General features: G+C 49.0%; 1 protein-coding gene across 4 annotated transcripts; it reads left to right on the top strand.

Moving 5' to 3' along the window:
* Nucleotides 1-11755: 11755 nt before the first annotated feature.
* Nucleotides 11756-63798, top strand: FERMT2 (FERM domain containing kindlin 2). Of its 4 annotated transcripts, XM_027794632.2 has the most exons (16): nt 11756-12099; nt 31417-31650; nt 43790-43924; nt 47590-47622; nt 48077-48302; nt 48456-48558; nt 48890-48997; nt 50839-50973; nt 53057-53106; nt 55761-55885; nt 57179-57285; nt 57647-57868; nt 60056-60076; nt 60594-60718; nt 60941-61082; nt 62442-63798. In XM_027794632.2, exons 1-16 carry the CDS (start codon nt 11943-11945, stop codon nt 62613-62615), a joined length of 2097 nt encoding a protein of 698 aa, XP_027650433.2. In that variant the 5' UTR covers nt 11756-11942; the 3' UTR covers nt 62616-63798. The 4 variants fall into 4 exon arrangements, with proteins under 4 accessions (XP_027650433.2, XP_027650434.2, XP_055663746.1 ...); XM_027794633.2 differs by lacking the exon at nt 47590-47622 and having other exon boundaries at nt 11757-12099; XM_055807771.1 differs by lacking the exon at nt 60056-60076 and having other exon boundaries at nt 11757-12099.
* Nucleotides 63799-70422: the final 6624 nt, after the last annotated feature.

Genomic DNA, 70422 nt, shown 5'->3' with positions numbered 1-70422 from the left:
AAGCCACCTGAGATGCCAGCCCTGCTCCCAGGGCTCAGGCTCTCACAAGAAGGGGCTTGTTCCGTTGGACGCAGGATCCATCCTCACACCAAGGTCCCTTCCAAGGTAGGACATGCCATTTATAACCAACCCTCCACATGCTGGTTACCCACATGGCCTTGGTAACCTCTCCTTTGTAATTCAGGAGTGACTTCTGCAAGATGGTGCCTGAATTTCCATGCGATTTGACAGAAATTTGGGGTGTTTTGCTGTGGGTTTTTTTTTTTCCTTATTCTTTCCAGTGCTGCTATCGCTGGTTTTTCCTGGCTGGACGCTGTCACCATCCAATGTGTCATCACTTGGGAGATGGAAGAGGAGGGAGAGGTGTTTCTTTGCAAGGAACAAATGTTGTAATAACCCATCTTTGCTCCGCTGGCAGCATCTCCAGTGCCCAAAACACACTGGAGAGATATAAGCAAAGCCTGGCCGCACCACAGCCCCGCAGGGAAGGACAGGGGACTTGATGCTTGGAAAAAAAGTATTCTGGCAGCACAGTCTCCTGGACTCTGCCTTTAAAAGAAGAAATCTCCCAAAGGAACTCTTGGAACCCAACATTTTTGTTATTTAAAACAGAGCAAAATAAAGAGCTGGAGGCTGCAAGCTCAGTGTAAACAGCAGTGGCTTCTCAGGCCCTTAGTTAAAGCCCCCTGGGGAGGAAAAACACATTAGATGGCCAAATAGGTCTCTCCTCCTCTCCATTGCCGTGTTTCCGTGTAGTTGGGAAAAGGGGTGAGGTCTTGGGAATAGCTTTTTGCTGGTTGTGCATTCAAACATGCAGTTGAGATACTTCCCTCTGCCACCCCCCCTCCCTCCGGTTCCCTGCCAAGCAGAAGCATTTGGGATTTTCCCTTCCCCATCTGCGTGGCCACCAGCGCAGGCGACAGCACGGGATGCAAGGTGCCACGGACCTCCAAGGGTCTGGCCAGTGCCAGGCAGGTGTGCCAGGATTTGGGCCATTGGATAGAGATGGGGCTTCCCAAAAGCACCCAGTGCTCGGCGCTGAGAGCTTTGGGGAGTCAGCACCGGGTCAGCATGTGGGCACAGCACCTCTGCGTAGGGGGGCTCACAGTGAACGCCGTGTCTGCATACCCTGGGCCTGTTCGTCACTTGACGGGCCAAGATGGGTGGGCATCAGGGGCTTGGGCTGGGATCCCAAATCTGCCCAGTGCCCCCTGTCCATAATCTAAAAGGTGACACTAAACATCCCTCCTGCTCATGACTTCAGTTCACACTCCCCAGGGCTCTTGCTGCGTTTGTGCCACCTGTGGAGCAGCAGTCCCAGCTGAAACCATGACATCCATCCTGGGCAATAACCACCCCCATCTTGGTAGGACAAGGGCAATGGTTTTAAACTAAAAGAGGGTTTATTCAGGCTAGGTATAAAGAAGACATTTTTTATGCTGAGGGTGGTGAGACACTGGCACAGGTTGCCCAGAGAGGTGGTAGGTGCCCCATTCCTGGAAACATTCAAGGCCAGGTTGGACGGGGCTCTGAGTGACCTGGTGGAGTTGCAGATGTCCCTGCTCGCTGCAGGGGGGTTGGGCTAGAGGGCCTGTAAAGGTCCCTTCCCACCCAAACTGTTCTGTGAGTCTACGATCTCTGCCATGGAGACCTCTTCTCACACAGTGCATCTCCCCCTTCACCGGTCTCCTTCCCAAGAGCTTCCTGATGGCCTGTTAAGCCACTTCAGAGCATTGACCTGATTTTCTCCTCTTCCCCGTGCATCCCCAGGCTGTTTCCTATCACGCTGCCGTGGGGCTTGGCTTCTCCTCCCACCTTCCCACGGCTCTGCGCAGCCGCTGCTCACAGTGCATTCCTTTGCATCGTAATCTCCGCCTTGCTATCTAAGGAGCTGAAGGATATTTCCAACCCAAAATGCCAGAACATACTGGCATCCACCTCCGGCTACCTTCCTCTTGTACACGCATCCAGCTCCTTAAGCTCTCTGATACTCTGCCATGTTTAAACAACCATCACTTACAGTCAGCTCTCAATGCAGCAGGTTATTTTCTTTTCTGTCTGGGATTTTTTTTTTCCCCTTTCCCAAGCCCCAGCTGGTTTCTGCAGTTTCTTGCTCTAGTGACTGGGCCTGACTCTTTGCAATGAGCGCCTGCACCATGCCTACTGCACAAGGTGTAACTGGGCTGCAAAATATGCAGCACAATCTTGACTCGACCTCTCCGTTTTCCAGAAAGCAGCAGGTCCAAGATGTGACCAACCTTCTGCCATCATTGCCAATGCCATCGGTATCGTCCTGCGGCACCTCAGGAGCAATCCTAGACCAGCTTCCTATGGTGCTAGCTGGCAGCAGGGATGAAGGGTGCTGGTCCCCCAGCACATGCCACCTCTCTGCTTCCACCTGGCCTGTGTCACTGGTATTTTTGTTGGCCCATGGGATGCTCTAGCAGCGATGTGCTCTCCATCCTGAGGTCTTAGCCACACACAGCTGCAAGGACACGAGTGGACATCCATCTTTTTGGCATATGGTGGGGTTGGGGCAGCCACAAGCAGTGGAGCACAGAGAGTTACCTGCAAGCAGGAACTGGGCCAAGTCTGTGCACGGCACTAATTTCAAGCCCATCTTTGGAGAGAATGAAGCTGTTGCTCTTCAGACCAGGCAGCAGCTCCAGCATCCCCTGGTTTAAGCAATGAGCTGCCAAAGGCTTTTACTGATCAGAGAAGGAGGGAGAACCCCACTGACACAAAGCACGCACGTAGACCCTCCAGGACGTGTACTTTCAGGCTCAGCTTTAAAAACTGCTGACAGTGGTGATTCCCCTCCTTCTGCAGTCCTTCACATAAACAGTCTCCCCTGAGACCTAACCTGAATCTTTCGCTAGGTGATATGCCCACTGCTTTTGCCTGTCCATTGTGGAAATGGGAACAGAGCATTTTCTCCCTCTTCCATCCCTCCCTCTTCAGGTAAACCCTCATTTATCTACCTGAAGATGTTATCAGCTGTCTTTCTTTCTCTAGGGTAAACAGCCTGAATTCTTTTAACCTTTCCTCATCAGTCACCTTCCCGACTCCCCTCACGTGGTGATGAACTGGGAGTGGGGGTCTCCAGCAGTGACATCATTAAGCCCGCCTGTCCCCAGTTTGCAGGGGATGTGGGGCTGCCCCAGAAACTGCAGGTGCATGATGGCACCCTTGGCTACAGACCACAGTATGTCTTCTAGGAACTTGCAAGTCAACACAATTTCATGCTTCGGTGGGGTTTTGGAGATTCCCGTCTCCCCATGTTGCCCATTCCTGGCTGGCTAAGCACCCACCTCTCCTTCTGATGGTAGCTGCTTCAGACTGCTCTGCTCAGAGGTGAAGTCCATCCCACCCGGCTGATTCAATAACATCTACCTCATTAAACCACTCTGATCTGCTCCATCTCTATTTTTCCAGCACTAACGGCATTACCATTCCACTTGCATCTGACCTTTCTGGTGAAGACTGAGGCTGAAAAAGCACAAAACCATCCAGCTGTCTGGGCATCATCCGTCTCAGGCTTCCCCACGTGCAACAGGCTCAGCTGCTGCAGCTACACAGGGCATCTCGGGTGTCCGAGAGGCAAGACAAGGGATCAGCCCCCTCCCTGTTGAACAGATCCGTTTGTTTTCTGCTTGATGTTCCCCAAATGCCTTTATTCAGCTCAGAAAACTTTGGCGGAGCGCTGAGAGCTGAAGTCAGCCACAACTGAGAGACGTGGATTGTGGCTGGGAAGTGCCCACCAGTGTACGAGCCCTCCTGCTTGTCTGCAGCCTCCCGGTGTTATTTCTCTGCAAAAGAAAGCAGCTTGGGGTTATTTTTGAACCCAAACCTGCACACAGGAGCTGTTTTGCTTTTCTACCATACCAAACCACACCAGCTATCCCAGGCAGCACGATCCCAGCTCCAGCGGGGAGCTGCATGGTTGAAAGTCACTGCTGTGCACCCGGCCTCAGCATCTCAATCTGTAAAATGGGGAGAAAATTTCTGCAGTTTCCTTGGCTGCAGCCATTCATACCCAGATTTGACTGGGGAAGTTGGGTGACCTGAGCCCAGAGAGGCTGCTCACAGACAGCCCGAACCCAGCGAGAGGAGCCGAGCTAGGCTTGTCTTGGGTTAAAAACAAGAGAGAAGAGCGGTCAGGTGGGCTGCAGGGAGCCCCGTGGATGGCTAAGGGAAGTGGTTGTAGGGGATGATGCTGGGTTGCTCCCCCTGAACCCATGATCTGGGGTCTGGGGCAAATGTGGGTGATTCACACAGGGAAAAAGTGCCCTGCATGACAGCCCCAGCAGGGCTGCACAGCCAGACACTCCCTTGTGCCACGGGTGCCCGTGTTGTGTCCATGCCTTTGCTCAAGGACCTGTTATCAGTCCAGCTTTCACAAGCTCTGACGTGCGTTTTGATAAAAACACTTGTTTGGAGTTTTTTGTTCTCTGGCAGTGCATGAGCAAAGGTGACCAAATCTGAGCGCCTCTGTCCTCAGTGCCACCCTCCTCCTCCTCCTCCTCCTCCTCCTTCTCCTCCTCCTCCAGCCTTTGCAGCTTCCCACAGCAGGGGTGGGATTTATCAGGAGTGTGTGATTTATAGGACAGGTGTGATTTATGGGGCTGCTGCTATACTTGTTTGGCCTCTGGGGCTTTGCAGCCTTGAGGAACTCCCTGCTCCCCACACCAGTGTTCCTTGTTCTGAGTCCTTTATTCCTGAGGCTTTGGATGCTTCTTGGATCAGACAATGGGAAGGAAGTGGTGGTGTTTCTGGGGGGCTGTTGCTGCCAGCCCCTCCTTCCTTCTGGCTGGGCTTGGAGGCAGCAGGCAGTTCCTCCTCAGGGAGCCCAGGGCCACAGGGCTCCTTCCTAGGATGTCACATGAAGGGGAGGTATAGGGTTTTGGGGGCTAATTGGTCCACGAGTGTGTCCCAGCTGCCCACTATTTGCTCTCCACATTATGGTGGAGTGTCTGGATTTCCCTATTCACCCCCCAAGCTGCTGCTATCGTACCCCTGCTCAGGGAGATGAAGAACAAACCCATCTTTCTGGGGCTGCGGGGTGGGGACCAGGACACCGGCACTGAGAGGGTCGGTGATGCAGCCACTGTCGAGCATTCCAGTACTGGTCAGAGGGGATTGGTGGCCCAGGCTGGGATTTCTGGGGTTTCCACAGTGAGAAAATCATCCTGGTCCCTCCTCATCCTCATGTCCCTTGAGCACCGCTGGACAGCCAGTCCCCAGGGCAAATCCTTGCTACTCCATTTCACAGTTTGGTGATTTTTTCAATGCCATGGGGCTGAACAGCACCCTGGGGAGCTTACCTGAAGCTGAGCACAATTTGCACAGGGTAGGGGATTCAAGCGATGCCTGCAAAGAAAAACTGGCATGCTGAAACCCCAGGGCTGGGCAGGACACGAATCTGCTCTCGCTGGGCTTTGCCTCTGACCCTCGCGTGTCTTGAATTGATTTGGACCCCACTCCAGAGCGCATCCATAGGGGTGGGAATGGTCCAGCATATCTCAGGATGCCCTGCACCTCCGCAGCCCTCGGGCCCCCTAATGAAGCATGACAGATGAGCTTCATGTCACTGCTCCCTGCGCTGATAGAGGGAAAACCCACGGGCTGGGAGCCAGTTTCCCCAGACCGTTGGGGAGAGGAGAGCTGGGGCTGGAGAGATAACGGGAAGCGTCAGTGCCAGGGCTCAGGGTGGGGGTTTGGTGCTGCAGCACTTTGTGATGCCAGCTATGGGGGTGCTGCTTTGCAAATACACAGAATGGGGCTATGCAGGCTGCTGGGAATGGTTTTCCTCCCCTCCTTCATCACCTGGGGAGATCTGCAGGGTGCTGGGTGCCAACACAGGGTGCTTTCCTACAGCTCCACATCCCATCAAGTGGCTGCCCCAAAAGGGCCTGAATAGCAACTGTGAATAACTGGTGGTGTGATTTGGATCATCTTTTCCCCCCCTACTGCTTTCCAGTAAATCACTTCCAAACAGACATTTTCCACTCTCTGGCCAGCTCTGCAGATGATGGTGTTGGAGCCATTCGGATGAATTATTTTGGATTTTGGGGTTTTCTTCTTGCTGAATAGCTGTGGATAAATGATGCTGGATGTTTCTTCTAACATCCCAGAGTGACCAGCTTGAGGGATGGTGATGGAGCGTTGCGTGACATTTGGGTTTTCTTTGAGCCCCAGCTCCATGGGAGAAATTCAGTCTACTGGCCTGTACTTTGTATTTGTAGAGTCAAATGAATAGGAGGCCTTCTGAAGGTGGATCAAAGCCAGAACGGGAATGGCAAAGGCTCAAAAAATCTGATGGACAATAGAAAGTGGTTTAATATGTTGTACATTACAGGACAAGTGGGTGTGTGTGAGATATTTGAACCTTTGGGCTAGAGTTACCCCCTTTCTCTTGGGCAAGCTCAAATCAGCAGTGTGCTAAAGTACCCTTCAAAGTCAGTTTCAGACAAAAAACTCTACAGACTGATCCATTCTGGGATTACCTCACCAAAACACAGCCTTTTCCATCCTGGGTTTCTAGGAAATGCATTCTGCTGGCCACTTGCTGACGGTTCCATGCAAAGTATCTGCAGCATCCACAGGAGAGACGCCTCAGGGAGCTGGTAAAAGCAGCCAGGGAGAGCTACATTTGGGATAGGTTTTGCCAAAATAATTTGGAAACCTTGGCATTGGGCTGCATGGGGGCAATGGTCCAACATCCCTGGGGCTGTCTGAAAGACTGATGAGGATGACAGCAGCTGAGAAGGACACGTTCCTGCATCCCTGTGCAGCTTTTCTGCCCCACCCTTTGCTACAACACAGGCTATGCACAGCAGCATGATCTGCTGCTGCAAAGACATGAAGAGTCCAAGGTGAGGATGATGAGAGGTGCCCAACCCATGAGCCAGGCACAGGTGATACAGAGGAAGATCAGCAAAGGGTGGGGGCACGGCTGTTGTGAGACACTCAGGCACCGCTCAGGGAGCTGGAAGGACATGGGGATGAACCAACTTCCAGGAGAATTTACCTGGGATTTATCCAAACTCTCCATCACATGGATTCAAGTGTTCAGCTAACAACTCCCTCTGGCCAAAACAGATGTCAAGAGGGAGCCACCATGACTTTCAGAGAGACACAAAGTTCAAGGACCCTTTTGACCTTGGGGATGACTGGAGAATGATTCGGGGCATGTTGCCTCCTTTCTGGGCCAAGGCAAGAGTCACACACAGTGGAGGTCACTCCTGGCAGCTGGAAACATCAGAAGAACAAAACCACATGACAGAAAAAGGATAAAAGACAAACGACGGTGCAGGGATTCATGTCAACAGGAAACTAATGCCTGCCACAGTCAGGAGAGCCAGCGGAGTTATTTGTTATGAAGAGCTGATTGCCGAGGAAGAGGTTGGGAAACAAACCTCCCAGCCTGAGGCTTCAAGAGCTTAATTGACACCAGTTCCTGGAAAGAAGGTGAAGAGGGGGCAGAAGAGCCCTGTAGCAGGGTTTGTCCTGCGGCACAAGCCTAGCAGGCTCCAGTGCACCACAGCTGATGTTAGGCACATGCAGCATGGAAATGAGATGTGATTTCATAGCTGTAGGGCAACAAAACCTTGGCTTGACTTCTCAAGGGAGGAGGTAGCTCACTCGGGCTTTGTGTCTCTTACCTGAGCGTAGCTATCTCTTGCAAGCTAGGATTTATTCCAGCTGCAGGGATGTTTCTTGTAACCTTTGGGCATGAAGGGCCAAGCTGAATGGTTGTGATAGTCTTGAATCTTGGTCCCTGGCTTCATCCTGCTTGTCCTTGGCTATCAGGAGGAGAGCGCCAGCCACACAGTCCTAAGGTCGATGGCTCTCACTTTAGGTAAGGACACTCACCTTGGCACCAGTGCTTCTCGCCCAGAGCACCCAGCTGCATTTCCACACCAGGTTGCCTGACCTTTCCTTGGGGTTACCAAGACAAACATCCCACTCTGAAGATGCAAGTACTTGAGCCTACAGCCCGGCACATCCTTCATGGCCCTCAAACTCTATGAAGATACCGAAGTGCTGCTTTGTGTGTTCAGCCCTGGGCCCCACGTAGCCCTCCAGCTCTGATACCGGCTGTCATCCCTGTTCTGCCCCGCAGCTGGTGGGAAAAAGCCGAAGACACCTTCTCAGGAAAGGGTGATGAGGCTCTGTTATGTACAGGCTCAAAGGGGAGACAAAATCCTGGGAATTCTGACTTCATTCATCAGGAGTAGACATTGCATCCTGCTGAGATGGAAGGCAATGCAGGATCAAAGCAGTGGGATTGCACGGGTGGAGTTGCATCCTAATGGACATAAGCAAGTAGTATTTTACTGCTGGGCAGTGAGGTATGGAGATGCTAAACGATCTTTGCAAGATCACAAGACGGAATTGCTACAATCTAGAAAGACTAAACCTCCACATCTCAAGTGCCTCTTCAAGAACTTCATCAACATTATTATTCATCCTTTCATTACAAGGATACTGAACGACTCTACACATATACCAGGTGATTGCACATTTGTCCAACATGTAGCCACGACAGCTTCATTACTCTGCATATACATTCAGAAAAATAAAAAAGCCAAGTAATGTGGACATTTCCGAAATGACAAAATTAGGGAAGAACAAATGTTGCCAGGAATAATCAAGGAAGTGGAGTTACCCAGCACGTTTCCTTTGCGACCTTCACTTTGCTGGGAAATGATCGTTTGTGAAAAGTGAACCTTGGCTACATCCAAAAGATGCTTAGAGGTGGAAGGGGATAGAGACACATGGAGAAAACCACCCAGGTGGTTCAAACCTCTCTCACCTGCTGTCATGCGGTGCCGGAGATGCAGGACCAGGCAACAGGCAGCTTGTGGTGCTGGTCGGTCCCTGCCTGAGTTTATTTCTAGCGGTGCATTTTTTCAAAGGGACTCAAGTAACGCTCCAAGTCACTTTAGGGTTGTTTGTGAAGAGCTCAGAGTAAAACTCAAGGAGAAGTAAAGGGCTTGCAGACCCTCTGTGAAGAGGAGCAATACCAGTGGCAGTGGGCTGTAAAGGAGCACATCAGGTGTGAGGTGTTAGAGAGGCAAAAAGTACCACGAGGGGGAAAGCCAAGCATCTGCATTTCTCTTTTTTCGGGGTGGTCTTTTGAAACTTCTCCCTTGTTAAGGAAGAAGCTGCAGACAGGGAATACTGAGACCCAAGTGAACTGGTGGGATGATGGGGGAAGAGCAGGGGCTGCCCACCACCAGGTCAGAGCAGATCGCTCTTGGCTGTGCTGGAGCATCTGAGGAAACAGAGCTTTTGTTTATAGGAGATGGGGGGAATTTCTCTGCCTGTGTATGTGGAGCGGGGCCGGGCGCTCAGTCACGCTGCTTTTCCTCCTCCAGTCACCCAAACGCACAGGGCAGGTTTCCATGGCCGGTCACCCTGGAAAGAGCCAGTCCGACCGGCTTGCCGGCAGACCTGCAGCAGCCAAGCAGGAAAGCCAGCTGGTTTCAACAACTGCACATAACAGTTTAAACCCCCCAAAAAGGTCATGAATAAAAAAAGGGGGCAAAACAAGTCGAATAAACCCACAACAGAGAAGGAGCCACTCAGGTTCATTGCTGATTTCCGAAAGATGCCCGTTGAGCCGTTTCATCGGAAAATCATCCTGGTTTCTGCAGAGTGGAGGCAGAAGGAGCGGCGGGCCAGGAGCTGTGCTGCAGGCAGATCTGGTAGGTATCATCCCTGTCCCGATGGAAGCAGCTGTGCATTTCGGCACCTTATTTGGCTATTGTTGCTCGTAAGGAGTGAGGACTTCTTGCAAACAGTGGGAAGAGCCCCGGGGATGCTTGGCTGCCTCTGACGCAAGAGTCACGGCGGCCGGTGCATTTTTGACCTTGCTTTGCCTCTCGAGCCAGCATCAGAGCTGACGCTGCCTGCCTCTCCACACACCCACCACCCAGCAGCGGCACTGGGAGGAAAGGGGAGCCCCAGGAATGGCAGCACCCAGCACCAGCTGGGATGGAGAGGGCAGAGAGAGTGGCTTTCCCCATCCTTAGGGAAAGAGAAACTCTGCAACTTGTCTGAAGAGCACAAGAAGCCAGCAGCCTATACCTCACAGCATGCCATCAGCTGTACTAAAAGGTTACGAGCTCCGGCGGAGCCGTATTGAATTGCATCAGCTGGGAACCTCATCCAAAACGTTCGGGTTGAGAGTAACCCTTTCTATTTATTGCCCTATTGTTTTACGCTGGAAGAACACGGTGATACAATCTGCAAAAGCTTTGTTGTTACAGACTGGCTTTCCCCTGCCCTCCCAAACCATCACCCTGTGAATTGTGGTCCAGTTTCCAAGTTTGGGGGGATGAAATGGGGGGTGACACTGACAGGGCTTAAGGCCCCAGGAGGATTTGGGGGGGTGGAGTTCTGCTGCCCATCCTCCCATCAGTCAGGGCGATGTTACCCATTTCCCTCTGGCAGCATTGGCCAAGTCAGCCCAAATCGCCCGCGCTGCTCGCGGGTAAAACCTGGTTTATGCTGCCCAGAGCAAGCTCGGGAAGTTTTTTATTAATGCATATGGGAAAACAAAGGAGGAGCCCTTTGTAAATATCTCCATTATAACAGCAAAAGCAAAAAGGTGGCAAAACCTTTATCATCCCCATTAAGAAGTTTTTGCTGCCTCCCCGATGGCAAAGCTCCCACTGCCCTTTGCAGCACAGGACGTGGGAATGGCGCTCGTGGAGAAAGCCCTGGGCTGGCAGAGCCATCCCAGAGGCTGGCGGGGAAGGCACGGTGGCATCGGGATGTGGCATCCCACTGCCTGGCATGGCAGCATCAGGATGCGGCATCCCAGCACCTGGCATCCCACTGCCCAGCATGGTGGCATCGGGATGGCGTCCCACCGCCTGGCATCCCACTGTCCAGCACGGTGGCATCGGGATGAAACATCCCACCACCTGGCTCGGTGCTGGGGACATCCCGCCCACCACTGCTGACCACCGCGCGCCGGCCCTCGCCACGCACCGCCTTCCGAGTGACGGTTTTTCAGGAAGCCCGGCGGCCTTGGCGGGATGTATGTATCATTGGGTGGGGAGCTACAGGAAGCAGAGAATTTTTCTTTTCTTTTTTTTTTTTTTTTCTCCATTTGTGCCCGTTCAGACCCTTATTTAAAGACAGTTCCCATTTCCTAGCTTGGCTGATGATGAGGATGGAGGGAACCAACATATCGCCCAGCCTCAGCGCAGGCACAGCATGGGCCCTGGGCTGCGATGCTGAGCTAAGGGCTTTGCTGAACGAGAAATATTTTGTTTATGAATTTAGGGCTTTTAAATGGGCAGCGTTAAATATATATATATATATATATATATATATATATATATATAAAACCCAACAAAAGAAACCAAACCCTGAAGGCAGCAGCAGGGCGGGCAAGGCTGCCACGGAAAGGCGCTCCAAGCACTCACGCGTGTTTGAGACACGGGGCTCCCACCGGCCACAGGGGCTGCTCCCCGGGCCGGCTCAGCGAACCGAGCCGAGCCGGGCCGGGCCGGGCCGCCCCCCGGAGAGTCCCGGATGTTGGAGCGGCCCCCGCTTGCTCCGTCCTTCGCTTCCATAAAAGGCCAAGGGGCCCGGCGGCGCGGGGCGCGTTTTTCCTTTAATTATTATCCCCCTCCTCCTCCTCCTCCTCCCCCTCCTCCCCCCTCCTCCCCCCCCTCCCCCTCCTCCTCCCCTCCCCTCCCCTCCCTCCTCTCCCCGCCCGCCCCTTCTCTCCCGCGGCGGCCCCGCAGGCAGCGGCTGGGGGCGGCGGGCAGCGCTGCACCCCCCGAGCCCGCCCCGCCGCGCCCCCAGCCCACCCCCCGGGCGCGGAGGCGGGCTGTGCCGCGCCGTGCCCAGCCGAGCCGAGCCGAGCCGTGCCGGCGGGCGGGCGCTGAGGCGCGGCTGGGGCGCAGGAGGCCGGGGCCATGGCGCTGGACGGGATCCGCATGCCGGACGGCTGCTACGCCGATGGGACGTGGGAGCTGAGCGTCCATGTCACCGACCTGGGCCGCGACGTCACCCTGCGGGTCACCGGGGAGATCCACATCGGCGGCGTCATGCTGCGCCTCGTCGAGAAGCTGGGTGAGTCCCCTGGCACCCCCCCATCCAGCCCAGCACCCTGCCCCAGCACCCAGCACCCTGCCCCAGTGCTGTGCCCCAGCACCCAGCACCCTGCCGCGGTGCTGTTCTCCAGCACCCTGCCCCAGCACCCAGCACCCTGCTCCAGCACCCCGGTACCCAGCACCCTGCCCCAGTGCGGTGCTCCAGCACCCAGCACCCTGCCCACCTTAGCACCCATCCCAGCACCCTTCCTGCCCCATGTCCCAGCACCATGCCGGTGCAGCCCCTGCCATAGCACCCCAGCCCAGCCCTAAGCTGCCCCTGTCCCCCGTGCGCCCTCCCAGCTGCCCCCAGAAGCCCCCAGTGCCATGGGTGGCAGGACCCCCACAGCCCCCACACTCCCAGCCAGCGCCCTGGGGCTGCGTTTCCCAACTGCCTCGGGCCAAACCAGCCAAACTTTCATACGCTGGGACCCTTTGCCTGCTGGTGGGGTTCAGCCCCCCCTCCGTCGGCCGCTTTGCCAGCAGGGTTTGATACAGAGCAGGGTTTGATACAGAGCTGTGAAACGTTTTCATTTACAGGGTGCTGGAGGGGGAGCGGGGCGGGTTTTTATGGGTATTCTCCAGTTTACAGAAAAAAAATGAATTCTGAAGTTAAAGCTGGTTCAGCGCTGCTTTGGATGAGGAAAGCACCTCCAAGGGCCCTTCGTGAGCATGGGGTGATTAACGGGGTGGTGTGGGTCAGGATGGGGGGTTTGAGGCTGGGAACACCGTGGTGTCCGGTGGCTTTGGGTGCATACCTGGACAAAGAGCCCGTTTGTCTGGGACGCGTGGGAACGCACGGCCGAAGCCGCTGGGATGGCTTTGTGGCGGAGGAGCCAGCTTGGACGAGCTCCCTGCCAAAAGCGAGCGGCTGACCCGCCGGCCCTGGGGAGCTCAGCCCCGCCAACCCCCCCACCCCACCCCGGCTTTTTTTTATCAGCTCTTTTTATATCAGCTCGGGTGTGTTTACTCAACGGTATAGACTGGGCTGATGACTGTAACTGCTTAAATGAAATATTCATTGCAAGGGCCCCGCGCGTGCCTGCGGCTGTGGGAGTAGTGGACCTGTCAGCTGTGCCTGCAAGTCCCGGTTCAATGCAAAGCCCTCGTGTGGCTTTGAAAATACCATCTTCCACCATGCTTAGGTTTTGATTTATTAATTATCTGAAGTTACAGGAAGGAAGAGATGGATATAAATATGCTTGTTTCGAAAGGAAGCAAGTGCTCGCATCAAAGGGTCTCGTGCTGGAGATAGCCTTGACTCTCCAAAAATTTGTTTGGTTTGGTTTTTTTTTGTAATTTTTATGCTGGAGCTGCAGAAAGATCAGCTGAAGTTGAGGAGTCAGTGGCTAGGGGGAAAAAAAAAAGCTTTCTAGAAATGATAAAAAACCCAACCTGTTGATCACAAATGAATAAGCGACGCTCCCCTCAGTTCTGAGCTGAGCTGGGTGTTGGGGCCAGCAGATGCTGAAGCAGAGCTGGGGCCAGCTTGTGTGCAGAAAGCTGGGCGCATGCACAGGGACAGAGCCCAGCGAGGACCTAAATTAGCGCTTGATGTAATGCACAACACTCCCCCCCCGAAATGCGTTTGCCCGGATCCTCTCCACTTGTTAAATTAGGGATTGTATTAGAGGGAAGGAATGCAGTGGCTGCAGTGCTGGCCCCAGTGGAGGGAGTGGGATGCTGCTTCCCCGGGGGCTCAGCCCCTGTGCCCCCCTCCCTGGGATGGTTGAGACCTGCAGATATCTCCGGCTATTGCCTTCCCTTTCCCCTTGGCCTTTGTCAGTGAGCCAAGCTATACGTATTTAGTTCCTTTTCATCTTCCTGCATGTCAGCTCTTCCAGCCTTCTCATTATTTTTATGGTTCTTCTTGGAGCTCCTGCCAGGCTATCGGGGTCAGGTTTAGCAGAGCAGGGTGGGCCAGGGCTTGCTTCTTACCCTTGTGTGCCTCCTCAATGCCCTCCTTCATCCAGCCTCTGCTGCTGCTTTGTCTCCAAATATATTAATTTTGCAATTTTTCCATGTTGAAACCATTTCTCTGTGTTTTTAACCTGTCCCTCCCCATCGTTCCTCTGTCCCTGCTGGTGTTTTTTAACAACTCCCAGCATTACAAAAATTATTCATTTGCAAAGCGGATTTTTTGCTGACAGTTTTAAGGAAATTTCTTAAAAATCAAGTTTCCTTGCAGCTCTGAGATCTCCTATGGACTGCTCCACTTGCACATTGCAGGGGGAGGAAGGAAAGGGGGTTTGTGCCTTGGGCAGGGGGTTGCTGGCTCCATCATTTGGGACAAACCTCACATAGGCTTTTTGCTGCCAGAGGGCAGGGAAAGCAGATTTCTGTGGGCTGCCCAGAGTTTCACTGATATTTAAGGCATTGCTGTGAATTTGCAGCAAACTGGCCCTGCTCTGCTGGCAGGATGCTGGTAGAAGTTCTCCAACCATTAGTAAGCAGGGGGAAGAAATGCCTTCCCTTCTGCCAGCAGCAAGGAGAGCTTGGAAAAGGGAAAGTGTAGATTAACGTTAGTATTTTCTGATGCTCGTAGGAGAAAATGATCGCAGTAAATAGCCCTTTGCCTTGGAGAGGACTGGGGTGGCATGCTGAGAGCAAGAACACAAGAGAGTCTCTTACCTGCAGCCTTGCCATTAGGGATATCAGTAAATCTTGTCGATTCAGTTCTTGCCTGTGCAGAGTCGCTGCAATTGGCCTATTTGGGAATTGGCAATTAAAATCTGTCACTAATGCAGGCAGGGATTGGAAGAAACCCAAGGAGCAGATAGGGATTCTGGTTACTCAAGTGAATTGCAATGACCTGATCACTCCCCTGTTATTTATCACCCTGCTGGATTAAACCACTTGATTAATTAAACGTGCCCTGTGCTTGGCAGAGTCATCTCTGAAAAACAGGCAAAAAAACCTGCTGAGGTTTTAAGAGCAGTAGCATTTAGTTGGTCTGTGTGGGTTGGGGTCTGTACTGGAAACTCCTGGTGCTTACCCAGGGGTTTTTAGGAATTTTGCCACTATTGACTTACAAACAAAAAATGAGGCTTAAAATCACTGGGAGTAGAGGAAGGAAGGAAGTGAACGCAGGTTATTGTTGTTGTCAACTTTAGGCTGTTTTAAACACATGCAAGAAAAACCCCTGCTTTTTTGAAATGCACAAATGAAACGGAGCTTTGTAGGGTAAACATTAAATGCGGGATTGTGTTTGGGCAATGCTCTGTACGGTAGTCGGAATAAAATAATAGCTCACAGAATCAGGGAAGGGGGGGACAAATGTTGGTTGGCAGAGGAATGGCTTCAGACAGTTGACCTAAATGTGCACTGAGCAGACTCAAAAAGTCTGTGGATAGAAGTTTTGCAGTGGAAATGCAGATTTCTCCCTAGGTGTCTTCTACAGGCAGCATATGCGTGGCAGCCAGTTCCAGCAATGGCAGCTCGCTGGGAGCACTGGGTGGAGAAGTGAGCACCTTTAGGGGTTTGTACCTGAAGAAAACTGGGAAGTGAATGAAACCAACCCAGCTAGGTTTGCAATTACAGCAGTCCTTCTGGATCAGAAGGTGTTAGCACTTGCTGCATGGCCGAGCCAAGGCAGGAGGATGGCTCAGGTGCTGCCTGGTGGTGCGCTGGTGTCCCCATTTTATCAAGCCAGGACGGGCACACGAGCTGCACTGGGACTAAATGTCAAATCAAGCTCTCTGCCTTCAGAGAGAGCAGCTGATAATGCCAGGCACTGATGACATCTTCTGAGGCCTTGGGGTCTTCTGTGAATCACATCTTGGATAAGAGTTTGGGCAACTGGTTTGAACTCCATTGTTCCCCTTGGCAGCTCCTCCGCTATCTCCTTTCCATCATCTGGGAGAGGGCGGGATGTCTCCTGAGGACTGGCAGGGCAGTTGTCACATGCAAAGTGTTTTGATTTAGGTGACATAGCATATTGTAGCACATCAAGCTCTTTTCTTTTGCTGGTTTTAGCCTGCAAATGTGCCTGGGATTCACCTGAGGGGCTCTGTTCACCGTCGAATGGACTTTGCCTGTGCTCTCTTGCCAATGACTGCAGCTGTACTAAGTGCAAGATCGATTGAAAATATTAGTGTTCTCCCTGTAAAATCTCTTTTTCTTAATGGACCCCTTAAAGGGTTATGAATAAAACACCAAGGAAGTGCAGCGTCATTGATCTCCCCGAGTTTGTGTTTGAGGTTTTGCAGTGCTTATAAATGCTCCAAGCCATCGTAAGACTAGCTGGGGAAATTCTTTGCCTTGAAACTGGAATGAACTCTTTGAAACAGCTTAAGGCTATGTAAGAGAAATGCAGCCCATTTCTATTGCAAACACAAGGCAGGATGAATCTGCAGTGCTGTCTTGCTGCTTTTGCTTTGGACTTCTGCAAGGAGACTTGCGTAGGGCCTCACTAGGTGACAATGTGTGCTTTGCTGTTAAGAGGAGGCAAGAGAAATGGTTGGAGGCTAAAGAGAAATAAAGGAAGGGTTTCATTGTAGGCACGCTTTCCAGAAATACTTATTTGAGCATCAGTGCTTGGTGCCTGGAGTATGGTTGAGGTATTTCTCCGGTCCATGCTGCCAGGATGACAGCTGAGCATCTTCATTTGCAAGATCTGCAGATGCTCATCTGGCTGTCAGTTGTCGGTTGAGATGAGAAGGATGTTTTGCATCAAAATCAGTGCTTGGTCCCTCTTTAGTATGGCTTTTCAAATACATGGCGTTCACAAGAGGACTCTGAGTGCCATTTAGTATGCTGGGATGCTTGCAAGAAGCTGTTTGTATTCCCTTTGAGGCTGGGTGGTGAGTGCTTGTCTCAAATAGTGTGATAAATGGTGGCTGTGGTTGCTGCTGAGGGCAGCTTGGGCTGCTGCAGTTTGGGCAGGCAAGAGTCCTCTGATGCTCTGTACTGACCCTGCTCCAGTTTTCCCTGGGAAACTCATCCCAGGTTTTTAAACAGCAAAACTTGCACAGCCGCCAGGAGGTGAGATGGTGAGCCCAGAGGCTGGAGAGGATCTGGCGTGGTGCTGAGCACAGAGTGCTCCTGCGCTAGAAACTGGCAGGTTTTTGGGCCGTTTTGAGGTGGAAGTGGTACCCAGGCAGCTGCTAGGCACTGCCTGTCAGGGATGCTCCCAGCAGAGATGCTCCCGCTTCAGCAGCATCTTCAAGGAGACCGACGGAACTGCTAACATGCCCTGCATTTACATATTGCCACTTGATTAATACCTTTGCTAGTGACCTGTGCAGAGTCTTTGTCCTCCGAATAACACATTTTGAATAATACTTAAGTAAGAATATGTAAGTGGCTGTTAATACAGATACTCTCTGGCTGTGCACATTGATCTGTGCAGGGCTGGCTCTTTACATCTAACAGGAAGCTTCTACGTAGGCTCACACCAAATTGCAGGATCGTGGCTCAGATAATGTCCTCTTTGTTAGCCTAAGTGGAATATTCAGCTGAACTGCCAATGACCAGAGGAATTTGGGGCGGCGGTAGGTAAAAGCCATACACAGGCAGCTCCAAGCTTCGATCACAGCAATTAGTACTTTTACCCACAGTGGTGATGACTCTTTGGAAAAAAAAAATATTTTTTTTTTTATTCTTTCACTACAAACCATCTGCTTTGGCTCAAAAGAGTCCAGCTGATGACACAGGTCCCGGTCGGAGGGGGAAGAGAGTAGGGTGGGAGGCGGCGGTGCTGTTCCCGCGAATACCAGAGACTGGGTTTGTCATACCACAGACAGGAAATTGTTGGGTTTGCTGCTCCCACCCAGCCCAAATCAGTAGTTTCCTCTTCCAGCTCCCTCAGGTTTCGATTTGACATAAGGCGCGCGGGGAAGCCGGTGTGGGGAGCTGTGCTCATGTCACTCCGAGGGAGCTAAAATGAGAAATCACCATGTTCACACACTTCCCTTTTGTCTTTCTGTCTGTCTTTCTGTCTGTCTTTCTGTCTGTCTTTCTGTCTGTCTTTCTGTCTGTCTTTTTTCCCTGTAGCCATCCTTTCCTTTTCCCCACCCTTCACCATCAGGGCTTGCATTTTGCCCAGGTATCTGGCTGAGTATCTCTTAACCATATAAAGGCCCAAACAAATTGCAATCAAAATAAAATCATAGAATAGTTTAGGTTGGAAAAGGCCCTTATGATCATCAGGTCCAACCATTAACCTACCATGACCAAGCCCACCATTAAACCCTGTCCCCAGGTGCCCTATCTACAGCTCTTTGAAACAGCTCTAAGATGGCACCTCCACTGCCTCCCTGGGCAGCCTGTGCCAGTGCTTGGCCACCCTTTCAGTGAAGATATTTTTCCTCATATCCAATCTAAACCTGCCCTAGCGCAACTTGAGGCCATTTCTTCATCTGTTGCTTGTCACCTGGGAGCAGAGACCAACCGCACCTCGCTACACCCTCCTTTCAGGCAGCTGTAGGGAGCAATAAGGCCCCCCTGAGCCCCTTCCCTCCAGGCTGACCCCCCCAGCTCCCTCAGCCGCCCCCATCAGCCTTGTGCCCCAGCCCCTGCCCGGCTCTGGACACGCTCCAGCCCCTCGGGGTCTGTCTGGTGCTGAGGGGCCCAACGCTGAGCCCAGGGCTCGAGGTGCAGCCCCCCCAGTGCCCAGGGCAGGGGGACGGTGACTGCCCCGGCCCTGCTGGCCACACTGTTTGTGACACAAGCCAGGACGCTGTTGGCCTCCTTGGCCACCCGGGCACGGTGCTGGCTCATGCCCAGCCGGCCATCCCAGCCCCCCCAGGCCCTTTCCCCCCAGGCCTCTCCCAGCCCCCTGCCCCCAGCGCTGCCGGGGCTGGTGTGACCCACGGGCACGGGGCGGGTTGAGCCTCACACCACTGGCCTCAGCCCATGGATCCAGCCTGCCCCGACCCCTCTGCAGAGCCCCCTGCCCTCCGGCAGGTCAGCTGCGGGTGGTACCAGCCAGGCAGAGGCTGCGCTGCCATTCAGCGAGGCCTGGGCAGGCTGCGGAGCTGGGCAGGTTCAGTAAGGGCAGGTGTCAGGTCCTGTGCCTGGGGGGAACAGCCCTGCGCTGCCCTGCTGAGGCCGCACCTGGAGTGCGGTGTCCAGTGTGAGCTCCCCAGTTCCAGAGAGACAGAGAACTGCTGGAGAGGGGCCAGCGGAGGCTACAAAGATGATGAGGGGACGGGAGCATCTCCCTGGTGAGGACAGGCGAGAGCTGGGGCTGTTGAGCCTGGAGAGAAGACTGAGAGGGGATCTCATCAATGCCTACAAATATCTTAGGGGCGAGCGCCAAGAGGACGGGGCCAGGCTCTTTCCAGCGGTGCCCAGCGCCAGGACAAGGGGCAACAGGCACACGCTGCAACACGGGGAGTTCCACCTGAATGTGAGGAAAAACGTCTTTACCGTGAGGGTGCCGGAGCGCTGGGCCGGGCCGCCCAGAGAGGCGGTGGGGTCTCCTTCTCTGGAGACATCCAAACCTGCCTGGGCTGTGCAGCCCGCTCTAGGAGACCCTGCTTGAGCAGGGGGTTGGGCTGGGTGAGCTCCAGAGGTCCCTTCCAGCCCCACCAGGCTGGGGTCCTGTAACACTCCTGGCAACTTGGTGTCCTCTGCAAACTTACTGAGGGTGCACCCAACCTCCTCGTCCAGATCATTGATAAAGTCATTCAACAGGACTGGTCCCAGCACTGAGCCCTGGGGGACACCGCTTGGGACCAGCCGCCAACTGAATTTAACTCCATTTACCACAACTCTCTGGGCTCAGCCATCAGCCAGGTTTTTGACTTTGCTTTACCAGAGGAGAGTGCATCCATCCAAGCCACGAGCAGCCAGTTTCTCCAGGAGAATGCTGTGGGAAACAGCTTCAAAGCCTTTACTGAAGTTCAGGTAGACAACATCCACAGCCTTTCCCTCACCCACTAAGAGGAACAGTTTAATACAGCTATATAGAAGCCAGACACTTCCCAGTGTTTCCTGGCAGGGATTTCTGAACCCTCTTTCTGTGCTGTTATGTGTGTGATGGTTGCATTTGTAGCAGGCACATTCCTCCTCTGGGTACCAGGGTAAAATCATGCCCCACCTCTGATTTTTTTTTTTTTAGTTTAGAAAAATGGCATTTAGTACTTGTCAATCTGCTGTGGGTTTATGAGCAGTTTCTTGCAACCCAGCTCTGGGACATTGTAAAGAGCAAACCAGGAGCCTAGATTTTAACCCTTGGTCTCTGATTATGGCAGGATCGTGGATAACTGCATGAAATTATGGATGTTGGGAGTGTTTACTGAGTTGGGAAAGAGAAGAGAGATTATTTGCACTGCAAACTTCAGTCATTTCAACATCACTGGTGATATCACCACTGCAAGGTCCTGGTTTGGGTGTTTGGGGGATTTTTTTTAATTTTTGTGTGTGTGTGTGTGTGGTGGTTTTTCTTACAGACAAGGAGAAGGAAGATGATATACAGTGCTTGAGGAGCTCTTGGCACAGACACACAGCCTAGCATCCAGCCCTGGGTGTGCTTGGGGGGTGAAAAGTCTTGTAGTGTTGAGGCATCTTAAAGGAGACGCATTTCTTTGTTCTCATTCTGAAGTGTGAATTAACCATTAGCTTAAAAATGGGCAGAGAAACAAAACTGAGCAAAATTTCTTAGGCAGTGGGATTCAGTTGAGTGTTCTCAGTGGCTTTTATGGGTTTTCAGATGTTATAATTCGGAAAAATACTGAGAACCCCAAGTACTACAACTCTGCTCAAAGCCATTATTTCTCCATTCGGCAAGTAACTTAGTTGTCTTGCCCAGGTTTGCTTTTTGCACGTTGCTGTCGTTGTCCAGGCTGGAGCTTCCACCAGGTAGAACTGATGGGGCAGGGGAAGAAAAGTGCCCAGCAAACTAGAGGAAAGCTTTTTTCTTCTTCTTCTTTTTTTTTTTTTTTTTTTTTGAGAGCTGTGCTTCTCTGCTTTTCTTGGGCTCAGCCATTTTCCAGTGAGGTTGCAGCAGCCCTGGGTGCAGCTCACACTCAGTGGCCATTGAAACATGAACCTTAATCTGGAGCTGTGTGCATGGCATGTCTGTGTGCCAGCATTCATCCCTCTCTTGCAGAGCAAGTGTGATCTTGGAGACCTCCAGTTTTTGGTAAAACGTGGCTGAATGTGGACAACAGGTTGAGAACAGCGTTGGGAGGGGATGCGCGCAGGCAAACAAGCACACCAGCAGTTGCATAAACCTTCCTCTTCATAATCTCAGCTGGTTTTTAGGTTGCAGAACAATTAGACAGCAACCAAAACCTCTTCTTGCCAATTAAACATTTAAAATCTCTTAACAGCTGATTATACATGTTTGTTTGGTGGTTGTTTTCTTTTTTATTTTTTTCTCCTCCTCCCTGCAGGCATATATACTTTTGGAAGGGTTAATTGCCAAAACTCCAAATTCAATTAGAAAGTCAGTGTTTTATGAAATTGCCTGGGAAGAGCTGTATTGCTGTCTTGCTGAGCTTCCCTTCCTTGCTGATAATACACAGAGCTTTGCTTGACATGATGTCTGGCTTGAGAGCTGTCTGCAGCAGAAATTGTCCTTGCCGCCATCCTTCATGTCCTGCCTGGTGGCTTTTGTGCCTGAGCTTGGTGTGTGATGGGTGAGGTGAACCCAAACTCAGGTTAAGAGGTGTGAAAGCCCTTCAAAAGCGTGTTGCGTGCATCAAGTGATTAAGAAAAATGGTGGGGTTTGTCCCATGGCATCTCCCCATGGCTCTGCAGAGGACCTATGGCAGAGAACAGCTGCTTCCCCCAAATCATGCTTTGCCCCAGGAGCTCACCCCAAAATGCATGCAAGGGAAGGCTGGTGGCATATGAAGTGCTTTTGGCTGCTGGTTGCTGCCACAGAGGGGTGAGACGCTTTTCGCTTATTCTCTGCCTGCGGGGATGCAATTTGGGCGAAACCGGGACGGTTTGGTGGATCCCACCGGGTCTGCAGGAGAGGGACCAGCACTGACTCACAGGTTTGGTGTGGGGTGCGGCTGCCCATGGTATCTTGACCCTGGCAGACCTTCCCAGGGGGCCGAGCTTTTATCAGAGTGATGATCATTAGGCTCCCTTGTGGAATTGCCTGGTGAGACTGAAGGTTCAGATGAGAGGTTGGGAATTCAAGTTGCCAGTCCTCCTTTATCTGCCTTATGCATCAATGTCCTCTGGCTCCGTTATTTGATATGATGTCTTTTTGGCATCCCCATCTTTTTGGACCAGCTCCCCTCTGTGTTGCAAGTTCAGTGGGGATGAGTCAGGATTGCAGGCTGCTGGTACCGTCACCCTGGGGCACTTTTCCTTTTTGGTGAGGGAAGCGTGATACATGGCGGGAGGGTGACGGAGCACCCAGGCTGGTAGTCAAGGCAGTTGAGTGCTCCCTGGAGAAGTGGTTTTCCTTCCTTCCTTCCTCTGCTGCTGTGTTTCTGTCTGATGCTTCCTATTTTGTGCTGGATGAATCATGGAAACCACAATCCTTAATTGAGTTTTCTCCGATTTCTCGTGATTCTATGGGAGGCAGGGAGCAGCCAGTGAAAGCCTCCTCTGGAGGGGTGCTTGATAAGTGAGGGGGAAACACTCAGCAGAATCAGGCTGTAAAGATCCTGTTTAAAAAAAAATAGAATTAAAAAAGCCCAATAATCCACCTTGCTCTCCTTTATTCCTTCCTATAGGAAAATGAGCAAGCCAAATTGCTCTGAGGTGCTGGTGCAAGGGTTTACATCAAGTCTGCACAGTCCTTGCAAAGACCTTCCTAAGCCAACTGATGCTTGTTAGTGTGGCCGTGTTGGGGAGCTAAGGTGGCCCCAGCTTTCAGCTCCTCTGGAGGGTTTTCTGATGTTTCAGCTGGGTTCAGCATCGCTGCAAAACAACTCTCCCTGCTCAGGGATTTAAACGGGGTTGGGTATGGCTGTGCTCACAAGTGAGCAGCTCAGAGAAACCCAGAGACCCCCTGCTGCAGTAGATGCTAAAAAGTAGAATAGGGTTTATCTTTTTTTTTTTTAATTATGTATCTATAGATAAGAAATTTATGCATAAAACTATAATAAAAGTATGCTAAGTACCACCAGGGCAAACACCATATGCTCAGTTCACAGCTTGTGGTACAGATTGCCAGTGCCTTTTGTATTTGTGGGATAGCATCAGAGCCGTAAAGCAAATTTAAAGGAGGTTTTGCTGTTCTTTCTGCAGGCGAGTGGCATCCGTTCAGGGCAAAGGAGCTTGCTTGTGTGGCCAGCACGAGATAAATAATTTCAGCCCGGGGAGGAGGAGGTATTTATGTTTCAGTACTAGTAGTGCAAGTAGTAGATACTGCTCTGGCATCTTAATGAATTAAATTTCCAAGTGCTAGTTGAGTGATCCTATTAACACTGAAAAGAGCTTCCTTCCTAGAGTTGACTTTACAAAAAAAGTAACTTTCAGGCTTGTCGCGATTTGCTCTTCTCTCTGAAGCCGGCGTGCGGACCTGGCTCTGACAGAGGTGCTTGAAGGCTCAGTATCCCGCGGGTGGATCAGCTCAAGTGCGGAGAAGCAAAGCCCGGTGGTGTCAGGAGCAGTATTTCGGGAGGGCATTTGGGTTTGAAGGACCAGCCTCATGCTTTTGATGCTCATTGATGCTGTGGGCTCATAAAATGTCCCTGCTCTGCACACGGGTTATAAAACAAACCAGTTGTAAAATTTCAGTGCCTCGTTGCTGGCCTGTGTAGGGGGTGAGCTCTTCAGGGCAGGGTGAGGGTTTTGAGCAACAAAAAGATTGACTGCTGCGTTTTTTGGTCACTTTTTTGGTGCTTCAGTTACCATCCCTGCCCCATCGAGACATGGGCTTACCCTTGTAAACCTCACTTATAAATCAAATAAAAGGACACTTCATTTTCCAGCAGTGCAGTAGCATGTTCCCTCATTAACAGAAGACACTCCATAATTTTTCAGAGCTAGGACACATTGAACATCTGCATTCAGCGTTGCGTCCTGATGTTCTCAGTGTCCTCCATAGGCTGCTTTGCTTTTTTTTTCCTACCTCTTTTCGTTTTTTCATTGCTCTTGAATGACTCTCTGCAACTACATGGCGTGCTTTGACGTCAGGATTTTGTGGCGGTGAACCATGAGCGTGTCCCTTGGCACGCCAGGACGAGAGGGAGGCCTCCTGCACTGGGTCACGCTCACAGGAATCACAGCATTGGGAACAAGGCTGCTTTTGTCCCTTTTTTTTAATTATTTTATTAATAAGTCAAACCTTTTCATGCAAGAAATGTTCTTCTTAAATTTAAATTCCAGCACAGGTCCACCCTGTTTTGGACACCTCTGTGGGGGTGTGCAGATGTTTTCCTGAACGTGTTTTCTCCTGAAAACAAAGTAGGATAAAATAATGGTGATAGTTGCCATTGACAGATGTAAATAGAGGAGAATTTGAGGTACCACTTTATATTTACCCATGGATAAAAGCCCTTCTGCAGGTGGTTGCTGCAGATTGGCTGCTGTATACCATATTTTTCATAGCATGTGTCAAATATGTGTGGGGCATGCGATTAAAACCCCCTGTTAGGTATCATTAGTACCAAGAGCATCAGATTGTCGAAGCTACAGCTTTATTACAACAGTCTGATAATAATTTTATAGGATCTGTATCTCTGTGTTTCAAAGTATACTTTTTCAAGCATCATAACCAGAGGCTGGAATGATTTTTGTTCCATTTTGAACTTTGCTCTGTAATTAAATCCCTGTTGGGGGGTGGAGGGAAGGCTACTCTAGTACACACCATACCCCAAAAGACTTAAACCTGCACTAAAAAATAGATTCTGCCCCATGACAGCAGCTGTGTCACCCAGCAGAACACATCAGCATTTCTGTTGGGCTCAAGATAAATGAAAACAGCTCCGTTTTTAATGTTGGGGTTTTGTTTTTTTTTCCATAATTGTCCTGGAAGGAGTGGCCTTGGCATGTTTAAAGGAATCTGGGTTTAAAGAGGTCAGTATGAGGAGGCTATGTCCCATCCCTCCACGTAGAGAACACTGTGTTCAGCTGTATAGATACGTGTGTGTGTGTGTGTATACACACATAAAATATAAATATACAAACACACAGCTATGTGTATACATAAATATATATATTTTAAAATTTGGGTTTGGGTTTTTTGCCTTATTTTTGACCACAACGGTGTTAGCTCAAAATAAACTGGTCCACTCGCTGCATTGTAGGGTCGCAGGGCAGCTTGGGCACATCTCTCCCATCAAATCCCAATCCCGGCAGTGGCTGGGAGGGTGTTCCAAAAGCAAGCGGTGATCCTGCAGCCGTCCCCAGGAAACCATGTGCGTCTGGATCCCTTCCACTGAGATGCAGAAGCTGATCCCTGCACCAGCATTTGTAGGTGGGGGAAGGAAACACAGCAGTATTTAATGGTTCTATCAGTAGTTTCTGAAAAGTAAATAATATTAATGACCATGAAAGCGGCTGCTGGCTGGAGCAGGACCTTAAGCAGTGCTTCTGGCTGTAAAATGCTTCTTTATTCTTGCCCTACCCTAGTGCCTCTGTCCTGCTCCATGCACTGGATTAGCCATTTTTGGGTACTTCTGAATGTTTCAGGAACATTTGCAATATTCTCTGATTTTTTTAGTGATGTGAAGATAATGCCTTCAGACCTTATTGACACATGCCACTTGATAATACGTGGAGAAGGAAAAAATGCCAAAGCAACCACATGGTTATGCGCAATTATTTTTTGTGGGGTTTTGTTTTGGGGTTTTTTTTCCCCTCTTTTTTTACTTGTAGTCTTAAATTGCTTTCCTTTTCAAGTTTTTAAATATTTCTGCCTTACTTTCAATGAACAGTGGCTGTGCAGTGCATCCTGAGGAGACAGGAGGGTGGAGCAGAGGGTGCATCCCCTCCCTTCGAGCTTGCCCAGGGCACACAAGGCACTCCCCAACTATTTATTGCTGGAGGTCTCTTTTCCTTTGAAGGAATTTTTCTTCCCCACCGATTCCCGATTCCCAAGAGGGGTGTGTAACCAGCCAACACCCAGCCTCTGGTTTGGAGAGCCCCTGGCCGCTCCTTGGGGGTTGCGAGTGCTGGATTAATGCGTTATCAGCAGGTATTTGAGCTTAAAGGTACTTTAAACACCCAGCTGCCTCTCGACCTGTCTGCTGCCTGCAGTCAGGGTTTTAAACAAGCTGTCCACATCTGTATTTTTTTCAATAAAACGTGTATTGCATATTCATTTAAAAAAATGCAACCCCCCTTTTTTTTTTCTTCCATCTTTTTTTTTTTTTTCTTCCATCCTTATAAAAACTCTCGAGCCATTTCAGCCCATCTGCACCAAACTCACTAAAAAGCTGGAACATTGAGGTGTTTTTTGTTGGTAGGTTGCCAAGTACAAAAACCACTTTTTGCAAGAGGAAAGGCTTGGCTTCTGAGTTGCTTTCGGTCCTTGCACTGTATCTTACATATACAGCATTTATGTATATATGTCATACACACACACACACATACACACATAAATGCTGTATATGTAAGATACAGTGCAAGGACATATTTTTATATGCATATATTTTATGTGTGTATATAATTATGTATGTGTATATTTTATATGTGTATATACGTTATGTAAGTGTGTATATATGTATATTTATATGCATAATGTATTTTTTACATATATGTATGTGTGGAGCAGTTTGAGGTATTGTGTGGCTGGCAAAAAGGCATTTTGCTACCTTGACTTCCCAAGCGTGACTAGACGAGAGCAGGACTAATCATCGTTAACGCCACCCCTGGTGCACAGTCACTGCTGGGGAAGAGCCAGGACTGGGGAGGGCTGCTGTGTAATTCTGCTCCTATAGAAAAACAACCAGTGGGATGGATGGGCTTTGGTTCTGCATGTTTTGTACCGGAGGAAGATGGTCCTTTCGGATTGCTCCCGTGGGAAGGCTGAAGATTTGAATCTATTGCTCTAAAAGCCATCACTTATAATTAAGAAATGAACTGAAACCTCTGCTGTGGCTGCATCCGCTGCCCCTCCTAAAGTGAAGAGAATTGTAGGGAAGCCAGCTTCAGCTGCAGATCTTTGTTTCTAAAACTCAAACAAAAATGCACATTGTAAACCAGACAGGCTTGCAGAAGTTCCCTATGTACCTACTGAAGCTTATGCAGGAGCTTTTTATAATCTGCCTTCAGTGTTAGGGTGGTGGAGGTATTCGTGGGCTCTTTGCTGTCCCGTGGATTTAATCAGGGATGTGTGTGTGAAAGGGCAACTGGTGCTACCCCAGGGTAGCCTTGCCCAGAGGTAGGGACCGCCAGTGCTGGAGTTTCCAGCTCTCCAAATATCAGCCTAGTGGAGTTTAACCGTGTGCTGGGGTGGGGAGGAAGAAAAGAGGTTTGTTTGGTCGTATCAGGGCTCTATTGTCCTGAGCGGTGCATGGAAGGAGAGCCCGTCTGCAATAGGGGATATCCCGAAATAACAAGGCAAATACAGTGTTTATGTAACGCTGGAGGCTTGTATACTACTGCTAGTGAGTCGTAAGCTTGCCCAGAGAGCCTGCCAAGTGACAGTAATGCTGCTGAAGAAAGGAGGTTCAATAGCTGCTGCAGAAAAGGAGCAGAAAAGGGACTTTAAAAAGCCACAGATCGGCAAAGGGAAAGTGTTTGGAGCAGCGGGCCTCTGGGATAAATGGGCCATCAGGCAGAGTGGGTGCGGCTGCCTCAAGGAAATTCAGCTTTCTTGCTGAAGTGGTAAGTGTGTGTGTGTGTATCTGTGCAAGAGCAGGCCCAGAATCAAAATACACTTTGTGTGCATCTCAATTAAGACTTACTTTCTGCTACTTTAATTCTAGATGTGAATTTAGTGGTAGCTGTGGGAATGAAAATCTGCAACTGTAATTAATGCTGGACAAGCTGGTGTGATGTGACTGTGGCGAGGCACTGGCATGAATTCAAAGCTATGGATGTTTGAAGTTTAAAACACTTTATTGAGCAGCCCTTCACCTCGTCTCTCAATGTTCTGTCCTCGCAGAGGTCTCTGCAGCTGTCTGGATGATTTAAGATGCCTCTTGCATTTGCAGGACAGTCTGAACAGCTTTTCAAGGTGAACAGCGAGCTTGCTTCGTGGGTTTTGCTGTACAAAATGTCCTCGGCATCACCCGTCTGCCTGTCTGCCTCTTGGTGAGGTTTTGGGAGGCAAATGCAAAACCAAGTTCTTCCTCAGAAAAAAAAAATCACATCTGGGTTCCCCAGCCCTCCTGGGCTCCCAGCAGCTGAGGTTTCAGGTCAGGCTGTGTGTGGGGGTGGAGGAAGCGGGGAGCGAGGTTTATTTTTGATGCCGGGAAGGAAGCCCTGTGCTTCCCTTTCCCGTGGGTCCTGCTGTTGGGGTTGGGCTCCTGGAGCTCCCTGTCCCCAGCCCATGCTCCAGCTGATGCTGACAGCTCCATCCTCCACGTCTCCTCAGCGTCACCTGGCAGGTTCCTTGCTTGGAAGCAGAACATCTGTGGCAATGCTTTGCTGTGACCCTAGCAGGTGTGTGCAGCTCGTTTCCAGGGATCCCTCTGTGCTTTCCTTTGCTCGAGATGACCATGGTGGGAAGATGCTTTTTTATTGTACTAAGGACATCTAAATCCTGGCGTTCCTCTTCCTGTGCTGTGCCATAGGCAGGAATCAGCCTGATTTAGACTAATATGGGTGGATGTTCCCATCCCACTGAACAAGCGTGTTTCTTTTGTTGTTTACTTTGATTGAGATGCTGATGAATGCTTGCCGGCTTTGACCATTTCTGCTTTGCCTAACAGCATCACTGTAAGGCTGGTGCACTTCATGGCTGGAAAGAGCAGCTCAGGGATGTGCAAGTTGCATTTCACAGCTCAGAGAAGCTTCTTGATCTGCAGACACCTCCACTGAGATTTGCAGCATGGCTTTGGACCTGTAGTAACCTTTTGAATTTGAGGTCTGGGATCTCTAAAATGAGCTTGCAGTGCTCGGTGACTTAACTGGGGTCTGATAAATAAGAAACAGCCAGTCCTGTGACTGACAGTAGTAAATCGGAAAAGACTGAGCTGAAATAATAAGCCTTGTCGTAAAGCTGTAACCCCGACAAATCAGTAACTTGTGAATTGGGACCCTGGTGAAGATTTATAAACCTTTGATCAGATTTAACCAGGCAATTGGCATTCCCTGGCATGCAAGAATTGCTCTGAGCCCTGGGTTGCACCCACTGCCTTGCAAAGCACTGAAGGTTTCTTGTCAACATGTTAAACTCAACCCCACAAATCAGCTGCTAAACATTTGCCAAGTTCTTTTATATGTAACTACCCTGTGGGGCAGCCACGCCACAGACCTTTACCTTTCTGGCTATAGCCAGCATCTCACTGTTAATTCAAAGTGTTAATTGCTCTCTGGCCAGAAGACGATGCTGTGCATATTTGTGCCATGGCCTGAAAGGTTAATCTGCAGCGTAAACCCAAATCCCCTTCTGTTAGGCAAAAATGTTAGTGATTCAAAATGCCTTTTTCTTCCTCCCAAGACTTTCGGTGCCAATTTGTTCAGCTTTCAGTAGGGCAGAAGTTGGACTTCATTACTAGAGTCCATTGTAATGATTTCTCAGATTTTTTTGAGAGTAGCCAAGGCTTGTGCAAGCTTGCATGCTTTTCTATATTTGGTTTTGTTTAATTTGATTGTACAAAGCTGTTGAAAAGTCTAGCTGAACATTTCCACTTTCTGGCTGCGTGATTATGCCATTAGACCAGGAGTTCAAAGAAAAAAAAAAAGTTTCTGCTGGGTTTTCTCAGTAACCCGGAGCTCGAGATCCCATTTTCAGATAGGGACAGAAAAAAGTTCATTTGTCACACTGTTCTCATCTTTCTCATCTTGATTAAGTTCAGACGTGGCTCGTGGGGATAATCATGATGTTGGTTCTGGAGTACATTCCTCAATACCTTCAGCCTGTTTGATGGTGGGTCTCCTGGGGCTGTGCCCCCTGGACTCGGCTGTGTTTGCCCTTGGCTTTCTGGCTGGTGCCTTGGGATGCACGAGCATTGCTGCTGAGGGGTGGAGAAAGGAGCTGTTGTGATAAACGTCAGGTGGCAGTTTTAATTTGGGTGAAACTGATGTTTTATGGTAGGAATAGAGGATCACAAGAGGATCTGGAGCTGAAAACTGAATTATTGTATCACTGGTTTGCTTTCAAGCTTCTTTTTTATTATGAAAATTAAAATAATCTTCATACAAAGTCCATAAGCTCAAAACTTATTGGTAACTCTATCACTTGCAGTATCAAGTATAGAAATGTCCCTGCAGCTTGTCCTGCAGCCTCTTGAGGTCCTTGTGTGCTTGCCCAGATGACAATCTGCGGAAACTTTGGATTTTCATTTGAAATGAGAGCTTTGGCTGTCGGCATCGGTGCTGACACCCCCCACACACACACACCCTCCAGTCTGTATTTTTGGAGACAGAGGGTTTAGGCTAAACAGAGCTTTGCAAAATGTAGCTGCAACACCTGAACCATTCCCTTCCCCTGTCCTTTCCTTTCTCCTGTGTGGTGGGGGAACATTGCACAGTTAACACTGGCCAGTGGTTGTCAGAGTGGAAGATGCTCTGTGGGAATGCTAGGGGGCTGTGGGGAGAGCAGGGCAAGTATTAGCAAAAAATATTCCATGTATTGGGGAAAATACTGCGCGGTAGCTGTCTTTTGTAGTTACGACTGTGCTTTGGTTCCCCAAATGCTTCCCATTTTGGACATGACCTTCAAAGCCCCGATGGTTACACCCCTGCTGGAAGGAGACGTGGCTGTTGGGTTTTGCACTGGTTTTCCTTTGGGAAGTAACTTTCCATTTGATTTGGGAATCTTCCTGGGGTTTTTTCTAGATACTGAAAGACCTGGAGGAGACACAGTGTTTCTATTTAATTCTTCTTGCAAACCTCATTCTAGTTCTGCTTTCTGTGTGTGCTGAGGTGGCTGCACTTGTCTTTGTGTAGTGCAGGTGTCTGATATGGTGAGGAAGAGGAAACTCAAGAATTGAGAGTTAACCTGAAAATCTGTGCAAAATCCCTCCTGGGGAAGGTGTCAGGTCATTCATGACCCCCTTGGTTTCACACTCCAGCTTCATCACCGCCGGGCTGAGCAATCCACGTACACATTGTGTCTCATTCTTACTCCTCTTGGGTTCTTCCGTACTTTCCGAGGTGGCTTCTGGATGCTACTGAGTACAAGCAGTTATTTGTATCTGAAGAGGGCCGTCAGTGTTTTTGGATTGATAGTTGCTCTTCACTTAAATGCATTTCAACTTCAGCTTTTGTCTTTTGAAGGCTAATTCTGGTCCTAGTTTTAACTGGTAAAATGGTTTCTTTGTTCTAGATGTTAAGAAAGACTGGTCGGATCACGCGCTGTGGTGGGAAAAGAAGAAAACTTGGCTCCTTAAAACACACTGGACGTTGGACAAATACGGGATACAGGCTGATGCCAAGCTCCAGTTCACACCTCAGCACAAGCTGCTTCGCCTGCAGCTGCCCAACATGAAGTACGTCAAGGTGAAAGTCAACTTCTCAGACAGGGTCTTCAAGGCAGTTTCTGACATCTGCAAAACGTTCAGTAAGTAGCGAGTGCCGAAAGCCACCGGTGGGGAGGTTGTCGTTTGCTTTGGCTCCTGCCTCTGCTTCAGTGCACGTGCTGTCTCATAAACTTACTAAATCGCGCGTATTTTCCAGCTTCAGACAGCCAACAGTCACTTGGGCACCAAGCAGCCTGGATGTCCGCTCTCTTTCCCTTGTGAACCTAACCTTTTATGTGCAGATACTTAAATAATGAGACCAATTGTACCGGAAACATAAGAAGAAATACATATTCTGTGCTGAATTCTGTTCTGCAGCAAGACTGTTCTCGGTTTTGTCTTAGGCGAGGCAGTAGCAGCCCTGCTTTATGTTAAAGCTGCTGGTGTTGGGTCGTAATTTTTTTCAGCAAATTTATGTGCTAGATGAAAAACAAACTCTGAAGTAGGAAAGCTGCCAGCTCCGTGGGTTCTTTCCAGTGGAAAATCATATTAGAGATTAAGTGATGATGCTTCACTGTAAAACTGTCTGGTGGAGGGAAGGAACCGAGTCTCCCTCTCTCCTCCTCAACTCCATGCTCCTTTCCCACATTGAGAAGAAGCCCCAGAAGAAAGGGTGGATCATTTTCTACCAGATACACAGGGCTTTTGTCAGGCTGCTGCTTTTGTGCATCACTTTTTACTCTCTTCACAAATTTCTCATTCCAAAACCCAGTGCTTCTTTCTCCACTCCCGAAAAAAAACCCACCCAGGAGATAACTCTGCTCCAAGGAACTCGGATAAGTGCTCAGCACAGGCTCCATACTGATATCCTTCCTGGTTGCTCACCTCCGAAAGGAGCCTGCAACCTGACCTCAGACATAGTAAATCTATTTCTGCTCTCAAAAAGCAGCAGCTAGGGTTACTCTTGGCTGACCCAGTTGTTTCGTGAGGCAGGAAGAGCTCAGCTGTACGTGCAGTGTTACGGTGTGGCCACCAGTGCATCTGTGGTTAGGTTGGTATATATAGCTGATTACAAATCTTTGCTATTTCTTTCCTGGGTCTTTTTAAAAATATAAATATTGGGCAATTTCTCCTTAAAATAGAAAAGGCTTAGCCAGCGTTATTTCTGAGTCGATTTTGCTTCCCTCCCCCCGGTCTCCCACTGCCATTTTTACTGTCATGCTAGACAAGAGAGGTCACAAGCATCTGCTTGGTTGCTGACGAATCTTTCTAGCAGTGAGTCATGTCAGGAAATTCTGATACAGTTAATCACATAACAAGAGATCTTTCACTGAGACCACTGAGCAATCAGAACCTTACATGGGCCTGAAGCAGCTATTTATTCAATTCCAGGTCCCTCAGTGTATTTATGAACAAACCAGCAGAATAATGCTAATATTTAAAGATGTGGAGGGGGAAAAAGCCGCTCGGATAGCTGCAGCCCAGCTGTGGTAGGGGCTCCCTGCAGCAGGCAGGCAGGACACATCTGTTGGAGATCGTTCTGACTTCCCTTCCATGGCATCCATACTGAAATAAATGTTCCCAGCTTTGGGGAAAGCAGGATTTTTGCTGGAAACTTCACTCTCCTGTTAGTGACTCTTACCAGCCCAAGCTGTTTGAGGACAGATGGAAAGTATGTGGCCGAATACAGCGATTAAATCTTGCTTAGCCCTTGTCTTTATGTTTACTGGGAGCCAGATGTTCAGCAGAGCTATGGGGAAGATGGCCACATCAGCTTTTTATTGGCTTGAGGGAAGGGGGGATCAGGATGCGGGGAGGCGGCAGTGCTGGAGCTGGAGGGGCTGGGATGCTCTTTCCTGGACCGCAGAGGTATTTGGACACCTATATTTTTATTTTTAATTTTTAGGTACATGTGAAAGATGTAATATCTAACATACCATATATATTAGATATAATATACAGATGTATATTTTCTATATCTTTAAATATGTGTTCAAATACTGCTTTTTTTTTTTTTTTTTTTTTTTTTTTTAAATATATATAAAAAATATAGGTGTCCAAATGCCTCTGTGGTTCAGGGAGGAGCTTCACAGTGGAAAGAGATACATATGTGGTTTGGTGCTTGCCCCAGGAAGTTCTCAGTTCATGTGTATGTATGATCCAAAAGCTCCTCGGGGCAAACACCAACCCACTCCATGCACATGCCCATCACTGCCTGCCCTTTCTTCCTCTGCATGTGACCTTGGTGCTGTGCCATAGGTCAGACATGTCCTCAAGTGCGGGGTCCTGGTGCTGAGCATAGACGATGGAGGCAGGAGCTAATCTCGGCTGGGAGGTCACACGCTTGCTGGGCAAGAGGGGCTGCTGCTTTCTACCATGCAAAATCATCCCGAGGGTGTCATGCTGAATTTGCACAGGACATTTCATTCCTGGAAGGCATGGGAGATATCTGCCTGCACCTCGGTGCCTGTGGCAGCTTGCCAAAAATGAGAGCAGCTGTAGGATGGTGGGGTCATCCTGGCTTGGGGAGCTTGCATTTTCCTTTTTTTCCAACGTAACCCTTTCTCAGGGTCGTACAGACCGTGCTCTAATACTTTCCCAACCTACCTGTTTCCCTTTTCTGGTCCCATCCCCCCCCAGATTAGTGTTTAGGCTGCCCCATTTTTCTCCATTTATATTCCCCTGCCCTCTGCAGCATCTCTGCACAGGCTGGTGCAGAGAGCACTCGTAACGTGTATTAATCATGCTCATTGTCTCCCCAAGGAAAACTGAGTAGATATTTCAAGGCACAAGGGGAAAGAAGTAGTCCCTGCTCTAACAGCATAGTTTTGGTCTCTGCACATCCCCGGAGTTCTAAAGTTAGGGTCCAGTGTGGCCAACGTCCAGCCGACAAAACTGTGCTTGTGAGTTGCTCGTATTTTGGCTGTAAGTGTTTGCTGTCTTTGCCCCTGGAGCATTTAATTACACACTTCAGTAATTTTAGCGTATGGCATGATTAATGAGTAATTTAAGTAATTCCTCATGTTGCCGGGACTCTAGCTGGTTGCATTTATAAAATCCTCTATACACAGGCAGGAACACACTTGAGTGGATTATTTAGGGTTGTGCCTTATATTCCCTTTATATTGTACCCAGAGGTGTCACCATTGCAGCGTACAGTTGCTTTTTAAAGAAAAGTCTCTATTCTTGGGCAGAGTGAAGTTACTGCAAAGGGCAGCTCTCGACACCGGTCAGGCTGCGGCTCCCGGGGGGCAGCTCGGAGGTGGCTGTGGGAAGATGCTGGAGCCACTCGCACATCCCTCGCTTTCTTGGAGGTCGTGCGAAGCCGGAAAAAAACACAATCTCATTCCCAGTCCCTGGATTGCAGCCCCTCAGTTCCCACAGGCACAGTCGGGAGGGTTAACAGCACGAGTTGACCCTGCCTGTGGTAGCACAGGCAGGAGTGGGCAGGAGGAGAAGAGCAGGGTGGTGGATGAGACGGGCAGCCCTCACCCGAAGGGTGGCCTGGAAGCCTGCCCGGGAGCAGCTGCTGGCAGGCAGTGAGGGCTTGAAGGGCCAGCTTTGATCTGCAACTAAAAACCAGAGAAAGAGAAAGTAAAACTTCACCTTTTTTTTTTTTTTTTTTTTTTTTGAGCAGCACGGGTTTGTGCTGCCTGCCTGCCTGACAGCAGGATGTGGAGGCTGGGATGGCGTGCCCCCCTCCTCTCGTCATCCCGCTGGGGAAATATTTCTGCCCAGCGGACAGTCCTGTCAAATACACAAATGCAGTTTGATGGGGCCGCAATCAACGCTTTACTGGTGTGGGTGGGAATATCCGCATTGCAAAGTGGGATTTGGGGAGACAGGAGATGTGGCTCCATTGCAGAGCTCCCACTAACCCATCATCCTACATGATAACAAACAGAAAAATCCTCTTTTCCTCCACGATGGCTTCGTTTGATTCCAGGACAGCAGACGCCTTGCTCATGCCCTTAAGCCGCTCCCTTAGAGCGATCACTTTTCTCCTGCTGCTGCCTGAATTTTTTTTCCATGTGTCCTGGGAGCAGTAGGGGACTCCAAGGAGGATCTGCTGCTGCTGTGTGGGCATGTGGGAGAGGAAAAGCAAACAACAAGATGTGAGTGTGATGGTTTTTTCCCATGCCTTGGCGTTTCCTGCTGCAGCGATGCTACTTCTCGTGTAGAAACAGTGTGTGTTGTGGAGCTGCAGGGAGAGGAGATGCTGTGATGGCATAAAAGGTTGCATCCTTCTCTTCTGGCTGTGAAGATTTGGGACCTGTGCTACCTTCCAGCCTGAGCAGAGGAGCAGGGTTTGTTCTGGATGATGCTGGTGGGAGCCGGGAGGGGGATGTGGTGCCAGAGCTGGGAGGAGGCAGCTCTGGGAGGAAGCACTCCAAAATTCATGACTACTCCCTCCCTTACCCACCCTGAGGCTGTGGAAGAGGAAGAAATTCCCTTCAGGTTTTTGCGGGTTTTATTTCCCCAGAGGCTGGTAGGGCATCACACCCAGCTCCTGCCTAGTAATCCTCAAAGAGCTTAATGTGAATTAATCACCTGTTTTGGAAAACAAAGGCTGCAGAGCATCCTGTGGTGAGCAGCAGCAGTTTCCATGCCCTATCCCCTCTTGCTCCAGTCCCCAGCTCTCCAGGAGGGAGGTGTGCCACGAAATGGGGACCCTTCTTGCATAAAGGCTGGTCCCATCCCAAGGAGCTTGTGGGGCAAGGGAAGGAGGTGTGGGGTGCGGAGAGTCCCACAAGGGTGATGGGCTGCTTCCCCTCACCTCTCCTGCCCCAAAATAATGAGGTGCCCATGACTGTGTGACTGATGGGAAGTGACAGTCAGTCTTCCTGCCTTCAGCCTTCAGCCACCCAACGCAACCCGAGATGAGATGATGGTGGCATTTGGGAGTGGCATGATGCAAGCCCAGCCCGAGGAAGGGGACACCATCCAGCAGTCTAGATGCCGAATATGACCCTACCTTTTTTTTTTCTTTATAAATGGTCTCTGCTCCAGTACAGAATGTCCTCTGACTTCTGAAGTATTTGTAATATTTCCACACCCAGTTGCCAAAAAAACTTCTATAAAAAGCCACTGGTGGTTTTTTTTCTTTCTTTTCTTTTATTTTTTTTCCCCAAAAACTGAAACCCTTTGGTAGTCTGAGATGTGCAGCATCCCCAGGGCTCTGCCAGTGCCTGTTATCACACGGAGCCACAGCCCCGGCATGGTTGCTTTCCAGGAGGCAAAGCTGCCTGGAGTTACTCCTCACCATTGCAAACCTCTTCAAACCCTTCTTTCTTCCTTCACACCCCGCTGGTAAAGTAGCATTTTTCCTAAACTAATGGAGCTGAAATGGAGTCCTGGTAGATGCATGTGCGCATCTCAGACAGGTAGTTGGGAGTGACTCCAGCATCTCGTACAGTTCAGTAACGTCGTGAAGATGCTTGGAGATGGCATTTACATACCGGTGTGGAGACAGATACAGTGAAATAGAGATGAAGGGTTTGCAGCCTTTTCCTGCCACAAGCAGAGAGGTTTGGCAGTAGCACAGCTATTTCTAAATATGTCTAGGGGATGGGTGTGGAAGGAAATCTTACCATTTAGAGTCGGCCAAATTGCAGTGTACTCAGCTTTTTAAATGGTGAGATCCAAGTGTACTGCTGCCAACTTCTTCATTTCGCTATTTTCCTCTTTTATTGCTTGCCTATATTCAGCCGCAGCTGTTGCGTAGGATCCAGATGAATACCAGAAACTGGTGTAAGGGAAATAATGAGATTTAATTGCAAAGTGTCTGAAATGGAAAAATACTCCCCTTATTCCCCCCTCCCCAACCCGGTCACTGTTCTGCCTGTCGAGTAGCGTCAGGTTGCATGTCACCGTGTGAGTCAGTGAATTTTTTCTTCCTTACTCTGCTGTTGACAGCGACCCTTTAAATAGACTTTCATCCTGAAGACATTAGGAGATGCTGACAAACCCAGTGCCACTGCCTGCCTTAAGATTATTCCGATTGCTCTTTATGGTCTGATGCAGAGGGTGTAAGTGTATTTTTTCTCTTGTTTGTGGTGCTTAATTTAATTGAGTTTAATTTGAGTTTAGCTGCAGTTCACATACTTCAGGGGCAAGGCTTGAAGTGCTGGCTATATTCTGAGAGGCATCCAGATAACTGGAGTCAGGATTTTGTCCTACTTGCAGAAAAAAAACATGCAAACATTCAGCATTTGCTGACTCTGTCTCTCCAATGGCCCTTTTTTTCATCCTTGCAATAATTCTCAGCTCCATCACCACTGGCTGCTTCCTCCTATTCCTCCTCCTCTGGGTCCGTCCCAGACAGTGGTGCCTGGTTTCAGCTCTGGGTACCACTTGCACAGATGGGATTTGTCAGCTGATGCAAACCCCGCTGATTTCGGGTTTTGGGTGGTTTTGCACATCACTGCTCTGACAGCAAGTCAGCAAGTTAATAGGCACTTGGGTTTTCCACCCTGACGTAGGGAAGGCTCTGGCAAAACCCCTGCCAGGGTCAGCCCCAGTTTGGTCTGTGCTTGTGGCACGCGTTGGGCATCTCAGGAGGCTTTATGCGATGTCCTAGCTGTGTGGCCTGGGGCAGCAAGTGGGGAACTTAGCTTTTACCCAGATAAATACTTAAGCACCTGGGCAGCTGAAGAACCCATAATAAAATGTTCTGAATGTAGGCAGGTGTACAAACCTAGTAAACTGTGCGAAGGGGGTGAGGACCTGCTCCACCATCAGATACTGCCCAGTGTCCGGTACAAGCACAGTCTTATCTCCAGGCTCGTCTAAAGTTATGTAAGCCTTTTTTTTTTTTTTTTTTTTTTTGCCTCTGGTCTGTTTTGCGAAAATTTATCTCGAGTGAATTTATGTTGAAGATAAGTCACATATTCAGTTCTGTAAATTTACACTGTGAAACACGATCCATAGGATCACTTATTCCAAAGAAAAATACTTTTTTTTTTTTTTTTTTTTTTTAAAAGTCTGAAATGGGAGGGAAATGGGACTTGAGGTCTCATTTTTCCAAGAATCATTGTAGTGGTGAGCAAAGGCTGTAAGTTTTATGAGTCATTGCTTCAAGACAGTGGTGATCCAGTGCAGAGATATCCCACTTCAAAACACATTTCCTGATGGAGGGTAACTGGATCAGCATTAAAGAGAGGATTTCCCCTAAATGCTGTCGGCGTTACAAGTAAAATTACGGAGTTTTTATGGTTCAAGAGCTAACCAGGCAAACAAGCCCTCTAGCCTTTTAAGGGAGCCAGAAATTGGGTAGAAAATGGATGCTGAGAGAGCTTCTGTGGAGCATTAATTTCCTTGTCTACCAAAACTGTGAAACTAGTGTGATTTCCCATAATTTCAATTTTTGGGGAAGTCAGTACATGCTCAGAGAGCCCTTCCAGTCGATGTTGTATTGTGTATGTAGGTGATGCAAGAAAACTACAAATCTGATTTCTCATGGGAGTGAGTGCCCATCCCTTGGGGAACAAAAATCATCACTGTGCCCCCCTGACCCCTTGGTCTGCTGCTTGGCAGGATCTGGGGACTTTGCATCTTGGATTGGGACAAAGCAGCAAAATCACCCCTTCTTCCACACTGAGACACATGAATTTCAGTCCCATCTCTGACCGTGACTGCTTTCCCATCACAATACACCTTGGTGGTTAAAGGTGCAGCAGCTGCAAGATATACTTGGTGAATTTAGCGCAAAAGAGCGTAAATTGGGAATTTCACACCCTGTAAGGCAGGTGTGGTTTTTTTTAAAGCCAGTTTTCTGCATGTGGTTGGTGCAGTGCCCTGTGAAGAAAGGAGGGTTTCATCCCAGCTCTGCTGTTCTTCTCTGGATGGGAGATAAATGGGCACAGCTGGGCTGGGGGAGCTGGGCAGTGGCTGGATGAGAAATGAGGGATTACATGAGGGAAAAAAGGCCAAGGGTTTGCCTTCAGCAGGAGACAGCACAGGCACGAGTAGGCTCTTGCAGGCAAATGGAAAAGAAGATGGTGTAGAGAGTAAAATGGCTTCACCCAACAGTTGGAAAAATTTCTCTTGGAGGTTGAAAGCCACCTTCCTGGTCATGTTTTTAAAATGCCTCCCATGAAATGCATGTATGTGTGCTCCTCTCACCAAAGGGCATTACCCTCACTTGATAAAATTATAGACTCACAGAACGGTTTGGGTGGGAAGGGACCTTTACAGGCCCTCTAGCCCAACCGCCCTGCAATGAGCAGGGACATCTGCAACTCCACCAGGTCACTCAGAGCCCTGTCCAACCTGGCCTGGAATGTTTCCAGGGATGGGGCATCTACCACCTCTCTGAGTTGCAAATCCCCTACATTTGATGAGGCCCTTCTGCTAGGACATGGACATGGAGCTCAGCAATGTTAGGGATCAGCTGCAGCTGGTTCAGCGTGGGCTAGAGGAGATGTCAAAATACAAATGGTTCCTGCTCAAATCCAGCTGAAAAATAGTTTTGGACCAGTTTTTGGTGGGCGCTCTCCCCTCTGTATGGAGGACGCCACATACTGTCACAGATGGTTTCTGCTGGTGGCTGTCACCAGCAATGCTGGAGATGCTCAGTAAGGGGCCAGATAGCTGGGTTTTCACACACTTGCATAATAAATAGAAATAAAATGCTAAAAGGATCATTTACAGTAAATTCTAGTAGACGTTGCCAGTGCCATCTGTCTTGTGTGTACAGACAAGGAGTCTCTTTTAAAGCAAACACAGCCCTGGCCAACGCCATCAGTTGAAGAGTCAACACATCAGCCTTGTTCAGATGGTCACTTCTCCTGGTCCACCCACATTTCACTGACCCTTTTTCCTTCAAAGTGACCTTTGGCAGGAGCAGCCTGGCTTCAGCTGGAAAATGTGGCTGGAATAATTTACAAAGGATTTTGAGTGGGAATTTGGGGCCCTGGGGAGATGTTTTACCCCAGGTGAACAACTCTAGCAAATGGGCTCCTCCAGGTACAGTGGGACTTCGTAAAAAGCCCAAACCTGTATAAAAGACTTTAGTTTTTTGCACCACTTGGATACTTTTGGATTCTTCTCTTCCTGTTATAGCCAGAAAACAGGGGCTGAGGCTCTGGAGCAGTTCCTTGTCCCCGTTTCCAGTTAACTGGAGCCCTACCATCTGCAAGCCCTTCCATCCTGGGATAGGCTCTGCTTTAGTTACAGTAACTAAACACCATGTTTGCCAAGCCCAGCTCTATTCAAAACACTCTTTAAGACCCTTTGTATGCTTATTAAGCAGCAGCAAACATTTTTTTCATCAGTAGTTTACTGAAAGATTGAAACGTGCAAAGTTGCTTCTCACTTTTTCTCTAATTCTGGGGTGGGAGGTAAAAACCACTGTTGCTCTTCTGCTGCTTTTCTGCTCTCTGCTTTTTAGCATAGCCAGCTTTATTTTTAATTTCCCCTGCAGCCCTCAGTTGGCTTCAGTAGGTTTGCAAAGTCTCGGGAGACAAGGGTACATCCAGCAGACGGCTGTTTGGGAGAAATTTGCAGCTTAGCAATGGGAAACGTGCTCAGCTGCAGGGGAGTGGGGATGCTCTGGCATCGCAGGGATGCCACTGCCTTTGCCATGTCCCACAGCCATGCACTGTTTTGAAGCAGCTGCCGAAAACTTGCCCGTATCCTTTGTAATCTGACGATAGCGTCATGAACGACTGAGAGACTATAAAAAGTCGCTTTGATATCAGATGGTCAAGCTTTGGGTAGTCTCCAACAGATTGCTTTCAGGAGCTGAGCTTGGCCCGGAGCCCTTCTCTTGGCCTCTCTGAATGATTTCAGCTGAGAGGCTGTATCAGTTGCTAATGCACCATAAATAAACATCAGAGTATAAACCTTGCTAGCAAAATACCAGGGGAACTCCTCATTTTAGGCTATGCTGCATGTTGTCCCTTGCGCATGCCCCTGGTTGGCCCAGCAGATTTTTTCTCCATGAGGTAGCTGGCAGTGATAAATGGGAACGCGTAGAGCTGTCTGGATTCATACTGTAGGTATTTATTGCTAGAAATGGTCAAAACGTTGTGCAGTGAAACTAACTCTTGGTTAGTGGTGCAGAGGCGGGCTTTAAGTATGACGATGTGTATGTAGTAATGATAAATCAGTGTTAAATTCAAGTTTAAATTAAGTGAGGCTTATATATAAAAATAAGTAAAAAATACCAATATTAGATCAATAAATAGCTATAAATATATAAATAAAAATAAAGCTTAAATTAAAGCTGTGCCAGATGAAGGTTTGGAATGGGAGACCTGCGATATGGCAGATGGTTAAATCCATAAGTGCCCAACCTTTGGATTCGGGAATGCTGGGACTGGCGGGATCTATCCCTGGCTGTCACCTAAAGTCAAATCCATCAAATGCGACAGGCACCGCAGGGGTGGCGCACAGGCTGTTATTTAAAATAGCAGAAAAAATAAAGGGAAAAGCACAGGTTATTTAAAATAGCATCACGGGGAGGCTGTCACTGTGTCCTCCCCGGGAGGGGACAGTCCATGTGCCAACCCCATGATGCTCACTGTGTCTATAAACAGGGAGGTGAACCCGGGGATGTGACCTGTCAGGGAAGCCGTGCTTCAGCAATTTTTTAAAAAAAAAAAACCAAGTTTTGGAATGTACTGTTTGTAATGGCAGCCATCCCCTGACAAATGTGGGAAAGCACTTTGGGTTCATCGGCTCACAGTGTGTCCCTGGATGGGGCGAGTGGGGACCAGAGCCTGGCTGCCAGGGTGATGTTTCCCTGCTTGTTTACAGTAAGAAAAGGTGCTGGTGCGGGCAGGTGTGAGTTGGAGCGGTCACATCTGCCATGGGGTTGTGTCCCCTTTGGTCACAAGTTGGGGACCAAATTCCAGCTTTAATTATAATCCCGCGCCTGGGAGCGTACAGCAAACTCCCACTGCTGCCAGTGTGGTGGTGAGATATGAGCCCTGTAACTTTTCCTTGTTAGAATAATGAGTTATTGTCTCGTTCAGCATTCCTCTCGGTGGGAAAAGTACAGCCTGGCTGCAGCGCAACCAGCTCCCTGTCCTCTGTCTCCTGACCTCCCTTGCAGCTACAGCTGCAGGCTTCGACGTGCAGCCGGGATGGGTCTGGGGGCTGCTTTCCTTAGGGCATCCCAGCAGCAAAGCTTTGCACATCTCCCTGCAGCTGAGCATTTTCAGGCAGTACATGCGAAAAACCAGAGCTGAACGTGGACGACCAGCTGCAGAGGAGAGCTCTGAAACTCTTCCTTCCAGGCTCAAGCATGACCCATAATCTCTTTTCCAACCCAAGCTGTACTTCAGAGCTGTCCGACCGCCTTCCGTCATTGCAATAGGATGGCTTTGTGCCCAGGTGAATGCTTTTCCAGGTCAGTTCCCACATATCGACGGAGGACAGTTTAGATGGAGAGGGTCTTTTGCTCCTCTCTTGGTTTTTGCAGGGCCGGCGAGGGACTCCTGACTCCCCTCCAGTTCCTCTGTGGTTTCAGTGGTATGACGGATGGTGGGCTCCACGTTCCCAGAAAGGTCCTTCCCGCTTAGAAGCGACTGCAGCAGGCAGGAGCAAACTCAGAGTACAGCCTTAGTGGGAAACGGCCCTAAAATTCTCTTTTTCATTAGCTCCCCATACTCCAATGGCTTAAAACACAAACATGCTGTGATGCTCTTCATTTTAAGTAACATGGTTTTAAAGTTTTTCAGGCTGGTTCTGGGCAGGGAAATAGGAGAGATTTGCTGTGAAAAGGAAACACTTCGGCCAAGATCTCTTTAAAAAGTGGGTGCCTTAAATACAGGCTCTAAAATTTCCAGTCTTGGGCGTAAATAAATGGTTTAACTCTTGGATTGCTCCTATGGAAGTGAGAGTACCTGGCCTGTTGCCTAGGTGCCTAAATAGGGGGTTACATGCTGATTAATACATATAATTTTTTATATTAATATTTACGGTAATGGGTGGGAATGGTACTAGGCTCTGTCGCAGGTTCTGGCAGTGCTTATATTTGCATTTGAGTGGCTGTGCCTGGGCAGTTCTGCATTTTACCCAAATGCTGTGTTACCTCTCCAGCCAAGGACCATGTTTGTTTCTGACAGGCTTGCAGGGAAAATGTGCTCAACTTGATTTTTAACCACTGCAAAGCAGGAGTATCAGCCGAGGGAGATCCTGCACATTGCTGGATATTGTTTCTAATGGGAAGATATTCTTTTTTCCCCTTTTTTTCCATCCTGCCTTTATAAAAGTGGTCCATTTTCTCCCCAGACATCAGGCATCCAGAAGAGCTCTCCCTTTTGAGGAAACCCAGAGATCCATCAAAGAAAAAAAAGAAGAAGTTGGATGATCAATGTGAAGATGACGCCTTCGAGCTGGAGGGTCCGCTGATCACGCCAGGGTCGGGTGAGCTGGGGCTTGCTTTGCGAGGATGAGCTTGCAAGAAAGGGGTTGGCAGGAGGCAAGCAGATAATAAAATGGGGGGGAAAATAACATAGCGGTGTTGGTCTGACCTAACTCCTTAAGGTCTGTGCAAGGAACGGACCCCAGATAAATCCCACGGATCATGCAGGGCTGCAGCACTCAGTCACGGTCACACAGATGCATGCCTGAAGCTGTCACGCATATGGGGGAGCAGAAGAATGCCAGACTTCATAAAATAAAACAGAAACCAAGTGTGACCACTTTAACACTCAGATTGTGTTACTGAAAGGTTTTCTTACCCTATTAAGAAAGGAGTTAAATGGAAAATCTTTCCTAATGTCAAATTCCAGGTTTGTTTTAGGCAGTACCACTGCTCTACTCCTTATAGCCCAGCAAAACCCATTGCATTAGTGTTTGCTTATGTTAAGGGTGTAGCTATAGATCCTAATGCTAAAAAAACCCTTTTATTGCTGGGAGGGTAGTTTACCAGTCTGGCTTACAGAACCAGAGCAGCATTGGTAAGAGAATTACTAACGGAGTAACATCACTAATGGAGTAACATTGCTGATGGAGTAACATCTCTTGCCCCAGGCAGCAAAGTGATACAGGGAGGTGTTTGCAAGCAGAGGGTTTTTTTGGCTCTGCTCCGTGGCTGCTGGAGGTCTGGTGTTTGAAGGCAAATGGCAGGAGTTTAAACCATAAAGTCGGCCAAGTGGGAGCACTTTAGCCCAAATGGACTTGTGGAGAAAGCCGCAGTGATGCACACTGCTGGGCAGGCAAGACGTGTCTGGCTGCCAGAGCTCTTGGGTTTAAATCCAGCGATAAGAAGGAAGCAGGGCAGATTTAATTAAAAAAAAAACAAACTTGGAATTTCATAAAGTTGTATTAATTGGTCTTAAATTAAATGAAGTACAAGTGAAGGTCATGCAGTGTGGTTAGTGCCACTTGTGACTCTGAGCTTGCAAGGTTTTGGCTGCGCAGGGCACGGGCGAGGGCGATGATGCCCTCGAGCTGCCGTGCCAGAGTGATGTGCACATGGGCTCTGCAGGGAGCCATCAGCACGGGTTCGTAGCAAGGGAAAAATAATTCTTCTTTTGCTCCGGTCTTGCTCTTTCTCCTCTTAGTTACTTGAAAATATTTCTGGACTAGTCCTCTCCCACTCCTGACTCAGGCAGTTTTCGCTGAATCAGGCAAGGCTCAATTTTCATTTTCATTTGGCATTTTCATCTTGAAAGTCCATAATTAACCTTCCCAAAAGTCAGCATTCACAGAGGGCATCTCCATTAGAGTAATAGGAAATACTTGGCCTGCTTCAAGGGAAATATATGCAAAAGATAGCTTTTTATTTTAATTAATTATTGGTCTTTCAGTGAGTAGCTTTGAACTATCTTGCTGGTTTTGCTTTCCTTGTGAATGAAAGTACTTTTGCTGCAGGTTTTAATTACTGCAGCTACCTGCCATGTTTAGGTGCCATTAGTTAAAGGTCATGGTTTTAATCTGAATAAGCTTTTTGTAGTGTTGTTCCAACATCAGTTTGTGTGCCGAATACTTCTGGAAAGTGAGTTAATATTTCAGGATCTGCTTATTTCAGTGCATGAAGATGTGATGGGCATGTTTTGTCACCGAGCTCCCTGTACCTGGCAATGAAACCATTTAAATCACTGTAGGCAGAGCTGTCAATACACCCACAGTACATGTTGCCCAACACTTTCCATTAGAAGACCTGTATTCACTTGTTTATAAGTTTGCCAAACTTACAGCTATTTCACCTGGAACTTTCCATGACATTGCCTGCCCTCAGGCATATTCTTTAAGGGAAGCTTCTTCTGAGATGTTTCAGATGTTTGGAGAAGGTCATGAGGAGAACATCCGAGGGGAAGCTTTGCTCCTCTGGAGTAGACACCTGAACGGAGGAATGTGGGGAGATGTCCATGGGAAAATCTGCCTGATTTGGGGCAAGAAGTGGGGTTTTCTTCTGATGGCCCAGTTAATGCTCAGCCCTGTCTGCTTGAGCCACGTGAAGGTGGAGGCTGGCACACTGCAAGGGCAGATGGGGAGGAAGCAAGAGCATCTCTCGGGATGCAGGTTACGGATGGTGCTGGTGCTGTATTGCTGGTTCTTGTTAGACTGCTCTGTTCTAGCATTACAGTGGTCTGTGGGGAGAGCACGTTTCTGCCACCTTTATAATCATAGTATTGTAGAATATCTCAGGTTGGAAGGGACCATAAGGATCACCAAGTTCAACTCCCAAAGTATAAGTACCTGGTGTAAGTACCTGGCAAGTTGCCTCTGGCCTTCTCCTTGCAAGTGTGAAGCTTGAAGGTGGATATCTCCATCCCTTGACCATTTCTGCTGCTTTTTTGCTCATGCCTGGTTTGCTGGGTTTGTCCTGAAGGCAGGTACACACAGTGCTTACTGGTCCCCCAGGTCATTAATACAAACCGGGATGCTGGCAAAACTAGCATGAGCATTAAAAGCATCCTGGTGGTTTTCTTGTTCAATGGTGACGGATGGTTTTCAGTTGTATTTTCCATTCTGTCAGGCAGTTTAGAATCATGTTTCTGTATTAAGTTTCCTAACCCAGATGTTGGCTGTCATTGACATGCCACTGATTCAAACCATTCTTACTGCTCCTTGAGATACCCATTGCAAAAACTGACAGTTTGGAGAGGTTTTTCTGTTGGTTTGGTCTTAGACTTTTCCAGATGTCTTAGCTCAGCGTTCTATCATGTCTTGCTCACTCAGAGAGGAGGGATCATTTCGAGTGAGGAGGTGGAGGGTGGCCCGAGGTGGTTCAGGGCAGCAGCATGAGGTGGCACAGAAGACCTTGCTTGTGGCATCTCAACCCTGCCACATGCCGCCTTTGACACCCTCAGTAGTGTTTTTGGAGGTAGAGTGGAAGAGCATCGATTTGCACATCTGAGTAGGCTTGTGATTTTAAAAGGACACAGATCTTTCCCAAAAAGCCAGTTCATTAGTGGTCCTTCTAGGTACTGGTGTGCAGATTTATGCCCAGCAAGTGATGCTGAGCTTATTGCCCGATATCCACATGCAGTGGAATTACTGACATTAGGATACAATCGTGAAACCTCCCTTATTTTGAAAATCTGGATTTTATATTCTTAACTTAAAAACCAATACTCCTGTGAGATGAATAGGGACTATTTAGCTCTCAGCTATTTTGGAGGATGAGGTACCAAGCTGGATCCGCTTTCTTCTCTTCAAATTTGTAATTTTAAGAAGGTTTTTTTTTGGTCTGCTTTGAGTCTGTATGAACTGTAAAGCTTTAAAAGGCCTGGGAGTAATGTGGGCTTTGGGATCAGTTTTGCACCAAATCGCACCACTTGCTCAGCATATTAATACCAAATTTGTTTGGCCGTCTCAGCAAGCTTTTCCATCCGTGAAATGCCGTGTTTCCGTGCCCAGCTGTTTCTTGTAACGTGAATAAAATAACGTGGAGTCACTTTGGTTGCTTTGCCTGCCGAGTCCACCAGCGCTGCTGCACACACTCAGTTTGGGTGGTTAAACCTTACCTGTGCTATTCTGCCCTCTTCTGAAAATGCCCATTTTCGGCTTCTGTCCTTTCCTTCTCTCCAAGTGACTTTCTCTCGCCTTCTCACTTCCCTCCTTTCTTTCCCTCTCTATAGGCACCGATATTCTTTACATCGGCCCCGTCAAAGGTGAGCTCCACCTCAGTAGGACTTTTGCGCTCTGCCTCTGGTCTCTTTGGCTGCGCCCTTAGTTTATTTTCCTGCTCCTCTAAAACTTTTGACTTCCAAAATCTTTAAGCAACAGGTAATACCGGTAAGTTGGGGGCTGTTCATGTCCCAGGTGCCACAGAAACACAGGGGGAAGGAGTTTCCTGGCGTGGGAGAGCTGCACCTTTTCCCATGAATTTGGGCTAGGATGAGTTTTCCATTAGTTTTGCTCTCGGAGAAGAGCCGAGAGAGAGGGACAGCTTTTCATGGGAAAACAAGCAGCACAGCGTTTTCCCATTGTGGAAAAAAAAATGGTAAAAAAAGGGAAGTTTTTTCATCTGCTGGCTTCAGGTTTGTGCCTCTGAGTTGGCTTGGTTGGGAGCAGGCAGGGCTTGGCCCTGAGCTAACTCCGAGCTTCTATTCCTCTTACCGGTAGGAAACATATATTCAAGCCCAGGACTGTATAGCAAAACGATGACACCGACCTATGACGCTCACGACGGCAGTCCCCTGTCACCCACTTCAGCCTGGTTTGGTGACAGTGCCTTGTCGGAGGGCAACCCGGGCATCCTGGCCGTGAGCCAGCCCGTCACCTCCCCAGAGTCCTTAGCAAAAATGTACAAGCCACAGGCACTGCTCGATAAAGCCAAAATCAACCAAGGGTGAGTTAAGGATTTTGTCTTCTGCTCTTTTCTTCCTTTTTTGTTTGGGTTTTTTTTTTTTCCCCCAATATGTGGTTTTAAGTTGCATTCTTGAAAGCATCACAACTGCACCAGAGTTTTTTGTGTGTGTTATCCCATGTTGACAATTTACAGGTGGCTGGATTCGTCCCGATCTCTTATGGAGCAGGAGGTGAAAGAAAATGAGGCTTTGCTGCTCCGGTTCAAGTACTACAGCTTTTTTGACCTGAATCCAAAGGTACAGAGCTGTTGGTTTTTTACTTGCATCTTGCAGGCAAAGGCATTGAGCGAATGATGCCTTTATCTCTAATGTGCTTTTGTGTTGGTAAATCCTCCACTGCTTTGAAAATTGGTCATGCAGGCATCAAACCCAGGTTTACGTGCTCCCATGTACCAGTTCGCTAATGCTTAGGTATCACTAGAGGGTTGCTTAGAGCCACTCTGCTTCGGTGGCAGAGGCTTTTCAGTCTCAGATTGAAGTGTTGTGTTGAAATGAAACACGTAGTGGTGCGTCTTGAACTGAGCTCATACATTTTACAACCAGTCTGTGTTTTTGCACTGTGCTGTAGTATGACGCGATCAGGATCAACCAGCTGTACGAGCAGTCCAAATGGGCTATTCTGCTGGAGGAGATTGAGTGCACGGAGGAAGAAATGATGATGTTTGCGGCGCTGCAGGTAGGAGGCAGCCCAAGACACTTACAGTTTTGGTTAAACTTGATTTTGTAGCTTTGCAGACCTCTCTGTTGATGAATGTTGATTAACACAATAAGGGAAAACTGCTGTAACTGGTCTTTGTCTTTGGTGGGAGCTTGGATTTCCCATGCTGGTAGAGGTCAGATCATTTCCCATCTCCTGATACTCACTGGAGCTTATTAGGTAATTTAAATATTTGCTGCTGATTACTTCTCATGAAAAGGAACTTGACCTTCTTTTACCAAACATGTTTATGTCTATCTTAACTTTTAGTTTTGCCCTTCTTAAAAATCCCCAGTAAGTACACTAGGTTACTGAACTATGTGTTTCTGGCACGCTGCCCCCCAGACAGCTGGTGGTAGTCTGTGGGTTTCCCAAAACTATTTATTTATCTGTTTTGTGAAATACTTGGTGTGATTTGGCATAAATACTACACCTGCTATTGACATCTGTAAGATGGATGGCAGGCCATTTGCTACGTGTGGTCTGGCATGCCTTGTTGCTGTAGGAGGCAGAAATATCCCCATGAAGAGGAGGGCTGTCTGCTCCTAGAGCCCTTCCTAGGAAAAATAAGAGTGAAAACAGAAATATGAAGACTCTCCAAGTAGTCCAGAGTGGGTTGGATGTGGTCCTTTGTGTGAGATTTTATGGATGTTTTGGTTTTCTTGGGGTAAAAGATGCAATGGATCCTCCCAAATTGAGAGGAGTGGCTGATAACACCAGAGGGTCGTGCTGCCATCCAGAGGGACTTCGGCAGGCTGGAGAAATGGGCCAACACGAACCTCGTGGAGTTCAACAAGGGGAACTGCAAAGTCCTGGCCCTGGAGAGGAACAACCCCAGCACCAGTATATTCTGGGGGCCTCCCAGCTGGGAAGCAGCTTGGCAGAAAAGGACCTGGGGTTGCTGGTGAACACCAAGTTGAACATCAGCCAGCAAGGTGCCCCTGGAGGAAAGAAGGTTGAATGGTATCCTGGGCTGCACTGGGCAAAGCATTACCAGCAGGTCGAGGGAGGGGATCCTTCCCCTCTGCTCAGCACTGGTGGGGCCACACCTGGAGTGCTGCATCCAGTTCTGGGCTCCTCAGTGCAAGGGAGACAGGGACACACTGGAGAAAGGCCAGGGGAGGGCCACAAGGATGATGAAGGTCCTGAAGCACCTTGCCTATGTGGAAAGGCTGAGGGAGCTGGGACTGTTCAGCTTGGAGAAGACAGGGTTCAGGGGGATGTTACTAATGTATGTAAATGCCTGGTGGGAGGCTGGAAAGGAGCTGCAGCCAGGCTGTTCTCAGTGGTGCCCAGTGCCAGGACCAGAGGCAATGGGCACAAACTGAAACACAGGAGGTTCCCTCTGAACATCAGGAAACATTTTTTTACTGTGAGGGTGACCGAGCACTGGCATAGGTTGCCCAGAGAGGTTGTGGAGTCTCCATCCTTGGAGATACCCAAGGCAACTGGACGCTGTCCTGGACAACAGCTTTAGGTGACCCTGCTTGCACAGAGGGTAGGACCAGATGACTTGCAGAGGTCCCTTCCAACCTCAGCCAGTATGTGATGCTGTGAAAAGAGTTGCTCTGCCCCGTGAGGTCCAGAGCAGTCCTTCAGGGTTCGTACCACTGACTCCTTGGACTGAAAACAGCCAAGCTGGTCATTCCTGTCTCAACTGCGTGTAGGTCTCAGTGCTCGCTAACCTCTGCTCCCGCAGAGGATACGGCTCTGTTTTTCCACTCTCTGCTTCCCAAGCGTGGTGGCTGTGTTGTGATGAGCCCACAGCAGCCAGCAGATCACTGGAGCATCCTGGTGAAGTGCTGTGCTTTGCATTTCAGTACCACATCAATAAGCTGTCCATCATGTCCTCGGAAAACCACCTGAACAACAGCGACAAGGAGGTGGATGAGGTGGATGCTGCACTCTCGGATCTGGAAATTACTTTGGAAGGTGGCAAAACATCGACAATCCTGGTAAGGGCTGCAAGCGTGTAGTGGCAGGGCAGCTTGCACGTCCCCTCCCCACCTCACACAAGGCAGGAATAATCATCCCAAGCTGGGAGTTTTCCCAGGCATCCAACCTTTTTTATTTCCTTCCTCTCCCCTTTTTTCTGTTTCTGCTCTCACAGCATGAGGAAGTTCCACAACCCAGTGAAGCAACACAAAACATAGACCCCAATAATATTTTCTTTAAAATAGTATTTTTTTAAAATACCAAAAGGTAGTTTGGGTGGGAGGGAACCCCGGGCAGTGTCCAGCATGGGGCCAGCACCAAGCTGGAGCTCTGCTCTGAGCCCAGAACAGCATAAAACCTCTTTGAGCACATGGACGTATTGAACCGCAGGCTTCATTTAAGCTGTAAGACTGCCTTCTGTTTTTGGGGGGTTTGCAGTTAATTTAGCAGGGATTGCTCAGCCAGTCCTACATACCCAGCTCTGCGTTGTTGCAGAGGTCAAGTGCAATATTGCTTTTTTTCCTGCTGAGACCATAACACCAAATGGTGCTGGAGAAGTCCTGGAGGAGCCAGGATCTTACTGAACTCACCCTCCCCCCCGGCACCAAGCCACCTTCCTGGTGAGATAATGGGAACCTAAATTAAAATTAATTTTGACTCTGTTCTCGCTACTGACTTTCCAAAATATGGAGTTCTTCATGCTGAGGTTTCTCTTCCACTGTTTTTAATTCATGGCAAACTTTTACAGCACCTAAACAGCTGCTGTGATTTTCAGAAATAACTTATGCTTATGGAACCCTATTTTTATTAGACTGGATTTTAGCCTGGAGTGGGCTATGACTGAATTTCAGAGGATTTCAGGGTTTTTTTTTCTGATATGCTGTTTTAACACTGGTTTTCCATCTTTAAAAATGTAAAGTCCAAGAACTAAGCTGCAGAAAAACCACAAGGTCCAGTCAGACTTGGCACAGCACAGCTTTTCCAGGCATTTTTCACATTTATACCATCTCTGAGTTTCATTTTAAGTTCTTTCAAACCCTAAAATCCCTGAAATTTTCCAGTCTTGCACTTCATGTAATTTTTTTAGGCGTTTATGAAGGGTCTTTTTGAAGTTAACATCCATACTTAGCCTGCTTTACTAGCATTAATAACGGCAGAAGTTTACAGTATTAACCAGGCGCCACAGGGAGAGCAGCACTGCTTTGGTGCGACAGAAACGATGACAAGCTTTTATCACCAAGGGATCTTTTATAATATCTTTGCAAAACCAGATTTGAAACACAGTACTAAGGAACAGTCCCTGCCAGATAGGAGTGAAGACAACAATGATTCATCAAAAAAACTCCATCCTTTTCCATAGGGGTTGCTAACACTAGCCATTTCCAGATGCATTCGAGTAATTGAATATGGATAATGGGCAATTACTGGATTGTTTGTTTAGATTCTGCATTTTTTTCCCCGTGGTATCTATAAACAGCATTGCTCATTGCAGACGGAAAGTAAACTGTCTTGCTACTGGAAGCTATTGAAGCAGTTTTTGCTTTTTCTGTCCTTCAAAAACCCTTCAATTCGATCTCGCGGGTATTGCGAGTACCACCCTGTATATCTTCCTCATGCAGAGCATGAAGATAAACTCAATGTGAAAAACGCTGGGGGAGAAAAACCTTTCTAGACCGTCAGAAAGCCCTTCCCCAGTCCTGCAGGGAGGTGCAGAGCAGCATCTTTTCCTTTTGTTTGGAACATAACCTAATAACTAAGGGAGGAGAAAAATCCCTGTGTGAACACGAGCCGGTGTGACCGCCGGTGACCTCACGGGTGGGAATTGGCTCCGGCGGCAGCAGCAATTCCTGAAAGAAAACTAAAACCCTGTCCTCTGGTTTCCTAACAGCACTTCTGTGCCATAGATTTTTTTTCTTTGCTTGCTTCTCCCCTGAAGTGGATGAGGCTTTCTCAGAAGCATTTGCGTGACCCCTGAGCCCCAGTGTTGGCCGGTGAAGCTGCCACCAGCTTCCTGCCCCGTGCAGCATCGCTCCCCTCCTGGCCCCACCACCGGGCTCCGCTTGCTCGGGCTGGCGGGTCAACGGGATAATCTTTACTTTTCAGGGTGACATCACTTCCATCCCAGAGCTTGCCGACTACATTAAAGTCTTCAAGTAAGTGCTGATGGGAAGAGGTGCTTGTGAAACTGGTAATGTCTGTGAATAATTAATAGTCCTACCGCCTAATATCCTTTTTTTTTTTTTTTTTTTAATCCCCTGGCCTTAAGATCTTGCTGCGCACCTCTATGTTACCTTGTGTGAAAAGCCACCCAGCAGCAGCTGCGTAATACCACAGCTCAGCATCTGTGCTCTTTTACTATTAAAACATTTTCCTTCTTTATCCTGTAGCACAGTCACTAAGAATTTCACACTGTTCGAAATATTTGATACTGAAGTTGATTGGTTCTTAGATATAAAACCCAGGATGTTTTCCCACCATTGCTGCCCTAGCAGGTACGCATCCCTCCAGGAGAGCTTGCTGCATCCCGTAGCCAGCAGCATGTGCTGGGATATTTCTCTGACATGGTTAATGCTCAGGAGATAATCAAGCCATCCTAAAATTAGGACTGAGACTTAGAAACCTCGCTCAAATACTTCTGCTGGTTTGCAAGAGGCCAGATGAATTCTAAGCAGCCGGGATCCCAGTCTAACTGCCCTCTCCTTGCCAAAAGGAGCAGGTTAAGCTGACTCCGCTCCTCTTCCAGCTCACTCAGGATTTAGGTGTTTTTTTAATTTTGCTTGGACTTGGACAGTGTATGTGGAAACTGGGAACAGCAGCGTCTGGACTTTGAGTACAGTTTGGCAGCCACAACGGTCTTTTGCAATTTATTGCCTGCTGCGGCAAGGGTTACGGTGAAAGTTCTGGAAACTGGAAATAATGAGATTTCACAGCATAGCTATAGGATATAGAAGAAAAGCTGTAGGCAGAGAAATAGCTCTGGAACAAGCCTTTATTTTATTGTTTGGTTCTGGAGCCAGAACCTAGCACTTCTGTTCTGAAAAACTCTCCCTCTCTGAAGGCTAATTAATAAGGTCTCCGTGTGGGTCTGGGCTTGCGGTCTGTCTTAACTGGGGCAGAGTTTCAGGGCTGCAGCTTGTGCCCTGCATCTGAGTGGGTATTTTTTCCCCCCTTGAACAAGCAAACAAACAAAAGACTTGCTTTTTCCTTTGATGCGCTTATTTGGCAGGACTTGGGGAGCTAATGGCTTGCAAATTGGAGCACCAGTTGGTGGGGCAGGAGATGGAGCAGCAAGAAGCTGCTGGTTCCTCACCTGGCGCAAGCCCCAAACCCTGGGGTTGGGATTTGAGGCCGTTCTGCCACGGCAGAGAAGCACAGAATTGCCATTTGTTCCTAAAATGGAGGGCCAGGAGGTATTTTAGTTCCAGAAGCCCAGTGTAAATGGCGCAGTTAGTATCTGGCTCAGCTTTGGACGTGCCTCTTGTCACACTTCGGTTGGGGAGGAGCTGCAATATATGTCCCAAGTATGCCGTATATGTAAGTCCTATATATATGTCCCTATAAGTGCTTGGTTTTGCTGTAGAGACTTGGGATGTTTCTCTCTCCCCTGCCAGCCAGGTTACCGCCTGTGCCAGCCAAAGTGCTGCACAGCACTTTGCAGTTTAAAGGAGCCCTCAAAAAAGCTCAGGACAGTAAAGATGTAGTAAAGCATCTTTAGTGAAGGATGGGGAAACCTGCATGTGTAGGATGACTTCGCTGTAGGTTGGTGACTTCTGTTGTGGGAGGCAGCTTTCAAAGGAGATTGTGGTTGTAAAGGTTGCACAGGGCACAACTGTGTGTGTCAGGGCTTTAGGAAGAGGAAAATCAGGAAAGGCAGGAGGAGGAGGCAGCAGATGTCCCAGCCTGGGATGCCCTTCAGGTGTGGGAACAGCGAGGTTCAGGCAGATGCTGTTTCTCCCCCACCTCCCGTTTCCTCCAGACCCATGCACCCAGAGCAGCCCCCAGCATGCTTTTGCTTGAAAGTGAAAGTGCAGAGTCTCCCAGACCAGCAACTGGGGCCATCACGTATTTGATTTCTATAGATGAGGGTTCAGCAGCTGTTTCTGGGATGGAGACGTGAGAAATGCATTGCAGTGAGAGGCTGCACAGCCTTCAAATAAGGTTTAGAAATTAGGGGGGATAAAGAAATTCGGAAACATGCAGCTCTACAAAGGTCCTGGGCTTGTGGTGGGCTAAGCGGGCTCAGGGTACCACCATGCCAGGTGGTCGCTTTGCTTTGCTGCGGGCTTGCAGGGCCGTCAGCTCTCCGCAGAGTCAAGCAAAATCCATGTTTTCCATAGAAAAGAACTGAACCTTTTCTGATGTGAAATGGAGTATTTAAGAAGAAAACAACAAGTGTATTCATGCATGTGCTTGACTGACAAGTCTTTTAGAAGTACCGCTTCCTTTCAGAGCTTGAGCAAAGTGGTTCCAGTTTAATGTGGCGAGCAAAGAGGCATATTTTGCAGCGGTTGATGGGCATGTGTATTTTTGTAATACAGTTCTCCAGCTCCTCCCACCTTGTCCCAAATTAGTGGGACCTCCATGGGACTGAAGAGTCCAGACTTGCAATTGTAGCTCAATTTCTTGACCCAACGTTGTAGCGAAGGGATGGCGAGTGGTGGCTGAGGTCCCAGGCAAGGACTATCACAGGGGCAAGCAAAATCCAAGCTGCTGACACCAGATTTTCAAGGGTGAAACAAGTTTCCCGGTGCAGCAGCTTGGTTTAGGAGCTTAAACCAAATGTCATGTCCCTCAACCTGTCTGGCAGGCCCAAGAAGCTGACATTGAAAGGCTACAAGCCATATTGGTGCACCTTCAAAGATACCTCTATCTCCTGCTATAAAAGCAAAGAGGAATCCAACGGGACTCCTGCACACCAGATGAACCTGAGAGGTAAGTTAAGCGGAAGCCCTGTTGCATTTCATTCCAGTAGCAGGCTGCTTCTCTCGCATCTTGTTCTAAGCTATATTAAAATGTATAGTTTTTTATTGTTACTTTCCTCTGCCACCTAAAGTTACAGTCTGCTTTTTACACTGAAGAACCTAAATATTTACAACCATCTTCTAATAAAATAACAGTTAAATATTGAAAATAAGATTTTTCTCATAAAATATGTTTTCTGTATGTACAGGTTTTATCAAAGAGGACTAAGTTCAACAGTGAACAGTTTCCCATCATCAACCATCAGCAATAAATTTGAGCTGGAGAGAACAGACCATTCTGTTCCTCCGCTGCTGTTAAATTTTTTTCCTCCTTTCCCCGGTGCTTGGTTGTGAGCAGCCTCACTGAAGTGCTCCCTGTGAGCCTTGCACATAGGGTTTTTAAATTGCTACGGTCGGTTGGCTTTTCAGATGTCAAGTTAAACATTCCTGTTCCGGCAGCCACCAAACTGCAGAGAGCTCATTTTTTGCCCTGTGGAGGCAGGAGCAGATGTGATGCCAAGCGACCTCGAGCTGCAGTCAGAGCGAAGCCCGGCCCGCAGGACCTTTTTGGGAACTTTTGAAATATCTGCTGTGACAGCACGTTTAAAAATTCTTGGAGGCGGCATTGAAGCAAGCGCCCCGGCTAACTTGGCTGTTCCGTTTCATCACTCCCCCAGTGTTTATACAACCGCTTGTAGTTCTCTGCAGTTCTCTTAGTTCAACACCTAAAGTGGGATGCTCACACCTCGCCACTGATTGCAGCAGCTACGCACTCAGCCATAATAATGTGTAGGGGTTTCAGCACCTGTCTAGCCACCTTTTCCTACCCCTTCATGAAAATTTCAGGGACACAGGGTGTTTGCCAGCCGTCAGGTCCGTTCACGAGGCCACGCAGGATCTATGAGATGAATTCTGCGAGCACGTGTTAGCTTTGGCTTCATCGCTTTCAGATCAGGTCTTGCTTTTCCCCCCCTTTTTTCCTGTCTCTTGGAAAAAGAGACATCTGACACGGTTGTTCTCCCTGCTGTGTAGAGTGTTCATGCCATCAGAGATGTGGTGTGAAACTTTTGCAGCCCTGAGATGCCATCGGAGACCCTTTAGTTGGAGAGCGTTGCTTTTTCTTGTCTTCATATTTATTTTTTTTTTGGTTTTTACCTCTTTTTTAAAGCATAGTTGTTCACAGCCTTGTTAAGCACTGGTTTTTACCTCTTTTTTAAAGCATAGTTGTTCACAGCCTTGTTAAGCACTGGCTCCCTCATTGCAGGCTGTGAAGTTACCCCTGATGTGAACATCTCTGGTCAGAAGTTTAACATCAAACTTCTGATTCCAGTGGCGGAGGGAATGAATGAAATCTGGCTTCGCTGCGATAACGTAAGTTTATTGGACTGGCCGTCTCTTTGCCCTTTGCCCACCATCAGCTCATGCTCGGATGTGCCGTGTAGCTGGTGTCGAGTAAAAAAAATGAGCAGATGCACTCACATGCGTCTCATCTCAATGTTCAGCATTGCATGTGAGCACATGTGCAAATTTGGAGGAGAAAACCAGCCCCTGCTTTTCCTTGGCTTTGTCCCATGGTCGTAGCCTACACGTTGGCTGGGATTCTGCCCATCTTTGTGTGTGCTCGAGTCTCCTGAGGATGGAAGGGAAATAAAGACTCCCTGGAGTTCTACTGGGGGGAGTAGATGGTAGTCCCACCGCTCTAATGGGCACGGGTCTGTGTTTTGGGGGGCAGGAGACGCAGTACGCCAGCTGGATGGCCGCCTGCCGCCTGGCCTCGAAGGGCAAGACGATGGCAGACAGCTCCTACGGCATGGAGGTGCAGAACATCCTCTCCTTCCTGAAAATGCAGCATTTGAACCCAGACCCACAGGTGATCCCAGAACAAATCAACACTGACATTAATCCCGAGTGTCTGGTTTCTCCTCGCTACCTGAAGAAGTACAAGAACAAGCAGGTATGTGCTGGCCCACTCTCCCGGAGCGGTGTTGGTGTTGGTGTGGACCAGGCTGACCATACACCCCTTTTGGTGGTAGCCAGACTTTAACACTACATGTTTTGGATGTCGTCACTTAATTGAATGCACACGGTTACTAAAATGAGATGCCGACTGAAATACGTGGTTTCGATCCAGCACCTGGGGATGACACCCACGATCTTCATTATGCCACATGTTATGCGACGGTGCACGTACACAGCCTCGGCAGCGGGGAACCGTTTATTTTAAATGCATTTAAATTTTAGTTACGTTTATTTGAAATACATTTTGGGAATGTTTTTTCCCCCTGCTGATACCGAGTGATGGTGCAGCAAAGTATGGGTCAGCTGCCCCCATACCTCCCTGCACAGACGTAGCAGCAATGAGATGGAATCAGTCCCCGGTGCTGGGACTAAAACCCATTCCCTTGCACAGAGTCCGTGCAGAAATCCTCAGGATGAGCGGAGTTGCAGTTCCTTGCAGTGCTTTATCCAGACTTGGCTGTAATGCGGTTTGCATATTTCCCTCTTTGCTTTTCCACTACTTCCAAATGCCAGTCCTTGAAACATTGCTTCATTTTGAGTTGCTGTGACTTGTGCTTGAACTCCACACTACATTCGATCCGTGCATGACAGGGCTGAACTGTTCTGCGCTGGAAATGAATGCATGACTTTCTGAAAGACATTATATGTCAGGACAGCAGCAAAAATAAGTAAGGCATTGCTCTGTGGCCTTTTGGTGACTTAATCGTTCAGCTGTAGCTTCACAGCCTGGCTGGCTGTGGCTAGATACGATTTCTCCAAACCCAGAAGAAGGCTGCAAGTCAGAGAAGCAGGAAAAATATAACTTTTTATTGGCACAGCATGATGATTTCCTGGCAGTGGAGTTATATTTTATATAGCCCTTATTGTTCTTCTGAATAAGCCTTTATATCCACTTGGATGGAGGAAACGCTGCATAAATACACCATTTTAACATATATAATACCTTCTAGGCTTGAACTCAGTAAAATGGAGGCACCTGGAAAAATATTAGCTTGCAGAACTTGCTTATCGTGCAGGTATCCTCCTTATAAAAATAACCTCCGTCAAAGTGCGGGGACAGGCACGAGCCCGAGCCCCACTCCAAGCCATGATGCAAACGTCGTGTCCCCTGTAGACATCGGCTAAACAGCGGATTTAGGCTTTTCCTTTATGGCCAGAGCCAGAGCTTGCAGCAGCAGAGGATGTTTGCCGGCCGCACAAGTGCTGGCACAGCTGGGAGGGACGGAGGGATGGAGGCTGCGGGAATGTAAGGAATTCAGCCATGAGGGTCCCTTGGCGCCCCAGCACGGGGGAAGGAGGAGGAGGAGGAGGAAGAGGTCATGCAGCCTACAAATGGTGCCAAAATGGGCCTTGCCAGAGGATTTATAGAGGCGTTTGGTCCTATAGCAGCCCCCGATCTACCTGGGTGATGTTTGTCTCCACGTGCCCTTGCAGCAGCATAGGGTTGGCAGGTTGGGTTTGGGGAGCACCAAAAAAAACCTACCCAACACAAAGTAAGAATATTCACAGCTCTCCAGTGCATTGCTGGGGTTCAGCGGCAGAGCAGCATCCAGCCGGTTTGCAAGGACAGATGCGTCCCCAGGAAGCCCAGCTGATGCTGTGCTCCAGCCACTTGTAACCCCAAGCAGCATCCTCATCATTTCTCTGTATATCTCAGATAAAAGGAACTATTGAGCTAAACAGCCCATAGCGAGCTGCTGAGCTTCGCATTGAGCTTCCTCTGCAAGTAAGCGGGCTTGAGTTTGTGCAGAGGCATGGGGAGGAGCGTGAGGATGTGAATTCTCCCCTGAGCTGGCACCTTCACCCTCCCCTTCATCCACCAGCAGGACTAAAACCATCTCAGGACCAAAACCATGTCTACACAGTGCCAGCCAGCCAGGACCGCGCCGGTGCTCAGGCAGGGCTGGCACGAGCGATGCATCTCTGCTCGCGTGTCCCCTCTCCATCCTGACATTCACTTTGGCTGCTTCTCCGCCTAAGAAATTGTGCATGTGGTTTTTTGCTTGAACTTTGGTTTGCAGTTAATTTACACTTTTTCTTTGCTTTATTGCCATATTTCTGATTGCTTTTTTTTCTTTCTGCCTCCTTTTCTTTTTTTTTTTTTTCGCCTTGCCATCTACAGCCAGGCTATGTAAGAGACTTGGTAAGTGACGGCAACAATAAAATTAAGATAAATTTAAGATAAAAATTAAAATAGTCTAGAACCCCTTTGGTTTGGAGAGCAGTAATGAAAAGACTAACAAAATCTATGCCCTTCCTGAGAAACTTGGGCCCTGTTTGGTTTTTATAATGGTCCCCCAGTGATTTATGCTGCAAAACTGGAAACCCTACACCAGAAATCTGCCCGGCCGTTCACTCACAACCTGCATCTTAAACTAACCGAGCCTGAGCAGCTCTGCTTCCAGACAGCTCAGATCCATAGTTGCTTTTATATATCTGGAGAGACGAACAAAAGCAGCACCACGTTTATCACCCGTGGTTGCAGGCTTTGAGCGGTCCTAGCTAAAATAAGATCTCAGGGTAGAAATTACCGATTATCTGTGCTGTTTGTAACCGTGCTGGCTCCCAAATGCCTCCCAAGTCATTACCCATTTGCGTGATAGTCGAGATGCCACTGATGAACCCCCTTGCCTAAAGCTGGTGTGTCTCGCCGCCCGCAGATCACAGCGCGCATCCTGGAAGCCCACCAGAACGTCGCTCAAATGAGTCTCATCGAGGCCAAGATGCGGTTTATTCAAGCCTGGCAGTCGCTGCCGGAGTTCGGCATCACGCATTTCATTGCAAGGTCTGTGGGTCTGCTGGGCAGAACAGGAGGAATGTCATGGATAAATACGTGGAGTACGTTAACTGTGCGGCGCATCCTTAGCTGTGGAACTTGAACTGAAATTAAAAGCATTAATTGCATTGACTTACAAAGCTGATTTTATGAGTTAACTCAGCTGCTGATTTTAACACACGTAGCTGTGTATTGCAGGTGTGCATTTATTAATCCCTCACCGTGTCACAGGTTCCAGGGGGGCAAGAAGGAGGAGCTGATCGGCATCGCCTACAACCGGCTGATACGGATGGACGCAAGCACAGGCGATGCCGTCAAAACCTGGCGGTTCAGCAACATGAAGCAGTGGAATGTGAACTGGGAGATTAAAATGGTGAGCCACTGGTTTACACCTCGGATGCTTCCCTCACTCCTGTGACATGAGACAGGCGCTCTCTCAGGGTTTTTTAAGTTGACTTTGAAAGTCGACCTTTAAAAAGTCAGGTTTTCACACCGCTGTTTTCTAAAGCGTGTCCCATTTGGCTGTGTTAATGTAATATATTTTCTCCGCCCTGCTCTTCCACCCTCCTTAGAGATCTAGTGGAGCTTGTCCTAACTGCTGGTGGAGCTGAGTATGACCCTTAAAAAGAAGAAAAAAAACCCTTGAATCTTTAAGCCAGTTACACACTTAATGCGTAACGATTTTCTCCGGTCTGTGAACACCCACTCAAAGGCAGCTAAATAAAATCAGACTTCAGAACTGATGCCCAAGCTTGATCCTAACCAGTGACATAAATGTACTGGGCCTTACCCATACTAAAATGCCTTTTATTTGCAGTACAGCTCAGACTTTCATGTCAGTAATGAAAAGCAACAGTAGACACTTCGCTAGGCTCCGAGATGGGCTTTTACCCGATCATTATATTTGGATGCACAAACTTTTTGTGCTCCTTTTCCGCAGAACACCTAATTAAAATTGCCAGGGATACATGGGGCTGTTCTCCTGCGGTTTGTGGCTCATTAAGAGTTGCTGGAGAAATTATTCAGCTTCCTCTCTGCCTCGGAGTCTTTGTTTCGACCCGGTTGTAAGCCCCGATATCCCAATTATTCAGCTCAGACGCGCTGCTGGGATTCCCCTTCCCTCCCACAGAGCTGTCAGTGATGGGGGCACAAAAAAATAGAGGGCATCAATAAAAGGTCAGTCTATCCAGTCACTCCAAAATGAGCTCTCCCAGCCCCCATAAAACATTTCTGTGGCCAAAATTCAACTTACAAGACCAGCATACACTCACAGGGAAAACTGGAAAGAAATCCCAGCCCTTGACAGGTCTGCACCCAGTCTCTGTTTCTCTTGAAGCAAAGGTGTCATCACATGCTCACTGCCAAGAGGTGCAAACACACTGGCTGATTATCTCTTGAGTCACAGGAGATTAAAAGGTATAATGATAATTTAAATAAATAAAATAATAGAAAATTAAATAAAATTCATTTTAGGAGCCATAAAAGGTATTTCTGTATCTGAACACGTGAACAATAATCATTGCGTCATAGAATTACAGAATGTCTCAAGTTAGAAGGGAACCATGATGATCATCAAGGCCAAGTCATCATGGACATGGTGGATTTTGCTTAGGCAATGGAAGAGGCGTCTGGGTTAACAAAAGAAGCAGCAGGCAGAAGGGGAGCGTGCGCGTCAGTGTAACTCCTTTGGGAAGGCACCGACAAGGCTGACCCCCATCTTTCTGCCTTCTAGGTGACGGTGGAGTTTGCAGACGATGTTCGGGTATCCTTCATTTGCACGGAGGTGGATTGCAAAGTGGTTCACGAGTTCATCGGCGGCTACATCTTCTTGTCGACACGAGCGAAAGATCAGAATGAAAGTTTAGATGAAGAGATGTTCTACAAACTGACCAGTGGTTGGGTCTGAGTCCCATGTACTGTCCACCAAGAGGAAACCCCATGGCCATATTAATATTTAACTTTAAAAAGCTGTTCTTTGAAATATGCTGCTTAATAAAGCTTGAAATGTATCTTTCTTTTTTTTTTTTTTATCATGAAAATTTTTGCATTACCAGACCAGTTAATCTGTGTGCACTAATGAGCACTTCTGTTAATTTGTTATAACAAGACCGTATCTGGGCCGGGTGATCGTGCTGCTGGCCTTTAGATACAGAATCTGATGGGCAGATCAGGATAAGATTTGACTGACTTAAAACCAGCCAATTTTCTAAGAGAACTCTAAGCCATCTTCTCGTAAAGCCATCCAGGGCTTAACCTATATGAAGTCTATTTATCATGTTTAATGCATGAGTGTTTTCTTTCTTTTTTTTGTGTTTTTTATCCTGTACATTTGACCTGTTTTGAAGTCGTCCTACCCGTAAGTAGATTTGCCATCTCTCCTTTCACACTACATGCACCAGGACTGCTAGAGGTGCCTGACATGACTTTGAAGATAGTTCCGTGTGGCCTTGAAGATGATCTTCTGTTAGTCTGTTACATCTTGGGTTTATTTGTTAACTTGCCTTTTGATAATCATTTATATTGTCTTTTTTTTAATTTTATTTTATTTTTACACCATATTGTATTATGACACTTTTAGTATTCACCAGCATAGTCACTGTTCTGCCTATGATATGCAAACTTTTTCATTACAATATGAAGTAAAGGTCTATGAAGTATAGGTTTTGTGTAACTAATGTAAAAAACACAAATTTTATAAAATTGTACAGTTTTTTTAACTAGCCTCACAAGCCAGCTGGAATATTGCATAGATCTGGTGTATCAGCATTAACTGTAGTATGCCTGTAAGGAGTATGGGGAATAACCAAGAAACAAAACAAAAAAAGCCCCAAACCCCCCAATTTCAGTCCATAAATTTTTATCTAAGTTAAATGGGATTTCAGAGCTGCGCCACAGCACCCTCGATAATGGATACCTGGGGCCAGGACCTCCCCGTTCGTTAAGACAGCACTGCGTTAACGCTGACGAGGAGGGATCTCCTGCCCTATCTAACACCAAGGAATAACCAATGTTGTGTTCCTGTAGTCTGTGGTTTCAAGACTATGTACAAATACATTTTATTTTAAATAAAAGTCAAATCTTTTATTTAATATTCAGCTGCCGCTCCTGGTTTTTGTGGTTCAACTGTGATTCAGCAGGGCCATAAGCAAGTCCTATAGGATACAACCACCCCATGTCAGCCCTGCGCTCCCTCCCACTGCCTTATCTCGAGCTTGCCGAAACAAAATGCCACCAAAAAGCAAAGCAAAGTACAAGGACTGAGGGGGGAGAGTCCAAGGCAGCAGCGCTGGCCCCACTCCCTGGCCAGGCAGGCAGTGGTGAGGCAGCCCAGGGATGCAGGGAAGGATGCTGCCTGGGGTACGTGCGGTCAGTACCCTGCATCACCTAATTTGAAGGCTGCTGATGGAGCGAGCACCGGGCTGTAAAACAGCCTCAGCACACTAGGCTCAATTACATTGGCAAGAGGAAAACTGATCTAATGGCAAGTCAGGCTTAAAACGCTGTATTTCCACCTCTTAGTTGGCAGTGAAAAGAAACTGGGTTGGCTGCCAGCCTGTCTGGAGGGCAGTGCTGCGGTGGGAGATGCTGACGGCGGCCCCACAGCTGCTACAGCACTGGTGAGGGCCCTCAACCCACGGAGCAGGGGCTTGGCAAGCAGCAGAGATGCTGCTGGGGGGGGAAGAGGGATGCTGCCCGGGCAGAGAAGCCAGTGAGGGATTCACCACCACGAGGGCTTGGTGCCTGAAAACACGCCGAGAGACAGGCCAGGGATGCTGCTTTGACCACATTTGGTCCAGTTCCCAGCTTCAGGTCATCCCATCCATCACGGCACAGCTGCAGCGGGGCTGGAGGGAGGTGAGGAAGGACAGGAAAGGGGTGCCAGCGCTGGGTGAGGATGGCTGCTCGCCTGCGCCTCTGGGTCTGGGGGAGACAGAGAGGGACAGGCAACAGCAATGCCTGCAGCATCTTCCCCAGGTGCAAGCTGAATTTGCTGCTCTGCAGATGGGTGCTTGGAGGAAATCATGCATTGCCCCATCGCTGCTGTATTTCTGTAGCAATCCTCTGATTTTTTGCGCCATGGGCTCTTGGATGGGTTGCACCCTTGCTCCATAAAAGCAATGGGAAGGGGTGGCCCAATGGTGCTGGGCCAGTCCTCCCACTCCTTGGTCCCATGGCAAGTGGGACTACAGCCAGGGCAGCGGTGTGCTCAGGATGTGCCAGGGATGCTCCCAACCCTGCCCCAAGCCCTCGGGCTTGTCCTTGTGGGTGCTGGCAGCTCCCAGCTGCCCGGCAAGCCCAGGCAGCCCCGAGAGGCACGCGAAGGGAGGAGTGGCATGCACGCTCCTGGCAGGCAGCACCGGGATTCTGGTTGGATGCAGGAGCGGGTGAGGCACAGCAATAAAAATGTGCCTGGCCTGGAACAGCACCGAAGCCGGGCGTGTGATGGGGATGGCTTGCTGAAAAATATTTACCTCCTGGTTTACAGCCTGAGGTTATGCAGGATGGGGAGGCGTAATGCGGAAAGGAACGGTGAAGGGAGAAGATGTGTGTGTCCCCTGGTCCATCCATCGCCAGCCACCTCCGCAGGGCTCCGCGATGCTGAAGTGGGCCCCAACTTTGCAGCTGGGGGAGGTGATAAGGCAGGAAACGCTGAGCAGAAAAGCAGAGGAGGTCAGGGAAGGGGCATGGGAAGGCAGAGGCTGCTTTCAACCGCAGACCTTCCCCGCGCGGCTCCCCCGAGGATGGGAGCTGGGAGAAGCTGGGTGGGAAGCGGGCAGCAGTGCGGGTGCTTGCAGGAGGCTGGGGAGCAGCCAGGGGGTCACAGCGGGCTTTGAGGTGACCCAAAGGAGGCTATTGGGGTTACTAGGATGTCTTTTCTTTCTCTTTGGATGAAAAGATGCACATGAAAATGAGCTGTGGGAGTGGAGGCGGGTGGGGGGGAAACTAAAAAACATATCTGTGGTTTACCTAAAGTCTGGAGAAACACCAGATAAAATACAGCACAGATGAGAACTGCTGCACGCTGAGGACAGACACGAGGGTGAGGAGGGAGGCACGTCACAAGATGGCTTGGGGAGGGAGGCAGTGAGAGATGGAGCCCATGGGATGATCCACCCCAGGGACACACACCAGTGACAGCAAGCTGGCAAGAGGACAAGGAGGACCATAGCTGGTTGCTCTGCTGCTCCTCTGGTCATCAGACATGACCAGTGGGGTGATGCTGAGTCAGAATAGAAACCAGAACATGGTGGGTGCATAGGGCTTCCAGTAATGTGCTGGGGAGAGGTGTTGGAGACCGGGTGGGTTCAGGCTTGTTTGGGCGTTAAAGCCAACAACGGAGGATGAGGATGGTCTTGGCAAGCCAAGGCAATGCAAATCCAGTTCCCGCAGCAGCAGTGCTGAAGGGAGATGCGGAGGTTTATTCTGCCGATGCAGTGAAATATGGCTGTGGTTGACCCTTTTGAGTAAACAGAAAAGTAAACCAAATTTAAAACAAAAACAAAACCAAAGAGAAACCAGCCCGTGGGTGTCCACAGCCCCCTCGGGTGACTCAGTGTTGGAGAGGAAGAGCAGTAACTGTCTGGCATCCACAAACTGGTGGCTACCCTGGGGAAAAAAAAAAAATTATCACCAACTATTTCAATAAGCACATGATGGGGAGGGAGGTTCAGCGCCAACAGGACTGCTTAAACCCCAGTTTAACCAAAACAAGCGGCAGAAGTGCCTGAAGCCCTACAACAGCAAGCAGGTCCAGAGGGATGGATGCTCCTCCCTTGTTGACCCTTTCTAGGACCTGGGGGTGGGGCAGGGGGAGGAAAAAATAAATCATTTCAGTGAAAGGTACTGATGCAAACCAGCTGCCAGGGTGAAAAACCACTTCACTTAATGCACACGGGGGATTTGCATGCTGCCTGAGCAAGGTATCGGCTGGGGTGTCAGCTAGGATACGTGCAGCTTTTTAAACTCCAAGTAATTTAATACCACACAGATGGGCAAGTGACATAGTGGCTTCAAAGTAGGAATGGCAGAGTTTTGTATGGGGGAGAGATTTGCAGACCCGTGAAGATTTTTAAAACAAAGAAAAACAGAAGTATCTCCAAAACAGGGCTGCTGCCTGCTGCAAGGCGGGGGTGAGAGCTGCACATCCTGTATTCAGGGGCACATCCCACTGCCATGAATCAATGGAAAGAGGACATTTGGGGAAGCCATTGGGTTCTGGGGGCAGTAACACAAAAAGACCCCCAACCACTACAGAAGGATCTGGGTTATTGCCTACAACCGGGACACATGGGAGCACAGGGCTAGTTTCCCAAAGCCCCCCCATTCCTCCCACCATGGGATGGCCACCCCAGGCAGTGGGGCTTTGTTGCGGCGGGCAAGGGCTGAAGAAAGAGCCTCAAATTAATCTGTAGTAAAACCAAGCTGGATGAGTCATTTCAGTGTCTCAGCCCTGCAGGAAGCACATTGGGGACTTCCCAGCCTTCGGTCTGGGAGGGGGCTCCCGGATGGCCAGCACCAGCTCCCTGGGGCCAGCTGGGTGCAAAGGCATCTTCCCAAATTCCCAGTGTTCACACCACGGGGCGATGTGAGTGCCTTCCCTTGCCTCATCCAGCCCTTCCAAGCTCCTTGCTTGGTCGAGCATCAGAGGCTGGGAGCCCAGCAAGCCCAGCATCAGCAGCATCTGTCACCCTGAGCTGCCCTGTGTGTTGTGTGAGGCGGTGGAGAGGGGCCCTGGGCACCCTCGAATCTCAGGGGCCCTGGAGGTTCACCCAGCATTGAGCAGGGATGCAGAAAACCCAGACCAGGCGTCGCCACTGTCAGCAGGATCCAGCCCTGAGATGAAACCACATGCAGTTCTGAGCCGCCTGCTTCAGCCTGCCTGCCGAGAAACCCTCGCTTCCCGGGTGTATTAGCCCTTATCTCCGAGGCAGAAAAGGATGGTGAAGAGCCAAAGCCTTCAGCAACAGCACCAACTTGATAGCAGGAGAGGTTTCACCCTAATTAAATTCAGACTGATCAGTGACCACAGTTGCACGGATCAAAACCTTTCTGGAAACCAGTGGGGTTTTTATTTGTTTGTTTTAAGTATCATAAAAGCACTGTATGCTTTTATTTGTGGCACCAAGGCACTAAAGAGATAAAAGATCTATAAATATCTGCTGGATGTTATAGATTAAAAAAAAAAAAGTGCCTCCTCACTTACATCTTTTTCCCGTAATCACCAGTGCGATGAAGTCCAGGGAGCCCAGCCTCACACCTGCTCCTGTTTCGACTGGCATCCCAGCCTTTCCTTTGAAATCCCCTGCATCCCTCCAGCTGTCCGACATATTTCAGGCTTGAGTCTCCCCCTAGCAACTGCTCCTTTGGTTTTTCTTAATCTCTCCCGTCTGGTTTTCATAACTGCAGAACACAAATGGGGACTTTTCCCAGGGTGTTATCGAGGCTGTGGGTCTGCGACGCCCCAGGAATGCAAACCTGGAGCTTCCCCATGCAGGGAGCTGAAAACAGCCGTGCTGATGGGCAAGCGCAGGATGGGGAGGGAGAGGATGGGAAACACCAGGTTAAGAAGAATTTAAAAGCCCAACATGACAAATTCACCCTGAAAAAGCTGCCAGGGAGCTTACATCGGTTTGATCAGCATTTTATCTGATCTGTGTAAGAGGCTGCAGCATTTTCACTTCAGGGGGGTTTCTTTTTTTAGCTTGACAAGAAGCATCAAAATATTTTCCTAGAGCCCGAGTGACTTGGAAAGGCCAACCTCATATTTCACAATGACTTAAATATGCAAGAACCTGTCAGATAACGAAATCATTCAGAAAGTTTTCCCTTTGATCTGTGGTTAAGACAAAGACCTGGAAACAGAGCTCCCCTGTGCTGTCGGCTCCCGGTGAAGCCGCAGATCCCCGGCTGGTGGGAAGCCTCCGGCTGGAGAACTCCCATTACCACTCCTCTGAGAAAGCAGCAGTTTGAGCAAATAAAGCATTTGCTCTGGGGTTTTTGTTGGGTTTTTTTTTAGCTTTTGGTCAGCAGCTGGTCAGCCCCTAATGAGCAAGCTGGGCTTTGATTTCCTGCCTAGGAAAGGGGGCATAAAAGAAATAAATGGGAGAGGATTTGGGTTAGAAATTTGACTCACACCAGCAATCCCACCTGGGAGCTGCTCCCCTTTGTCCCTTGCCTAGGGACATGTCCCAGAGGGAGGCACCAGATCGGCTCAGCGACAAGCGTAAGGGGAATTGCAGTGGTGCCCAGAGAAAGTAAAGCCCCCTGCCCCCAGCCTGCCCAGGGAAAGGCACCGCATGCCCAGGGCTGCCCTCCAAACCAGGCTCACACCGGCCAGGACTCGCGGGACCGTATGGCAGTGGCTCTGTTGTTCCTCTTGTGCAATTCCTTAATCCCGCGGCAGTGCCCCACTGCTGAGCTCAGGAGTTAGCTCTACCCCACTGCCATGTCCCTGCAGAATAAGCCCTTCTAAGTCCTACTCGTGCCCTTCATTTCCAGCTGGCTCTATTGCCTGCTCGCCCAGGGCAGAAACCGGAGGGGCGAGCCCAGAAGCAGGGAGCCCGCAGCCAGCTCCCAGACACCCACATCAGCGCCCAGCCACCTCCCCACAGGGCTCCTCGCCTTGCACGCTCCTCTCAGGGCCTGGGCATCACAATGCTGAGCATCCGGAAGGCAATCCACAGCACCTTATCCCAACTAGGCAAGTATGGAGCTACCGGCAAGTCCCGGCTGAGCTCCCAACATCCAGCCCAGAAGCCAGAGGGGCGGCTCATCACAGCAGACAGAGAGGGGAGAGGATGAGGGGAGGGGAGGGGAGGAAGAGAAAGGAGTGGAAAAGGGAGGAGAGGAGTGGAGAGAGGAGGGGAGAGGAGAGGAAAGAGGGGAGAGGAGAGGAGAGGAGAGGAGAGGAGAGGAGAGGAGAGGAGAGGAGAGGAGAGGAGAGGAGAGGAGAGGAGAGGAGAGGAGAGGAGAGGAGAGGAGAGGAGAGGAGAGGAGAGGAGAGGAGAGGAGAGGAGAGGAGAGGAGAGGAGAGGGGACAGGACAGGAATTAGGTGAGGAGTGGAGAGGTGAGGTGAGGAGATGAGAGGAGAGGGGAGGCGTTTTAGGATTTCAGCTCTCCTCAGTTAAGGCCTTCACCGAGTTTCAAGACTTCAGCGCTCCCCTGTTAGGGTGTTTGCGGGTTTCAGGAAGCGAGCTTACCTCAGTTAATGCCCTTGCCCACTTTTAGGGCTATCACGGAGTTTCAGGACTTAAACTTACCTCAGTTAGGGGCTGGGCTGCATTTAAGGGCCTTCACCGAATTTTAGGGGCTAAACTTACCTCAGTTAGAGCCTTACCCGGGTTTCAGAAAACTGAATTTCTCCTCCTAACCACCGTAATACTAAACACTGTAACTGCCCTAACCCTAAGTAACTTTAATGCCCTTACCCTAAGCATACTAACCGACCTAACCTTAATCAGCCTAACTTATAGAGGAAGCCTAACCCTAATCCTGACCCTAACCCTAGCCGGAGCCCTAGCCTTAAGCCTAGCCCTACCACTAACCTTACTGTGCATAACCGTCCTAATGCTAAACACTGCAAGCGCCCTAACCCAAGTAACTTCAATGCCCTTACCCTAAGTACACTACCCAACATAACCTTAATCAGCCTAACTTTAGGGGAAGCCTAACCCTGACCCTGACCCTGACCCTAGCCAAGCCCTACCACTAA

This window comes from Falco peregrinus, chromosome 1 (genome assembly GCF_023634155.1).
Source record: "Falco peregrinus isolate bFalPer1 chromosome 1, bFalPer1.pri, whole genome shotgun sequence".
In the NCBI taxonomy this organism is placed as follows: Eukaryota; Metazoa; Chordata; class Aves; order Falconiformes; family Falconidae; genus Falco; species Falco peregrinus.
Note: the sequence above shows the minus strand (reverse complement) of the source record. Positions and strands in the feature narration are given on the sequence as shown.

Coding starts and splice junctions, on each gene's coding strand:
- FERMT2 (XM_027794632.2), top strand. CDS start 11,943: ATGGCGCTGGACGGGATCCGCATGCCGGACGGCTGCTACGCCGATGGG. Junction 48,998..50,838: donor TGATGTTTGCGGCGCTGCAG/GTAGGAGGCAGC, acceptor TTTGCATTTCAG/TACCACATCAATAAGCTGTC. Junction 50,974..53,056: donor GCAAAACATCGACAATCCTG/GTAAGGGCTGCA, acceptor TTTACTTTTCAG/GGTGACATCACTTCCATCCC.